General features: G+C 37.8%; 1 protein-coding gene across 1 annotated transcript; it reads right to left on the bottom strand.

Annotated features, from left to right (window-relative positions):
- Positions 1 to 22,035: 22,035 nt before the first annotated feature.
- Positions 22,036 to 52,727, bottom strand: LOC116764620 (alpha-endosulfine-like). Its single transcript, XM_032653374.1, is given in 4 exon segments — positions 22,036 to 22,214; positions 23,447 to 23,514; positions 52,377 to 52,681; positions 52,683 to 52,727. Coding segments are annotated over 4 exon segments (597 nt in total).
- Between the last annotated feature and the right edge of the window lie 19,362 nt (positions 52,728 to 72,089).

The following is a 72,089-nucleotide window of genomic DNA, read 5'->3' as shown; positions in this document are numbered from 1 at the left end:
TCCCTCCATATTGGCAAGCCAACTCTTAGCTTTTAGATCATTGATAAAAATCACTTTGGCTTTTCCCAGGAGGTCTCTCTATTTTAACCTCCTCTCAAGAAATGTCTCTTGGGTTCATTTCTAGCCTCTTCAGAATGTAAACGATGCAAGCCACGAATTTTTCTTTAAATGTTTCCTAATGTGCCATGTTGCCTGCTCAGCCCAGGATGTAATAACTCATTAAGAATTGCAGCTGGCAGTGCCACTGGGGGAAAATATAGCTACAGTCTCCTAATCCATACAACATGAGCCCACATTGGCACCTTTATCCCCTTCCAAGCCCTTAGCAACCCATCTCCCACCTTCCTAATCAAATGTGTTATTCTTTGGCCACTGCAAGTATTTATATTTTATTAACCTAATTGTGAGTTTGCTGCATGGATTGCCAATGCTGTAATTCTTTTTTTTTTTTTGTATACCCAAGAGCTTTGAGCAGTGGAGATTTTTAATTTTTTTTGCATTTCCAAAAGCAAATAAAATCACAATGAGCCAGATTTTCCTCCTATCTACTAATCCACTGGAAAACTCTTACATGGGGAGCCCTGGATTTATAGCAGCATATTAACCAACACACTCTAAAGAATGATACTTTCCATCAGAGATACATGAATATTTTGTGTTCCATGGAACATCAGTATATTTCAGAAACTTGCCTTTAATGAGACTTGGGAGTTTGCCATCCTCAGGATCATATTTTTTACACTGCTATATACACCCACATATAAGAATAGATACACACACACACAGAGTGCAACGGTTGTATTTTAAAAGACATCCATCTCAGTAAGTGTCCCATTTCATCATCAGCTATGCACTACATGCCCAGGTTTCCCTTTGCTTTATGAAACTTACACACATCAGAAATCTTATTTGGCATCGTGACTTTTTTCCATCCATGACACTGCCTGCAGCTTAGAGATGAGAGGAACAAGCCAGGCCAGCACTGCGGAGGCTGAGAATCAGTCATGACTTGTTTTTGTTCCTGTGGCAGCTGTTTCTATAAGAGGAGGTTGTTGGGTTGGTATTAAAACCAGGAAAACACAGGTACCCTAGTTGTTCAAGGAATGTTGAAGGATCGACTGATCCCTTTTTCTCAATTTTCTCATCTGTAGAATGGTGGTGATATTCACTGCACTACTGCATTTGTCATGTATTTTTCTGAGGACCAAATATATCTGAAAATGTTTACAGACTGCAATGTGCTTGACTAATGTAAGTATCATTATGTTAATGTATTATCTGAACATTATATATATAATCACAAAAATACGATGTTTACTGTATCAAATTATATTAGTTACTATCTTTGTTTATAGACTTTTTTCCTTACCACCATCGATCACTTTATAATGTTAGTAGATGAATGATAATATAGCTTATATAATTTTTGCGCAGATAACTTAAAACTTGCAAGAACTAATAACAGCCTATCACCAATGCTTGGGTCTAATAGACAGACTTAATTCCTTTGTCCTCCTGATCATAGCACGTTGAAACCAGTAAAGAATTAAATCCCAGTCTCTCCCCTTTATAGCCTTGATGGGGCTGCTGACTTGCCTGGGTTAAAGGGAGACAGACACCAAGATATATCATCAGAGAGACACTAAATTCTAGTCACTCAAAACTCTGCTTATTTTCTGTGAACTATAGATATTCTTTTGCCCAGTCTTTGGGAAAATGGTTTCATGAAGTAAACTCAAAGGGATTTCCACCTCTGACCAATGCACTGCAAGCATCAATTTCTTTCCTACCAGTAAATGCCATCATCCAAGCCTAAGATGTCACAAGATTCCTTTTCCCATTATTCACTGACAAAAAGATGGAAAGGAAAATATGGAACTTCTATCTCCAAAGTAGAAATAAAAATTGATTTGGGGTCTTGTGATGCTTCAGAGTAAGTTAATGACTACCCTTCACCATTCATTATAGCTTGAGTTTCATTAACCACTTCTAGGTAAGCTGAAAAGTTAACTTCTACAGAAAGAGAATCAGACCATATCTTCTTAATAAGTTCAAGCCATAGATTCTAATGAAAGAAATTACTCTTCTCAGATCCACAAAGGTAAAATAAATGCTTTACTCAGCCAAGCCAATGGAGTATGTAACCCAGAATTTTGTTTCTAATAATTTTAGGGAGATTTTCTGAGACCCTTACGTTGGTAGAACTATCCACTGAGACAAGAAGCCCATTTGATTCCGAAGTTGTCCGAGTGAATAATTTAGGTCTTGGATGAGAGAGTTGCCAAAGAAAGGAATTGAAAGGGAATCTGAAGAATTTGTTGAGAGAGGGAAATGAGTTTAGATCAAAACCCTTTGGGTAGAGCTTCAAGACGGCGGAAGAATGCGACACGGAGATCACCTTCCTCCCCACAGATTCACCAGAAATACATCTACACGTGGAACAACTCCTACAGAACACCTACTGAACGCTGGAGGAAGACCTCAGACCTCCCAAAAGGCAAGAAACTCCCCTCGTACCTGGGTAGGGCAGAAGAAAAAAGAAAAAACAGAGACAAAAGAATAGGGACGGGACCTGCACCAGTGGGAGGGAGCTGCGAAGGAGGAAAGGTTTCCACACACTAGAAGCCCCTTCGCAGGTGGAGACTGCGGGTGGCGGAGCAGGGGAGCTTCGGAGCCGCTGAGGAGAGCGTAGCAACAGGGGTGCGGGGGGCAAAGCGGGGAGATTCCCGCGCATTGGATCGGTGCCGACCAGCACTCACCAGCCCGAGAGGCTTCTCTGCTCCCGTGCCGGGGTGGGCGGGGCTGGGAGCTGAGGCTCGGGCTTCAGTCGGAGCACAGGCAGAGGACTGGCGTTAGCGGCGTGAACACAGCCTGCAGGGGGTTAGTGCGCCACGGCTAGCCAGGAGGGAGTCCGGGAAAAAGTCTGGAGCTGCCGAAGAGATGAGACTTTTCCTTGCCCCTTTGTTTCCTGGTGCGCGATGAGAGGGGATTAAGAGCACTGCTTAAAGGAGCTCCAGAGACGGGCGGGAGCCGCGGCTAACAGCGCGGACCCCAGAGACAGGCATGAGACGCTAAGGCTGCTGCTGCCACCACCAAGAAGCCTGTGTGCGAGCACAGGTCACTATCCATGCCTCCCCTCCCGGGAGCCTGTGCAGCCCGCCACTGCCAGGGTCCTGGGATCCAGGGACAACTTCCCCAAGAGAACGCACGGCGTGCCTCAGGCTGGTGCAACGTCACGCCGGCCTCTGCCGCCGCAGGCCCGCCCCTCACTCCGTGCCCCTCCCTCCCCCCCCGGCCTGAGTGAGCCAGAGCCCCCGAATCAGCGGCTCCTTTAACCCCGTCCTGTCTGAGCGAAGAACAGATGCCCTCGGGCGACCTATACGCAAGGCGGGGCCAAATCCAAAGCTGAGCCCCGGGAGCTGTGAGAACAAAGAAGAGAAAGGGAAATCTCTCCCAGCAGCCTCAGGAGCAGCGGATTAAAGCTCCACAATCAACTTGATGTACCCTGCATCTGTGGAATACATGAATAGACAACGAGTCATCCCAAATTGAGGAGGTGGACTTTGGTAGCAACAATATGTATATTTTTTCCCTTCTTCTCTTTTTGTGACTGTGTATGTGTATGCTTCTCTGTGTGATTTTGTCTGCATAGCTTTGCTTTTACCATTTGTGCTGGGGTTCTGTCTTTTTTTTTTTTTTTTTTAGTACAGTTTTCAGCACTTATCATTGGTGGATTTGTTTTTTGGTTTGATTGTTCTTTTCTATTTTTTAATGACTTGAAAAAAAATTTTAATAATTATTTTTTGTTTTTTATTTTAATAACTTTTAAATTTTATTTTATCTTTTTCTTTCTTTCTTTCTTTTTTTCTCCCTTTTATTCTGTGCCACGTAGATGACAGGCTCTTGATGCTCCAGAGAGGCGTCAGGGCTATGCCTCTGAGGTGGGAGAGCCAAGTTCAGGACATTGGTCCACCAGAGACTTCCCAGCTCCACATAATATCAAACAGCGAAAATCTCCCAGAAATCACCATCTCAATGCCAAGACCCAGCTCCACTCAATGACCACCAAGCTACACTGCTGGACACCCTATGCCAAACTAGGAAGTCAGGAACACAACCCCACCTATTAGCAGAAAGCCTGCCTAAAATCATAATAAGGTCACAGACACCCCCAAACACACCACCAGATATGGACCTGCCCAGCAGAAAGAAAAGATCCAGCCTCATCCACCAGAACACAGGCATTAGTCCCCTCCATCAGGAAGCCTACACAACCCACTGAACCAAACTTAGCCACTGGGGGCAGACACAAAAAACAATGGGAACTACGAACCTGCAGCCTGTAAAAAGGAGACCCCAAACACAGTAAGATAAGCAAAATGAGAAGACAAAGAAACACAAAGCAGATGAAGGAGCAAGGTAAAAACCCACCAGACCTAACAAATGAAGAGGAAATAGGCAGTTGACCTGAAAAAGAATTCACAATACTGATAGTAAAGATGATCCAAAATCTTGGAAATAGAATGGAGAAAATACAAGAAACGTTTAACAAGGACCTAGAAGAACTAAAGAGCAAACAAACAATCATGAACAACACAATAAATGAAATTAAAAATTCTCTAGAAGGGATCAATAGCAGAATAACTGAGGCAGAAGAATGGATAAGTGACCTGGAAGATAAAATAGTGGAAGTAACTACTGCAGAGCAGAATAAAGAAAAAAGAATGAAAAGAATTGGGAACAGTCTCAGAGACCTATGGGACACTATTAAATGCACCAACAGTTGAATTATAGGGGTCCCAGAAGCAGAAGAGAAAAAGAAAGGGACTGAGAAAATATTTGAAGAGATTATAGTTGAAAACTTCCCTAATATGGGAAAGGAAATAGTTATTCAAGTCCAGGAAGCACAGAGAGTCCCATACAGGATAAATCCAAGGAGAAACATACGAAGACACATATTAATCAAACTATCAAAAATTAAATACAAAGAAAAAATATTAAGAGCAGCAAGGGAAAAACAACAAATAACATACAAGGGAATCGCCATAAGGTTGACAGCTGATCCTTCAGCAGAAACTCTGCAAGCCAGAAGGGAGTGACAGGACATATTTAAAATGATAAAAGGGAAAAACCTACAACCAAGATTATTCTACCCAGCAAGGATCTCATTCAGATTTAACAGAGAAATTAAAACCTTTACAGAGAAGCAAAAACTAAGAGAATTCAGCACAAAAAAAAAAAACAGCTTTACAACAAATGCTAAATGAACTTCTCTAGGCACGAAACACAAGAGAAGGAAAAGACCTACAATAACGAACCCAAAACAATTAAGAAAATGGTAATAGGAACATACATATCGATAATTACCTTAAATGTAAATGGATTAAATGCTCCACCCAAAAACATAGACTGGCTGAATGGATCCAAAGACAAGGCCAGTATATATGCTATAAACAAGAGACCCACTTCAGACCTAGGGACACATACAGACTGAAAGTGAGGGGATGGAAAAAGATATTCCACGCAAGTGGAAATCGAAAGAAACCTGGAGTAGCAATTCTCATATCAGACAAAATAGACTTTAAAACAAAGACTATTACAAGAGACAAAGAAGGATACTACATAATGACCAAGGGATCAATCCAACAAGAAGGTATAACAATTATAAATATTTATGCACCCAACATAGGAGTACCTCAATACATAAGGCAAATACTAACAGCCATAAAAGGGGAAACTGACAGTAACACAATCATAGTAGAGGACTTTAACACCCCACTTTCACCAATGGACAGATCATCAAAATGAAAATAACTAAGGAAACACAAGCTTTAAATGATACATTAAACAAGATGGACTTAATTGATATTTATAGGACATTCCATCCAAAAGCAACAGAATACACTTTCTTCTCAAGTGCTCATGGAACATTCTCCAGGATAGATCATATCTTGGGTCACAAATCAAGCCTTGTAAATTTAAGAAAACTTAAATCACCTCAAGTATCTTTTCTGACCACAACGCTATGAGACTAGATATCAATTACAGGAAAAAATATGTAAAAAATACAAACACATGGAGACTAAACAATACATGACTTAATAACCAAGAGATCACTGAAGAAATCAAGAGAAAATAAAAAAATACCTAGAAACAAATGACAATGAAAACACGACTACCCAAAACCTATGGGATGCAGCAAAAGCAGTTCTAAGAGGGAAGTTTATAGCAATACAACCCTACCTTAAGAAACAAGAAACACCTCAAATAAGGAACCTAACCTTACACCTAAAGCAATTAGAGAAAGAAGAACAAGAAAACCCCAAAGTTAGCAGAAGGAAAGAAATCATGAAGATCAGATCAAAAATAAATGAAAAAGAAATGGAGGAAATGATAGCAGAGATCAATAAAACTAAAAGCTGGTTGTTTGAGATGATAAACAAAATTGATAAACCATTAGCCAGACACATCAAGAAAAAAAGTGAGAAGATTCAAATCAATAGAATTAGAAATGAAAAAGGAGAAGTAACAACTGACACTGCAGAAATACAAAGGTTCATGAGAGATTACTAAAAGCAACTATATGTCAATACAATGGACAACCTGTAAGAAATGGACAAATTCTCAGAAATGCACAACCTTCTGCGACTGAACCAGAAAGAAATAGAAAATATGAACAGACCAATCAGCACGGAAATTGAGACTGTGATTAAAAATCTTCCAACAAACAAAAGCCCAGGACCAGATGGCTTCACAGGCAAATTCTATCAAGCATTTAGAGAAGAGATAACAGCTATCCTTCTCAAAATCTTCCATAATATAGCAGAGGGAGGAACACTTCCAAACTCGTTCTACTAGGCCACCATCACCCTGATACCAAAACCAGACAAAGATGTCACAATAAAAGAAAACTACAGGCCAATATCACTGATGAACATAGATGCAAAAATCCTCAACAAAACACTAACAAACAGAATCCAACAGCGCATTAAAAGGATCATACAACATGATCAAGTGGGGTTTATCCCAGGAATGCAAGGATTGTTCAATATATGCAAATCAATCAATGTGACACCATATTAACAAACTGAAGGAGAAAAACCATATGATCATCTCAATAGATGCAGAGAAAGCTTGTGACAAAATTCAACACCCACTTATGAAAAAAACCCTCCAGAAAGCAGGCATAGAGGGAACTTACCTCAACATAATGAAGGCCATATATGACAAACCCACAGCCAACATCATCCTCAATGGGGAAAAACTGAAACCATTTCCGCTAAGATCAGGAACAAGACAAGGTTGTCCACTCTCACCACTATTATTCAACATAGTTTTGGAACTTTTAGCCACTTCCAAAGTGGCTAAATCAGAGAAGAAAGAGAAATAAAAGGAATACAAATTGGAAAAGAAGAAGTAAAGCTGTCACTGTTTGCAGATGACATGATACTATACATAGAGAATCCTAAAGATGCTACCAGAAAACTACTAGAGCTAATCAATGAATTTGGTAAAGCAGCAGGATACAAAATTAAGGCACAGAAATCTCTTGTATTCCTATACACTAATGATGAAAAATCTGAAAGTGAAATTAAGAAAACAGTCCCATTTACCACTGCAACAAAGAGAATAAAATACCTAGGAATAAACCTACCTAAGGCGACAAAAGAACTGTATGCAGAAAATTTTAAGACACTGATGAGAGAAATTAAAGATGATACAAATAGATGGAGAGATATACCATGTTCTTGCATTGGAAGAATCAACATTGTGAAAATGACTCTACTACCCAAGGCAATCTACAGATTCAATGCAACCCCTATCAAACTACCACTAGCATTTTTCACAGAACTAGAACAAAAAATTTCACAATTTGTATGGAAACACAAAAGACCCCGAATAGCCAAAGTAATCTTGAGAAAGAAAAACGGAGCTGGAGGAATCAGGCTCCCTGACTTCAGACTATACTACAAAGCTATATTAATCAAGACAGTATGGTACTGGCACAAAAACAGAAATATAGATCAATGGAACAGGATAGAAAGCCCTGAGGTAAACCCACGCACATATGCTCACCTTATGTTTGATAAAGGAGGCAAGAATATACAGTGGAGAAAAGACAGCCTCTTCAATAAGTGATGCTGGGAAAACTGGACAGCTACATGTAAAAGAATAAAATTAGAACACTCCCTAACACCATAGACAAAAATAAACTCAAAATGGATTAAAGACCTAAATGTAAGGCCAGAAACTATCAAACTCTTAGAGGAAAACATAGGCAGAACACTCTGAGACATAAACCACAGCAAGATCCTTTTTGAGCCAGCTCCTAGAGAAATGGAAGTAAAAACAAAAATAAACAATTGGGACCTAATGAAACTTCAAAGCTTTTGCACAGCAAAGGAAACCATAAAGAAGACGAAAAGACAACCCTCAGAATGGGAGAAAATATTTGCAAATGAAGGAACTGACAAAGGATTAATCTCCAAAATTTACAAGCAGCTCATGCAGCTCAATATCAAGAAAACAAACAACCCAATCCAAAAATGGGCCGAAGACCTAAACAGATATTTCTCCAAAGAAGATATACAGATTGCCAACAAAGACATGAAAGAATGCTCAACATCATTAATCATTAGAGAAATGCAAATCAAAAGTACAATGCGATATCATCTCATCCGTGTCAGAATGGCCATCATCAAAAAATCTACAAACAATAAATGCTGGAGAGGGTGTGGAGAAAAGGGAACCCTCCTACACTGTTGGTGGGAATGTGAACTGATACAGCCTCTATGGAGAACAGTATGGAGGTTCCTTAAAAAACTACAATAGAACTACCATAAAACAGAACTACCAGGAATCCCACTACTGGGCATATACCCTGAGAAAACCATAATTCAAAAAAGTCAAGTACCAGAATGTTCATTGCAGCTCTATTTACAATAGCCAGGACATGGAAGCAACCTAAGTGTCCATCGACAGATGAATGGATAAAGAAGATGTGGCACATATATACAATGGGATACTACTCAACCATAAAAAGAAACGAAATTGAGTTATTTGTAGTGAGGTGGATGGACCTAGAGTGTGTCACACAGAGTGAAGTCAGAAAGTGAAAAACAAATATCGTATGCTAACACACATATATGCGATCTTAAAAAAAAAAAAAAGGTTATGAAGAATCTAGTGGCAAGACGGGAATAAAGACGCAGACCTACTAGAGAATGGACTTGAGGACACGGGGAGGGGGAAGGGTAAGCTGGGACAAAGTGAAAGTGTGGCATGGACATATATACACTACCAAATGTAAAATAGATAGCTAGTGGGAAACAGTCGCATAGCACAGGGAGAGCAGCTTCATGCTTTGTAACCAGCTAGAAGGGTGGGAAAAGGAAGGGGGAGGGGGGGGAGAGGCAAGAGGGAAGAGATATGGGGATATATGTATAACTGATTCACTTTGTTATAAGGCAGAAACTAACACCATTGTCAAGCAATTATACTCCAATAAAAATGTTAACAAAACAAACACTTAAGTGTTAAGACATGGAAGAAAATATGGAAACAGAGCAAACAAGGAAAGAATCAAAGTAATGATTTTATTATGTAGAATTCTGTTGAATTAGCCTGTAGGTTAATTTAGGATAGAATTTTACCTATTCACCCCAACCTGCCATCTGTCTGCATCTACTGTTTTAGTGAAGAGACTACAGCTGGTTTTCAAACAGCCATAGTTTCTTCTTATCTTGCCCAGCCTGGATCTTCACAATGAGTGAATCTTCAATCTTACCATGTTCTTATGGACGACGGGTACTTTTTATTTTTCTCATTATTCCTGGGAATAATGGAATCTCCACATAATAATAATATGGGAGCAAACAGTATAGTTAATATTTATGGACTAAGTTACCTTTTACAAAATACTCTTCCCAACTGTTATCTGATTTAATCTTGAGGCCTGTGAGAGGCACTTCAATCTCTGTCTTAAAGGGGAGGAAGTAGAGACTCAGAAATAAAGATGAATAAAAGATAAGAACTTAGCATATAGCTAAGAATAGAGAGAAATTAAATTCATGTCCACTGATCATAACTCTTGGTCTTTTGAGTACTAAACAAGTGTTAGGTTACAGATGGAGGGGCAGGGAGATAGCTAAATAACGTAGCATTTTATACCTGTAGTGACCCTCATCTTTGCAAACCCATATCCTACCTATCCTTAGTGCCCTCTGCTGTATTATGCCACCTGTGATAACCTCAGATAGCCATGATATCTGCTTACTCTAAATTCCCATGCACTTCCCTACGGCCTTAGTGGACCTTTTATATCATTATTATCACAAACTACTTTCAAATAGTAATAGTTCACATTTATCTATCACTTAGCACACAGTCCTAAGAGCTACATACTGTGGTAGGCTAAGTAATGGCTCCTAAACACAGCCACATTCTAATACCCAGACCTGTGAATGTTACCTTATGAGGTGAAGGGACCTGACAGATATGATTAAATTAAGGACCTTGAGATTGGGAGATTATCCTGGCTTACTGAGCGAGCACTTCATGTAGTTACAAGTATCCTTATAAGAGGGAGGAATGGGGATTTAACACAGAGGGACAGAAGGCAATGTGAAGTCTGAAGCAATGTGCTAAGCTACTGGCTTTGAAGGTGGAGAAAGTGGCCTTGAGCCAAGGAATGCAAGGAATGTAGTTCTACAAGCTGGAGGTACTAGGAAAGTGATTCTCCTCTAGGGCCTCCAGAGGAAGCACCGCCCTGCCAATACCTTGATTTCAGCCCAGTGGTATTGACCTCTAACTTCTAATCTCCATAACCACGAGAGAGTAAATGTGTACTGTTTTAGTCTCTCAGGTGGTGGAAATTTGTTACAGCAGCCATAAAGCATTCTTATGTACACATTAATTTAATCCTCATCACAACTCTGTGAGGTAAGTATTATCATTATTTCCATTTTACAGATGAGAAAACTGAGGCATTGGGAAATTAATAAAATTGTTCAAGCTTATACAACCAGCTAGCACAGGAGATGGAATGTAAACCCCAGATAATCTGGCTCCAGAATCAATGCTTGTAACTACTATACACAATACGAAATGTTTGATAAATTGTGAGTTCTGTCTATGAAAGTGTTAATCATCTATTTTATCTCCTACTCTTGCAGTACTTAAGATAGCACTTCAGGTACTATGCTCTGAATGGTTGTGTCTGCCTAAATACCATATGCTGCAATCCTAAGCCCTCAAAATGATGGTATTAGGAGGTGGGGCCGTGGGAGGTGCTTAAATCATGAGGGTAGAGCCCTCTTGAGCTCTTTATAAAAGAAGCTCCATCATCGGAATATTGGATGTAATAGTGAAAACCTGGAAACAATTTGAACATCTGTCAACAGAGGACTGGTTAAATAAAATACTGTACCTTTACACACTAAAGAAAAAAAAAAAAGAGGCTCCAGAGAGCTCCCTTGCCTCCTCTGACATGTGAAGATACAAGAAGTCTAGGACCCAGAAGAGAGCTCTCATCTGACAATGCTGACACCCTGATCTCAGACTTCTATCCTCCAGAACCACGACCAATACATTTCTGCTGTTTATAAGGCACCTTATCTGCAGTTTGGGTTATGGCAGCCTGAACAAACCAAGACATCCTACACATTAAATAAATCCTTTATGAACATTGTTTTAAGTTTTTTACCACCATAAAATGTTATGTATTCTAGCTCATGATACAATATTTGAAAAATACAGAAAGAAAAAACACCCACGATTCCCAATACCCGTGACCCAGAAATAAGCATGTTTAGTACTCAGGTATATAAACATGTGTAATTTTTTATGCTTACAGTTTTGTTATTTTTGTATAGCTGCAGCCTTAATACAATGTAAAATAGTATACCTTCCTATATGTACTTAAAAATTTGACATTCTTCTCTATATTTAATAATAAAATATTTAATCATTACACTATATATTTCTCCTTAGAATATCAGGATTTTTTTCTTTTTTATTATTTTTGATTATAAAATTATATAGGTAAAAATAAGTATAGAATTGCAATGAGAAATTGCTCACCTCTTAACCTTCCTGCTTCTTAGTGTAAGTTCCCAAATAGCGATGGATGGATAGAGACAGAAGGTAGATAGATAGATAGATAATATAGAGAGATTGATAGACGGGAGAGATAGATGAGAAAGAGAGAGAAAGATTGAGAGACAGAGACAAAGAGACAGAGAAAAAGCATAAATCTTGGATCTTGCTCTATGTACTGACCTACAATTTGCTTTTTAACTCAACAGCCCATCATGGATATTCTTACATGTCTGTAGGTAAAACTGAGCTTACTCTATTCAATGACTGTACAATAATCCTCAATATGGTTGTATCATAATTGATGTACTGATGGACATTTAAGTTCTCTACAGAATTTTGATGTTCCAAAACTGCAATAAACATCCTTGTCAACTCTGAGTTTTTCTGTATGAGAGTTAACTTAAAAGTAGAATTTGCTGGTCAGCAGTTTTATATATTTTTTATTTGATTGATACTGACAAGTTGCTCTCTGAAAATGTTGTACCAATTTACACTGCAATCTGTTGTATAATATATGAGAGTACCATATTCCCTGTAGCCTTAAGAACAATATAAACTATGCTGTTCGTCGGTCCTTGATAATATGATAGTTTAAAAAATAGTACTCTATGATTTTATTTTCTTTCACTGAACAACACACAGTTTGGGCATCCTTTCATACATGTATTCTCCTGATTTTTTTTTTTTTTTTTTTTTTGCTAAATTGTTCAAATCTTTTGACCATTCTCCTGTTGTTTTATATTCACCATTTTAAATCATAATATAACATCCCAAATAGTGTATATACTGTTGAATTCTACCATTTTCTAATACTGACAAAAATTATGGAACAAGCATCTCTGTGCAAAACACTTTTGTACTATTATAGATTATATACTTAGAATACATATTTACTCTAATTTTTGAGTTAAAAAATGTATACATTTTTAAAGTTCTTGATATTTTCCAATTAATCTTCCAGCAAAGAAGCAACACATAATACTGTCCATTTCATGGAAGACCAGAAAAAATAGTATTACTTTTTCAAAACTTTTGCTAATTAAGCAAGGGAAAATGTATCTCATTTTTAGAAAAAGCATATTTAACTAATTATACTGTGGTTGAATATTTTTCTATTTGTTTGTTTACCTCTTTTTTCCTCTTGTAAATTACACTTTAGGATACTTTACTCACTTTCCACTGAATTCTTTTACTGTTACAAAGATTCCCGCTGTTTAGTGGTCCTGTATCTTTTTTGTTTTAAAGAACTAAATGTAAGTCCAGACACTATAAAACTCTTAGAGGAAAACATAGGCCGAACACTCTATGACATAAATCACAGCAAGATCCTTTTTGACCCACCTCCTAGAGAAATGGAAATAAAAACAAAAATAAACAAAAGGGGCCTAATGAAACTTCAAAGCTTTTGCACCGCAAAGGAAACCATAAAGAAGACGAAAAGACAACCCTCAGAATGGAAGAAAATATTTGCAAATGAAGCAACTGACAAAGGATTAATCTCCAAAATTTACAAGCAGCTCACGCAGCTCAGTATCAAAGAAACAAACAACCTAATCCAAAAATGGGCAGAAGACCTAAATAGACATTTCTCCAAAGAAGATATACAGATTGCCAACAAACACATGAAAGAATGCTCAACATCACTAATCATTAGAGAAATGCAAATCAAAACTACAATGAGGTGTCACCTCACACCAGTCAGAATGGCCATCATCAAAAAATCTACAAACAGTAAATGCTGGAGAGGGTGTGGAGAAAAGGGAACCCTCTTGCACTGTTGGTGGGAATGTAAATTGATATAGCCACTATGGAGAACAGTATGGTGGTTCCTTATAAAACTAAAACTAGAACTACCAGAAGACCCAGCAATCCCACTACTGGGCACATACCCTGAGAAAACCATAATTCAAAAAGAGTCATGTACCACAATGTTCATTGCAGCTCTATTTGCAATAGCCGGGACATGGAAGCAACCTAAGTGTCCATCGACAGAAGAATGGATAAAGAAGATGTGGCACATATATACAGTGGAATATTACTCAGCCATAAAAGAAACGAAATTGAGTTATTTGTAGTGAGGTGGATGGACCTAGAGTCTTTCACAGAGAGTGAAGTAAGTCAGAAAGAGAAAAACAAATACCGTATGCTAACCCATATATATGGAATCTAAAAAAAAAAAAAAAGGTTATGAAGAACCTCGGGGCATGACAGGAATAAAGACACAGATGTAGAGAATGGATTTGAGGACATGGGGTGGGGGGAAGGGTAAACTGGGATGAAGTGAGAGAGTGGCATGGACTAATATATACTACCAAATGTAAAATAGATAGCTAGTGGGAAGCAGCCACATAGCACAGGGAGATCAGCTCAGTGGTTTGTGACCACCTAGAGGGGAGGGACAGGGAGGATGGGAGGGAGACGCAAGAGGGAGGGGATATGGGGATATATGTACATGTATAGCTGATTCACTTTGTTATACAGCAGAAACTAAGACACCCTTGTAAAGCCATTACACTCCAATAAAGATGTTAAAAAGAAAAAAGAAAGAAAGAGCAGTTATTCCTGATTCCTGATATAATTTGGTTTAAGAGGCTTCACACAATGCTCACCAGACTCTTTTTTTCTGGCTTTTCCTTACATTACAACATGCATAGGTAATCTACATTTTACTATTAATGGGATTTAGTAAATAGCCAAGGTGTTCAAAATTAGTTATTTGGAACACAAAAAATATCGAAAGCTTGCTTGCAAATGTCTAGCTCTTCAGAATTACCAGCTCTGAAGAGACTACATCAGATAATCAGCTAAAGAAAATTCCAAAAGTTTTCCGTTCTTTATTCCAATTTCTTTTAAGGATTGTTTAAAATCAAAATGACTTTATCAGAGCTTTGCCCTCTGACATCTATTGTTCTCAATAGATTTATGGTCTTTATAACATTAACTCTTTGTTACTCCTATTGTCTGGGAACATTTAGCCAACAATTATTTGCTCTGCACCTTTTTTCTTAGCATCTAAAAGTCTTTAATGTTTACCTAGTAAACTTTACTTATTGTCTCTTTTTATTTTCTTCCCCCAGCTTTTAAACCAAAGAAATTCTCTGCATATAAACTTCCATGTGCTTGCTTTTTTTTCTCAGTTGTTTATTATTTGTTTGTTTTTCTTTATATGTTTAACCCTTTAAACCATATAAATTTGTTTTAGCATATGTTGTTATGTGAGTCTACATTTATTTATGTTCCCAAAGACCAATCACTCTATTATTAGCATTTATTGAATATTTTTATTTACTTATTGATCAAATTTGTTTACTTTATACTGAATTATTATTAAACCACAGACTGTTTCAAAGTTAGCCATGCCTCTGGTTGTAGTGACTTTTTAAATCAGTATCCTATTATTTTAATTATCAGAGCTATTAACATATTTTAATATTTATTAGAACTGTCCTCCCTCCTTAGGTTTCTTTTTCCAAATTTTATTTTCTATTTTTAACTATTCAGTAAACTCTTTATGAAGGGATGAAAAGAGGAATGGATAAAGCACAGCAGTAAAAAAATCAAGCCATGTAATGGCACTTTCACCTACAAGGTAGCAGTAGTGGAGGAGAGGGCCAACCTTCCCTGAAACCATTGGACAGTAACCCAAAGGCAACAGAGCATCTATGTCAATCCCTTCATGACTGCAACTCTTGCAGATAAAGCCTGAGACTGCCGTATATAATTAAAGACTTGCTTATAAACCATATAAGCCGGAGTCAAGATATACAATGATACAATTACAAAGGGAAAAACCATATCTCAAGGCCCACTTTGCTTAGTTCCATAAGACACTGACTTGTACAGTAACTTATATGCCTTTGTTGATATTGAAACCGAGAAGGACCCTGTGGGGTTCCTGGGCATGAAACCCTTTTTGTCCCCCATTTCTTGTAGGCAAGACTCCAGCCTCCCTTGACCTTCCACAGGTTCCAAAGGGCAGATTCGAACAGTTGCTAATCCAGGGAGGAGCAGTCAAGAAACTACCTGAGACAAGATTAAAGGGACCAGAGAAACTCATCAAGATTAGGAGACTGACCATTAGATGAGATTAAAGGATTGCAAACCCTGCCCACACCTGATCCTTATCAGCAGCCCCACACTTGAACTCTTGCTATAAAACCGCTCATCGAATCCTCCCAGGTTGGGACACATAGTTTTTGAGGGCAGGAGCCTGCTGCATCCCTCTTTGCCTGGCAAAGCAATAAAGCTATTCTTTTCTACCTCACCCAGAGCTCTGCCTCTGAGATTTGATTCGGCATCCGTGCAGAGAGGCTGGGCTTTTGGCCTTAATATGCATCTGCTGAAGTAATGGAAAATGTCAGATAAAATTGCTAAGCAAACAAATTCCAGCTAATGGCAACTTTTTCACAAGATAAATATGTCTATCATCTAATCATTGAAGAAACTACAAAACACATTGTCATAAAAAAACAATTACAGGAACTTGTTCCTGGGATCCATTTGACTTGCAGAGTGTATGAAGGAAATAGACATTTCTTTGCAAGTTTCAACACTTAAATAAGGTTTTCTTATTGAATTTGGAGTAATGTTTTTCAAATTTCAAAAATGTGAAATTCTCAAGAACTATAACAATTTAGGTATTTGAATTAAAGTTATAACTGTCACCAGGGCATAATGTGTAAATAAAAAGAGCAGATGTAAGCCACTATTAAAAGAGCATACACAAATTGCAAAGACGACATTTTCTTGAAGCAAAAATCCTTTGTGATCTGGCTCTGTGATCCCAATTCCATTCATTTGCAGCAGAGTGATGGGAAACCCTGGATGTTTCTCCCTCATACAGAAACTGAGTTTACATTATGTGTTTCATTAGTCCCACAGCGTACCCACTAAAATTAACAATGAATCATGTAATTTGCAAAGGTTTATAATTATTGAAAAAACACAAACTCATAAATGTATACACACAAGAATCTAGTGAGTAAAACACAGAAAATACTTAGAATTGAGTGACCTGGGTGTGAGTTACAGTTTCCCGTTTTTTTAATCTGTAAAATCTTGGGCAAGGAATTTAAATTTACAGAATCAAGTTTCTCCATCTCTAAAAAGTGATAATAGCAATGATCATTCAGCATGACACCACTGGAGCTTCTGAGCATTAAATGATCCCCAAAAGGGTGTTTGGTAAAGTGTAAGCACTATTTTAAAATAAGCTTTTATTAGAAACATCACAACAATAATTACTATATCTATTAAAAAGTGATTTCCTTAAATTGGATTCATTTATATTGAGAGGTATTATTTTTCAATTCTATTTATTTTCCTTTCACATGAATGTAATTTATTTTCTCAACTTTTTTTGAATGATCTAAAACTTACAATAAATTTGAAAGAACAGGACAATGAATACTCAGGTACCCTTCACCAATATTGTTAGATTCACGAATTGTTAACATTTTCCCACATATTCTTCATCTGTCCCTCTCTACCTGCATGGGGGTTTGTATTCATTTATAAATTTGTGAAAGTAAGTTGTAGATATTATTCCATTTCTCCCCTAAATATATCTCCAAGGAACAAAGGTATTTTCTTACGTAACCAAAATACTACAATCACAACCAGATGTCTAACATTGATACAGTGATATTCAATAGGCAATTTATATTCAAATGTTTCTATCTAGAGTCTAATATTATAAATGATTATAAATGACCCTTTGGTATTTCTTTAGTTTCTTTTCATCTAGAATACCCCTCTCTTTTTTTTTTCTTTCACATCACTGACATTTTTTAAAGAGACAAGCCATGTGTGTTGTGTCCACATGTAGACTTGTCTGATGTTCCATTGTTTAGATTTTAAGCATTTTCAGCAGGGATGCTTCCCAAAGTATTTCATCAGCAGGAACACAATGGCATTTTGCCCATTATTAGTAATATGTAGTTTTATTCCTCAGTTAATTTAGTATCTACCAGATCTCTTCATTGTAAGAGAAGCTTTCTCTCATCATAATTAATAATTTGGCGGGGGGCAATTATTTGAGATTGTGTGACTATTCTTTTCCCCAACATACATTCAGTAGTGTAAGTTTATTTGATTTTGGTTTTTATTTGTAGTATGCACATGCAAACATATAAATTCGATACTTGGATTTCTGATAACTCAAACTTATTTTGATATTTTAAATTATCCCATGAAAATTTATTGTGAATTAATGAAAGGTCCAAAATGCTTAAATAATTTGAAAGTGCTTTTCTTTTTATAACGTCTTTATTGGAGTATAATTGCTTTACAATGGTGTGTTAGTTTCTGCTTTATAACAAAGTGAATCAGTTATACATATACATATGTTCCCATATCTCTTCCCTCTTGCATCTCCCTCCCTCCCACCCTCCCTATCCCACCCCTCTAGGTGGTCACAAAGCACCGAGCCGATATCCCTGTGCCATGCGGCTGCTTCCCACTAGCTATCTATTTTACGTTTGGTAGTGTATATATGTCCATGCCACTCTCTCATTTTGTCCCAGCTTACCCTTCCCCCTCACCATATCCTCAAGTCCATGCTCTAGTAGGTCTGTGTCTTTCTTCCCGTCTTACCCTTAGGTTCTTCATGACCTTTTTTTTTTTCCCCTTAGATTCCATATATATGTGTTAGCATAGGTATTTGTTTTTCTCTTTCTGACTTACTTCACTCTCTATGAAAGACTCTAGGTCCATCCACCTCACTACAAACAACTCAATTTCATTTCTTTTTATGGCTGAGTAATATTCCATTGTATATATGTGCTGCATCTTCTTTATCCATTCATCCGACGATGGACACTTAGGTTGCTTCTATGTCCTGGCTATTGTAATTAGAGCTGCAATGAACATTTTGGTACATGACTCTTTTTGAATTATGGTTTTCTCAGGGCATATGCCCAGTAGTGGGATTGCTGGGTTGTATGGTAGTTCTATTTGTAGTTTTTAAGGAACCTCCATACTGTTCTCCATAGTGGCTATATCAATTTACATTCCCACCAGCAGTGCAAGAGTGTTCCCTTTTCTCCACACCCCCTCTAGCATTTATTGTTTGCAGATTTTTTCATGATGGCCATTGTGACTAGTGTGAGATGATATCTCATTGTAGTTTTGATTTGCATTTCTCCAATGATTAATGACGTTGAGCATTCTTTCATGTGTTTGTTGGCAATCTGTATATCTTCTTTGGAGAAATGTCTATTTAGGTCTTCTGCCCATTTTTGGATTGGGTTGTTTGTTTCTTTGATACTGAGCTGCATGAGCTGCTTGTAAATTTTGGAGATTAATCCGTTGTCAGTTCCTTCACTGGCAAATATTTTCTCCCACTCTGAGGGTTGTCTTTTTGTCTTCTTTATGGTTTCCTTTGCTGTGCAAAAGCTTTGAAGTTTCATTAGGTCCCATTTGTTTATTTTTGTTTTTATTTCCATCTCTCTAGGAGGTAGGTCACAAAGGATCTTGCTGTGATTTATGTCATAGAGTGTTCTGCCTATGTTTTCCTCTAAGAGCTTGATAGTTTCTGGCCTTACATTTAGAGCTTTAATCCATTTTGAGCTTATTTTTGTGTATGGTGTTAGGGAGTGATCTAATCTCATTCTTTTACATGTAGCTGTCCAGTTTTCCCAGCACCACTTATTGAAGAGGCTGTCTTTTCTCCACTCTATATTCTTGCCTCCTTTATCAAACATAAGGTGACCATATGTGCGTGGGTTTATCTCTGGGCTTTCTATTCTGTTCCATTGATCTATATTTCTGTTTTTGTGCCAGTACCATACTGTCTTAATTACTGTAGCTTTGTAGTATAGTCTGAAGTCAGGGAGTCTGATTCCTCCAGATCCATTTTTCGTTCTCAAGATTGCTTTGGCTATTCAGGGTGTTTTGTGTTTCCATACAAATTGTGAAATTTTTTGTTCTAGTTCTGTGAAAAATGCCAGTGGTAGTTTGATAGGGATTGCATTGAATCTATAGATTGCTTTGGGTAGTAGAGTCATTTTCACAATGCTGATTCTTCCAATCCAAGAACATGGTATATTTCTCCATCTATTTGTATCATATTTAATTTCTTTCATCAGTGTCTTATAATTTTCTGCATACAGATCTTTTTTATTAATATTTATTTATTTATTTGGCCATGCTGGGTCTTAGTTGTGGCAACGTGGGATCTTCGTTGCGGCGTGAGGGATCTTTAGTTGAGGCATGCAGGATCTAGTTCTCTGACCAGGGATTGAACTCGGGCCCCCTGCATTGGGAGCATGGAGTCTTAACCACTGCACCACCAGGGATGTCCCTGAAAGTGCTTTTAAACGTTTTATGAATATATACTCCTTTTTAAATGAAAAGAATAATGACTTGAGGACCTCCATTATGACCTGGTGCACACAGGGACATGGAGGCCAGGTTGGAAACAGATATAGTTCATTTCTGTATCACTGGAAATGAGGAGAAATCCAAAAATATGTCTTTGTTTTCACTTACTGAATATTAAAGAAAAGGTTACCTAGTGAATGACCTTAACTTCCAAAAATATCAAATATTTTAAATAATCCTTGGAGACTTTGCAATCATTTTAGATAACTCAGATTGACCACCTAAGCAAGAAGTATTGAAAGGTATGCAAATGAATCTACATGTACCCGTAAGAGGTAGCAGTCTACTGCAACTGTTTCTGAAAATTCTCTCAGCTGAGTATCTATGGACTTATTATGTTTAAAACCTTTGCTCCTAAGCATTCATGTAGGCCGGCTTTTCAATTTCAAGGGATTTCAGAACAGTTCCCTGCAATTTATCATGTGAAAAGAATTAACAAGAAAGAAAATGGAAGCACATTCACATTTGCCAAGACATTTCCCCTCAGAAGGAGAAAAAGCTCCTGAATGAATAATATAAGAAAGATGGTTTCGGTGCTTCAAAAACAGAAAAATTACTTAAAGTTCCTGTTAGTAAAGCCAGCCTTCCCTTTCCTATAGAATATGAATAAGAACCCGGTACACAGTTGAAACCTGCTATATTCCAGCCCATTATCACACAGGTTCAGGTTGCTAAGGGCTGACTGCAGTGTCCCACCTCCTATAGAAACCATCTTGATAAGGTGTTAGAACACGTCTCAGTACTGAAGGCAAATCCAAATTAAGTTGATCCTCTATTTTCCCAAAGCGGAATAAAATGAAAATAAGGTTTTAGGCCAATATGAATATACAGACTTTTACAGGTTTATAACACATAATGAACTAACTTAGTTACACATATTTTAAACCTTCTATGTTGTTGTCCAGAGCTAACGTTTGGTTCCCTTATCTCAACTCAGTCGCTTGGTCCTCTAATCTAGTTTCACGCCTTTAATCTTCCAATGGCTCCCAATTTGGCCAGAAATTTTCCCCAATGTCCAGATTCAGATATCTAATATCTGAGTTCAATGGGTTACAAGGAGACTGGTTTTTGCGGCTTCAGAGACAGCTGCAAATTCCTCCAGGACCATTCAGATTACAAGCATGGGTGGCAGATCGAATGTGAGTTTGATGAGGATCGCTAATGGTGTCTATGAGGACGAAAACTATGAAGTGGGAAGTGATAAGGAGGAAATACCATTCAAGTGTTTCATCTGTCGACAGACCTTCCAAAACCCAGTTGTCACCAAGGGCAGGCATTATTTCCGCGAGAGCTGTGCGCTGCAGCATTTCCACCCCACCCGGGGCTGCTATGTCTGTGACCAGCAGACCAATGGCATCTTCAATCCAGCGAAAGAATTGATTGATAAACTGGAGAAGCATAGACCTGCAGAAGAGGGTGGTGCTTCCGATTTCCCAGAAGACCCCCATGAGGGTCCAATTCCTATTACTTAATTTTCCCATTATTCTCAAATCTCAAGATAAATGTTTTGTTGTTTTGGAAATCTTAAAAAAAAAAAGTCCAGATATCTAATTTTTATTCAACATCTCCAGTTGGGTATCTAACGGATAGCTCAGAGGTGCCACCAAAAACAATCTCTGCCCCTCCCAGGTGTTCTCGTTTGCTAAAGCTGGCAACTCTAGCCCTCTTCTCCCTTGCAGCCTTCCACAGCTCAGGTGATGACAGGTAAGGAAGTAAGCAGAGACAAAAGGGTTCTTGAAAGACAAAGAAGGGTCATAAATGGAGCCCTCGGAAGATAGTTTTTTCTGGGAATGTTAAATTCTAACCTCCAATAGCTAAGAACTTTTACAGTCATTAGAGTGTATTTGAAAAAGATTTATATCAAGACTTAACTGCACCGGAAATTCAGAAGTGAATCAAAGAGATCCAGGACACTAGAAACACACCAGAGGTAGAATACCTCCATATGCTAATTACTGAACCCTAAACAATCAGAGTCAGAGGAATCTCAGCAATTAGTAAGTAATACCCATAGTAGTAGTCCTCTGGAATGCACCAGAATAAGACAATACAATAGATAATGTGGACCAGAATCAAAGATAATCCAAAGAATGTGGCAAAAGTATAAGAAACACTGCTCTATTCACTGTTAATTAATGTAGAAAAGTGGAATAAAAATTTTAAACTGGAACTACATTTCCGTTGATTCTCACATATGTACTAATTTGTCATATGCATTTCTGCTTAAATTAGTGCTTTGAAACACGTATGCTATTGTTCTGTGATATGAGTCTAGCTCCTTTCACTTAATACATTTTTTTTTTAATGAACAAAGATCTCCCGTTTAACAGAATTTGCTTTTAGGTTATCCAAATAACATCACATGGTTTCTTCTATAAGAAACATACAATCATGATTACAAAACCATTAAAGATATTCTATACAAAATAGAACATGGACCTATCTCATATACAGACATAAAGGGTGATATTAATTATTTCTAGTTGTTCCATAAGTTCCCAAATGGAAGAGTCCCTCCTTGTATTGGTAAGAAGAGATATATGCCCAAGGTTATAGCATGTGAACAGTGAACAAGCACAGTCAGGATTAAATAGATTCTCAGATAAGCAACTCCCTTGAGTCTATTCAACAGTTCATGTCATCGCCAGTGTTAAACACTGGGCTTCGGAGTGAAAAAATTTGATTTATCCAAACTATAGTTCTTGAGAACTACTGAATTTTTATTAGAAAAAAATTGTAGAGGGGAAAAAGGATTAAAAAGCAAACAAGTCAATCTTAGGCTTCATTTCTGTTTTACATATCTGCCATAGCCTAAGGTTAAAAAGCACTCTTTTTAATCATGAAAAAGATATTCATCACAAGTTAGGCTGAAATAAATCACTCCCCATAGGAAAATCAACATAAACATGGATGGCTCTGCAACAAAAGTTAGAAAAGAGAGAGAAGTGGAAACATTTTGTCTTACCTGTGAACTTCCCCAGTTTAATGAAATCTCCAATCAGAGCCTTCTCCAAAGTCAATGTCTGCAAACATCTGAAGAACAAAACAATTAAATTTGATATTCTCAAATAGATCTTCCAAATGATGTAACTGGCATCATATTACAATGTCATATAATTTGCAAGCAACATTTGAATTTGGTAAGGAAGCCAAAGCATGTACTAAACTCACTGAAATTTCCTTCCTTCAGCCTAACAATTTTTGTCAGTTTCTGAAACAGACCCACAGATAACGTAAACATTTTGACAGAAAATTGGTGGTGGTGACTACGGCATAAAACTATCTGAGGACAAATGTACTGTGACTTGGAACATAAGATACAATTTTCTTTGCATAGAGGCAAAATGAAGTGATGACAGAGTTCACAAAACCTATTCTCCTCTTGAAATTGCATTCTGATTTTTCCTTTCATTGGGCATCTTTCAAAAATAAACACTCAACACTCCAAGCAATTCCATTGACATTGGTTTGCAAGTAATCACCATTCCAGAATTTGCTTTACACTCTTTCTACCTGTAAGAGTATTAAAAAGGCATTCCTGCTTTACTGTGTTTTATTAGGAAGTTTGATCTAGGGGAAAAATTTGGGTAGCCCAAACTCTATCATGCCCATCCTCCCTGCTTCTACATGTGCTGTTCTCCCTTTTCTGTCAAATACATATTTCCAATTGGTAATACCAAGCACAGTGTCAGGGGTGAGTAGAAAATTTGGGGTTAGAGTTTATTCTTTCTAACTACTTTGTTCCTGAGTACTGCCTCTCATGTATATATTTAACCTTTTTTCCCTTAGAATTTCTCTTTAGACCTTCCTTTTTTTTTAATTTAATTTTTATTTTATATTGGGGTATAGTTGATTTACAATGTTGTGTTAGTTTCAGGTGTACAGCAAAGTGATTCAGTTAAACGTATACATATATCCGTTCTTTTTCAGATTCTTTTCCCATATAGGTTGTTACAGAATACTGAGTATAGTTCCCTGTGCTGTATGGTAGCTCCTTGTTGATTATCTGTTCTATATATAGAAGTCTGTATATGTTTATCCCCAATTCATAATTTATCCCTCCTCCACACCTTTCCCCTTTGGTAACCATAAGTTTGTTTTCAAATCTGTGAGTCTGTTTCTGTTTCATAAATAAGTTTATTTGTATCATCTTTTTAGATTCCACATATAAATGATATCATATGATATTTGTCTTTCTATCTTCCTCTGTCTGAATTACTTTACTTAGTATGATAATCTCTGGGTCCATCTATGTTGCTACAAATGGCATTATTTTGTTCTTTTTTATGGCTGAGTAATATTCCATTGTATATGTGTACCACATCTTCTTCATCCATTCCTCTGTTGATGGACATTTAGGTTGCTTCCATGTCTTGGCTGTTATAAATAGTGCTGCAGTGAACACTAGGGTGCATGTATATTTTCGAATTATGGTTTTCTCCAGATATATCCCCAGGAGTGGGATTGCTCGATCATATGGTAGCTCTGTTTTTAGTTCTTCAAGGAACCTCTATACTGTCTCCCTAGTGGTTGTACCACCCGTCTATGTTTTAATAAAACTGAAGTACAGTAGTCCCCTGCATCTGCAGGGAATATGTTCCAAGACCTCCAGTTGATGCCTGAAACCATGGAGAGTACCACACCCTGTATTTGCTGTTTTTTCCTATACATACATATCTGTGATGAAGTTTAATTTATAAATTAGGCACACAAAGAGATTAACAACAATAACTAATAATAAAATGTAACAATTATGACAATATACTGTAATAAAAGTTAGGCAAATTTGGTCTATTTCTCTCTCTCAAAATGCCCTATTGTACAAATGTAATGCCTTTTCCATCTTAACAAAGCACTTAGCATGCACCATAGCCATAACTTTTGCATTTTGAGATGCAACAGCAAAACTAGCAAGAATTTCTCTTTTCCTCTTCACAAGTTCATGGAGAGAAGATTTGTTCTTAGATCTTATCAACTTTAGCATACAATTTGTTTCTTTCCTTATTAAGTCAAAAGCTTTCACATCTTCACTTAAAGAAAACGTGTTATGGATTCTCTTTGGCATGTTTGAATTGCTGGCATTACTACACTTGCACATTGAGGTCATTATTAAGTAAAACAAGGGTTACTTGAACACAAGTACTGTGATACCATGACAGTCAATCTGATAACTGAGAAGGCTACCAAGTAACTAATGGGCAGGATACAATGGACAAAGGGCTAATTCACATTACAGGCAGGACAGAGTAGGACAGCATCAGGTTTTATCATGCTACTCAGAAGACCTACAATTTCAAACTTATGAGTTGTTAATTACTGAAAACTTCTGTTTAACATTTCTGGACCAGAATTTACTGTGGGTAACTGAAACTGTGGAAAGTGAAACTGTGGATCAGGGAGGGCTACTGTAACCCCAATTTTCAAACCATCATGTGTTTGCCTCCCTTTGTGCCTCTTCTTAATCTATCTATCATCCTTCAAGTGTCCTTACTCAGACTTTTTCTAAGTTCACATTTGCTTTATTTTCCAAAGTCCAACTCAATTATTAGCTCACTTGCAAAGCTTTTCCTGACTGCCAACTAGAAACAGTTTGATCTTCCTTTAAGTTCTCAAAATAATCCATGAACCACTCAAGTTATATAATACAGTCTACTTTGTATTCAATTAATTTGCTGCAACTCTTCTCTCTCTTACTGGATGACAGCAAGTTGGTCACAAAATTGCTGCGGTCTGTTCTAAATCCATCCCTTGTTCTCCCCAAGGCCTAGACCTAACTGAACACTCCATACATGGAATATGAGATCAGCAATTCTTTGTTTAAAAATGAGCATTTGTATTCTTCACCAAATAAAATGTAAGACTTAGAAAATTCAATATTGACTGGACTCCAATTCATAAATTAAATTAAAATACCAATGAATATTTTCATTAAAGAAAGCAAGAGGATCACATTGGTGGCCAATCCCACCCCCCAGTAAACCTGCAGAAATTGCAGCTCAATCACAACAGGAGGGTGCACACAGCCCACCCAGTGAACGACCCTGGAGCACCTGGTTCTGGTGACCAGAGAGGGTTGTACCATTGGGCCCCACAGGATACTTTGTACATAGGTAACTCTTTTAAGACCGGAAGATGTGGCTGATATGCATAATAGGTAGAAACAAAAAGAGAGTTAGGCAAAATGAAGAGACAATGGAATATCTTCCAAACAAAAGAACAGGACAAAAGTTCAGAAAAAGAACTAAACAGAATGGAAATAAGCAATTTACCATATGAAGAGTTCAAAGAAATAGTCATAAAGATGACTGCAATCAGGAGAAAATGGATGAAACTCACTGAGAACTTCAAAAAAGAGATCAAAAATACAAAAAAGAACCAATCAGAACTGAAGACTACAATAACTGAAAGGAAAACACACTAGAGGGAATCACAGCATATTAGAGGATACAGAAGGATAGATCAGCAATCTGGAAGATAGAGTAGAGGAAGAAGAAAAATATGAACAAAAAAAAGAAAAGAGAATTTAAATAAAACACCTGGACACAAAGGAAATAGAAACACAATGATCCATAATTTATGGGAGATAGCAAAGGCTCTTAAAAGAGTGAAGTTTATAGGGGAAAAAGTCCACCTCAGGAAATAAGAAATGTCTCAAATAAAGAATAAAACCTTACATCCAAAGGAAGTGGGAAAAGAACAAGAAAAACCAAAATTAGTAAAAGAAAATAAATAATAAACATCAGAGCAGAGACAAAAAAGAGTAAAGATCAACAAAACTCAGAGCTGACTCATTATCAGCTGACACCACAGAAACACAAGGGATCATAAGAGATTACTATGAACAATTATATGCCAATAAAATGGACAACATGGAAGAAATGAACAAATTCCTAGAAATGTACAATCTCCCAGCCTGAATCAAGAAGAAATAGAAATATGAACAGACTAATTACCAATAATAAAATTGAATCAGTAATAAAAAATTCCCAACAAACAAAAGTTCAGGACTGGATGACTTCATAGGTAACTTCTATAAAACATTTAGAGAAGAGTTAACACCTATCCTTCTCAAACTATTCCAAAAAATTGCAGAGGAAGGAACATTTTTGAACTAACTTTGAGGGCAGCTTCACTCTGATACCAAAACCAGATAAAAGTACCCCCAAAATAAAATTACAGGCCAATATCACTGACATACATAGATGCAAAAAATGCTCAACAAACTATTATCAAAGGATCATACACCATGATCAAGTGGAGTTTATCCCAGGGATGCAAAGATGATCCAATATCCACAAATCAATCAACATGGTACACCACATTAACAAAATGTTAATAAAAATTATTCACTTTTGTTGTAGAATAAAAAAACATATGATCATCTCAACAGATGTAGAAAAAGCTTTTCACAAATTTCAACATCGATTTATGATAAAAACTCAACAAATTGGGTATAGAGGGAACATACCTCAACAAATAAAGGCCATATATGACAAGCTCACAGTTAACATTGTACTCAATGGTGAAAAAGAGAAAATATTTTTTTCTAAGATCGGGACAAGGATAGCCACTCTTAGTGCTTTTATTCAACATAACATTGGAAGTCCTAGTCACAGCTGTCAGACAAAAATATAGGAATTCAAATTGAAAAGGAAGAAGTAAAGCTGTCACTGTTTGCAGATGATGTGATATTATATATAGAAAATCCTAAGATACCACCAAAGAAACTATTAAAACCAATAAATGAATTCAGTAAAGTTGCAGGATACAAGATTAATATACAAAAATCTGTTGCATTCCTATACACTAACAATAAACTATCAGAAAGAGAAATTAAGTAAATAATGCCATTTACAATTGCATCAAAAAAAAAAAAAAAAAACCTAGGAATTAACCTAACCCAGGAGGTAAAAGACCTTTACTCAAAATAATATGAGACATTAATGAATGATACTGAAGATGACACTAACAATTGTAAGATATACCACCCTCCTGGACTGGAAAAACTAATATTATTAAAATGGCTGTGGGGGGACCTTCAAGATGTCAGAGGAGTAAGACATGGAGCTCACCTTCCTAACCACAAATACAACAAAAATACATCTACGTGTGGAACAACTCCTACAGAACACCTACTGAATGCTGGCAGAAGACCTCAGACTTCCCAAAAGGCAAGAAAATCCCCATGTACCTGAGTAGGGCAAAAGAAAAAAGAAAAAACAGAGACAAATGAATAGGGATGGGACCTACACCTCTGGAAGGGAGCTGTGAAGGAGGAAAAGTTTCCACACACTAGGAAGCCCCTTCATTGGCAGAGAGGGGGGTTGGGTGGGGGGGGAAGCTTTGGAGTCATGGAGGAGAGTGCAGCAACAGGGGAGCAGAGGGTGAAATGGAGAAATTCCCACAGAGGATCGGTGCCTACCACCAGCCTGAGAGGCTTGTCTGCTCACCCGCTGGGGTGGGTGGAGGCTGGGAGCTGAGGCTCAGGCTTTGGAGGTCAGACCCCAGGGAAAGGACTGGGGTTGGCTGTGTGAACACAGCCTGAAGGGGGATAGTGTGCCACAGCTAGCTGGGAGGAAGTCCGGGGAAAAAGTCTGGACCTGCCTAAGAGTCAAGAGACCATTGTTTCAGGGTGCGCGAGGAGAGGGGATTCAGAGCACCATCTAAACGAGCTCCAGAGACAGGAGCAAGCCGGGGCTACCAGCTCAGACCCAAGAGATGGGTATGAAATGCTAATGCTGCTGCGGCAGCCACCCAAGAATCCCATGTGCAAGCACAGGTCACTATCCACACCCACCCTGGGAGCTTATGCAGTATGCCACTACAAGGGTCCAAATCAAGGGAGAACACATGGTGTGCCTCAGGCTGTTGCAATGTCATGTAGGTCTCTGTCACTGCAGGCTCACCCCATATTCCAATTATAGCTACTATACCCCTCCCTACACCTGGCCTGAATGAGCCAGAGCCCCCTAATCAGCCGCTGCTTTAACCGCCTCCTGTCTGGGTGGGGAACAGATGCCTGAGGGCGACCTACATGCAGAGGCGGGGCTAAAACCAAAGCCAAACACCAGGAGCTGTGTGAACAAAGAGGAGAAAGGGAAATTTCTCCCAGCAGCCTCAGGAGCAGTGGATTAAATCCCCACAATCAACTTGATGTACCTGCATCTGTGGAATACCTGAAAAGACAACGAATCATCCCAAAATTGAGGCAGTGGACTTTGGGAACAACTGTAAACTTGGGGGTTTACTGCCTATAACTGATTTGTTCCTGATTTTTATGTATATCTTAGTACAGTTTTTAGTGCTTCTTACCACTGATGGATTTGTTTATTGGTTTGGTTGCTCTATTCTTTTTATTATTTTTTTATTTTTACTTTAATAATTAAAAAATATTTTTATCTTTCTTTTTTTCTCCCTTTTCTTCTGAGCCATGTGGCTGAGAGGGTCTCAGTTCTCTGACCTGGTGTCAGGCCTGAGCATCAGAGGTGAGAGACCCAAGTTCAGGACATTGGACCACCAGAGACCTCCAGGCCCCAAGTAATAACAATTGGTAAGAGATTTCCTAGAGGTCTCCTTCTCAATGCTAAGACCCAGCTCCAATCAACTGCCAGCAAGCTCCAGTGCTGGTCACCCCATGACAAACAACTAGTGAGACAGGAACACAACCCCACCCATTAGCAGAGAGGCTGCCTAAAATCATACTAAGTTCACAGACACCCCAATAAACACCACTGGATGCAGCCTTGCCCACTAGAAAGACAAGATCAAGCCCCACCCACCAGAACACAGGCACCAGTCCCCTCTACCAGGAAGCCTACACAAGCCACTGAAACAAACTTACCCACTGGGGGCAGACACCAGAAACAACAGCAGCTACAAACCTGCAGCCTGAGGAAAGGAGATCCCAAACACAGTAAGTTCAACAAAATGAGAAGACAGAGAAATATGCAGCAGATGAAGGAGCAAGGTAAAAACCCATCAGACCAAAAATGAAGTTTATAGCAATACAATCTTACCTCCCAAAACAAGAAACATCTCAAATAAACAACCTAAGCTTACACCTAAAGCAATTAGAGAACGAAGGAAAAAAAACCCCCAAAGTTAGCAGAAGGAAAGGAAGCATAAAGATCAGATCAGAAATAAATGAAAGACAAATGAAGGAAACAATAGCCATCATCAATGAAACTAAAAGCTGGTTGTTTGAGAAGATAAACAAAATTTATAAAGCGTTAACCAGACTCATCAAGAATAAAGGGAAAAGACTCAAATCAACAGAATTAGAAATGAAAAAGGAGAACTAACAACTGACACTGCAGAAATGCAAAGAACCATAAGAGATTACTACAAGCAACTATATGCCAATAAAATGGACAACCTGGAAGAAATGGGCAAATTCTTAGAAAAGCACAACCTTCTGAGACTGGATCAGGAAGAAATAGAAAATATAAACAGAAAAATCACAAGCAGTGAAATTGAAACTGTGATTAAATATCTTCCAACAAACAAAAGCCCAGGACCAGATGGCTTCACAGGCAAATTCTATCAAACATTTAGAGAAGAGCTAACAGCTATCCTTCTCAAACTCTTCCATAATACAGCAGAGGGAGGAACACTCCCAAACACATTCTATGAGGCCACGATCACCCTGATACCAAAACCATACAAAGATGTCACAAAAAAAAGAAAAGTAGAGGCCACTATCACTGATGAACATAGATGCAAAAACCCTCAACTAAATACTAGCAAACAGAATCCAACAGCACATTAAAAGGATCATACACCATGATCAAGTGGGGTTTATCCCAAGAATGCAAGGATTCTTCAATATATGCAAATCAATCAATGTGATACACGATATTAACAAATTTAAGAATAAGAACCATATGATAATCTCAATAGATTCAGCAAAAGACTTCAACAAATTTCAACACCTATTTATGATAAAAACCCTCCAGAAAGTAGGCAGAGAGGGAACTTGCCTCAACATAATAAAGGCCATATATGACAAACCCACAGCCAACAACGTTCTCAATGGTGAAAAACTGAAAGCATTTTCTCTAAGATCAGGAACAAGACAAGGTTGTCCACTCTCACCACTATTATTCAACATAGTTCTGGAAGTTTTAGCCACAGCAATCAGAGAAGAAGAAGAAATAAAAAGAATTCAAATCAGAAAAGAAGAACTAAAGCTGTCACTGTTTGCAGATGACATGATACTATACATAGAGAATCCTAAAGATGCTACCAAAAATCTACTAGAGCTAATCAATGAATTTGGTAAAGTAGCAGGATACAAAATTAATGCACAGAAATCACTTCTGAAAGAGAAATTAAGGAAACCCTCCCATTTACCATTGCAACAAAAAGAATAAAACACCTAGGAATAAACCTACCTAAGGAGACGAAAGACCTGTATGCAGAAAACTATAAGACACTCATGAAAGAAATGAAAGATGATACAAACAGATGGAGAGATATACCATGTTCTTGCATTGGAAGAATCAACATTGTGAAAATGACTATACTACCCAACGCAATCTACAGATTCATTGCAATCCTTATCAAATTACCAATGGCAATTTTACAGAGCTAGAACGAAAAATTTCAAAATTTGTATGGAAACACAAAAGATGCCGAATAGCCAAAGCAATTTTTCGTGAAAGAAAAATGGAGCTGGAGGAATCAGGCTCCATGACTTCAGACTATGCTACAAAGCTACAGTAATCAAGAAAGTATGGTACTGGTACAAAAACAGAAATATACATTAATGGAACAGGATAGAAAGGCCAGAGATAAACCCATGCATATATGGTCACCTTATCTTTGATAAAGGTGGCAAGAATATACAATGGATGAAAGACAGCCTCTTCAATAAGTGGTGCTGGGAAAACTGGACAGCTGAATGTAAAAGAATGAAATTACAACACTCTTTAACACTATACACAAAAATAAAATCAAAATAGATTAAAGACCTAAATGGAAGGCCAGACATTCTAAAACTCTTAGAGAAAAACATATGCAGAACACTCTATGACATAAATCACAGAAAGATCCTTTTCAACCCACCTCCTAGAGAAATGGAAATGAAAACAAAAATAAACAAATGGGACCTAATGAAACTTATAAGCTTTTGCACAGCAAAGGAAACATAAAGAAGATGAAAAGACAACCCTCAGAATGGGAGAAAGTATTTGCAAATGAAGCAGCTGACAAAGGATTAATCTCCAAAATTTACAAGCAGCTCAATATCCAAAAAACAAACAACCCAATCCCAAAATGGGCAGAAGATCTAAATAGACATTTCTCCAAAGAAGATATACAGATTGCCATCAAACACATGAATGGAGGCTCAACATCACTAATCATTAGAGAAATGCAAATCAAACCTACAATGAGGTATCACCTCATACATGTCAGAATGGCCATCATCAAAAAAGCTACAAACAGTAAATGCTGGAGAGGGTGTGGTGAAAAGGGAACCCTCTTGCACTGTTGGTGGGAATGTAAATTGCTACAGCCACTACTGAGAACAGTATGGAGCTTCCTTAAAAAACTAAAAATAGAACTACCGTATAACCCAGCAATCCCACTATCTCGCATATACCCTGAAAAAACTATAATTCAAAAAGTGTCATGTACCAAAATGTTCATTGCAGCACTATTTACAATAGCCAGGACATGAAAGCAACCTAATGTCCATCGACAGATGAATGGATAAAGGAGGTGTGGCACGTATATATAATGGAATATTACTCAGCCATAAAAGAAATGAAATTGAGTTGTTTGTAGTGAGCTGGATGGACCTAGAGTCTGTCATAGAGAGTGAAGTAAGTCAGAAAGAGAAAAACAAATACTGTACGCTAACACATATATATATGGAATCTAAAAAAAAAAAAAGCTTCTGATGAACCTAGGGGCAGGACAGGAATAAAGATGGAGATGTAGAGAATGGACTTGGACTTGAGGACATGGGGAGGGGGAAGGGGACGAAGTGAGGGAGTAGCATTGACATATATACACTACCAAATGTAAAATAGATAGCTAGTGGGAAGCAGCCACATAGCACAGGGAGATCTGCTCGGTGCTTTGTGACCACCTAGAGGGGTGGGATATGGAGAGTGGGAGGGAGATGCAAGAGGGAGGGGATATGGGGATATAGTATACATATATCTGATTCACTTTATTATAAAGCAGAACCTAACACAACAATGTAAAGCAATTATACTCCAATAAAGATGTGAAATAAGAAAAAAATAATTAAAAGTTAAAGGTGGCAAAACAACAACAACAAAAAAAACGGCTATACAACCCAAGGCAATCTACAGATTCAATATAATCCCTATCAAAATACCTATGACATTTTTCACAGAACTAGAACAAAGACTCCTAAAATATATATGAAAACACAAAAGACTGCATATAGCCAAAACAATCTTGAGAAAGAAAAAGAATGCTGAAGGCATTATGCTTGCTGACTTCAAACTATACAAAAAGCTACAGACATCAAAACAGTATGAAACTGGCACAACAACAGACACATAGGCCAATAGTTCAGAATAGACAGCCCAGAAATGAATTCACCTTACATGGTCAATTAATCTAGGACAAAGGGGCAAGAATATACAATAGGGAAATACAGCATTTTCAATAACTGGTTTTGGGAAAAGTGGACAGCTTTATGTAAAACAATCAGGCTGGACTATTTTCTTGTATCGTATACAAAAATAAACTCAAAAGCTATTACAGACTTAAATGTAATATGTGAAACCCTAACACTTCTAGAAGAAAACATAGGCAGTATTCTCTTTGACATCATCCTAGCAATGTGTTTTTGGATACACCTTCACAGCCAAGGGAAACAAAAGCATAATAAACAAATGGGACTGCATCAAAATAGAAAGCTTTTGCACAATGAAGGAAACTACTAACAAAACAAAAAAGCCCACCTATTGAATAGAAGATAGTTGCAAATGATATATGTGATAAGGGGTTAATATAAAAAATAGGCAAAGAACTCATAAATCTCAACATCAAAAAAAAAGGGTTAAAAAATGGGCAGAAGATTTGGATAAACATTTTTCCAAAGAAGACATACAGATTGCAGTAGGCATGTAAAAACATTCTCAACATCACTAATCAACAGGGAAATGTAGATCAAACTACAATGAGATATCACAACATACCTTTAAGAATGGCTTATTATCAAAATGTCAAGAAATAACAAATTTTGGCCAGAATGTGGAGAAAAGGGAACCCTGGTACACTGTTGCTGAGAATGTAAATTGGTATAGCCACTATGGGAAACAGTATAAAGTTTCCTCAAAAAATTAAAAATGGGACTCCCATACAATCCAACGATTCCACTTCTGGGTATTTATATGAAAGAAACAAAAACACCCATCTGAAAAGATATATGCAACCTTATGTTCATTCCAGCATTATTTACATACACATACTTTTATACATATACAAAAGGATAATACTCAGCCACAAAAATTAACAAAATCTTGCCATTTGCAGCAACATGGATGTACCTATAGGGTATTATGCTAAATGAAATAAGTCATACAGAGAAAGACAAATACCATATGATTTCTCTTGCATGTGGAATCTGAAAAACAAATGAACAAACAAAACATGAACAGACTCATAGATGTGGACAAAAAGCTGGTGACTGCCAGAAGAGAGTGGGGTGTGGGGATAAGCAAAACAGGTAAAGAGTATTAAGAGATACGAGTTACAAAAGAAATAAGTCACAGGGATGTACAGTCTGGATTAGGGAATATAATCAATAATATTGCAATAGCTTTGTATGGTGACGTTGTTAGACTTATCATGGTAATCAATTCATACTGTACATAAATATTGAATCACTATGCTGTGCACCCGCAAGTATTGGGTGGGTGGAAAAGTGCCTTCAGTTTTTTAAGTAAAAATAAAAGACACTTTTTATTTTCACCAAGAACTTTATTGAACAACGTTTTCACCCTTTTGTTCCACTACCTTCTGCCATTTATCAGGCAACTTCACAATTGCATTGTCCCAAAACTTTTTACCTTTTCAGCAAAGAACTGTTCAAGGAACCTTTTACAGTCTTCCAGGGTATTGAAATTTTTTCCATTAAGAGAATTTTGTAAAGACTGAAATCAATGGAAATCCCAAGGTGCAATGTCTGGTGAATACAGCAGATGAATCAGAACTTCCCAGCCAAGCTGTAAGAGTTTTTGCCTTGTCATCAAAGAAACATGCGGTCTTGCGTTATCCTGATGGAAGATTACGTGTTTTCTGTTGACTAATTCTGGACACTTTTCCAGAATTAGTGCCACTTTCAGTTGGTCTAATTGGGAGCAGTACTTGTTGGAATTAATCATTTGGTTTTCTGGAAGGAGCTCATAATAGAGGACTCCCTTCCAATCCCACCATATACACAACATCACCTTCTTTGGATGAAGACCAGCCTTTGGTGTGGTTGGTGGTGGTTCATTGCACTTGTCCTGTGATCTCTTCTGTCACATTGTTGTACAGTGTCCACTTTTTAATCACCTGTCACAACTTGTTTTAAAAATGGAACGTTTCAATGGGGAATCGCATGCAGAAATACGGTCAAGAAAGTTTTTTTTCGCTTAACTTTTGTGGAACCCAAACATCAAAGCAATTCACATAACCAAGCTGGTGCAAATGATTTTCAGTGCTTGATTTGGATATTTTGATTATGTCGGCTATCCCCCGTGTGATATAACGTTGATTGTTCTCAATTATTGTTTTGATTTTATTGTTACCAACTTCAACTGATCTACCCAACTGTGGAGCATTGTCCAGCAAGAAATTTCCAGCACCAAATTTTGCAAACCACTTTTGACATGTTCGATCAGTCACAGCACCTTCTCTGTATACTGCACAAAGTTGTTGTGCGTTTCAGTTGCGTTTTTCTTAAAGTAATAAAGCATAATATGCAGAAAATGTTGCTTTTTTCTTCCATCTTCAATATTAAAATGGCTACACAAAACTTCACCAGTTTTGATAAGTCGTCTTTTAAATGCACACTGATATAACAGCTGTCACATACAATCTAACAAAATTGTTTTGAATGAACTTAAAGACAACTAAGTGCTACTGGAGCCATCTTAGGGAAAAAACGAACAAAACTTTGGGCCAAACCAATAATATAATATTGTACAGGAAAAATAATTAAATTAAAAAAGAAAACTAAAACAAGAAGTTTAATGTATGAAAGAAAATTTACCTCAGTTTTGCTTTTCAACGAGAAAATTTCTTAGAATAAAACTCAAGTTTAAATACATACTAAAGAGGAGACCAAGCTAATCTGTTGAAGAATATAACAATAGAACAGTTGTATTAAAATGTCATTAATAGTTCAGTGTATTTGGGATCTTGGAAGTATTACTTTGGCCTTGATTTCAAGCTAATACTACTGGAAACATACTCATTGGGATAAGAGCAAGTCACATATTCTCATTACTCAGCTCCACGCCGGATTATTTTTCATCTTGTTAAAATGCGGGGCATACGGTGGAAATTCACAGCTAATGTATTCTTCCTGAGGTCTTTACTTACCCATATAAGAACAATCAAAATTAAAAACGGTGCTTTACTGAACACTGATGCGAACTTCTTGTGCCCTCTGATAATACTGGGGAAAGTTAACAAGTGTGTTAAAAGCACAGAGAGTTTCTACGGACATACTTTCACTTTATGGTAAACAAGGTTAATGCAAGGTCATTTGAGACACTGCAGATAACTTGGATTTTTTAGCAAGTAGACAGATAAAGCCCGAATGTACACAATGCAATAAAAAAATCAGCCAAATGACAAGAGAGCACAAGAAAAGCATGTTTAAAAACCCCAGACTGGGCTTCCCTGGTGGCGCAGTGGTTGAGCGTCCGCCTGCCGATGCAGGGGACACAGGTTCGTGCGCCGGTCCAGGAAGATCCCACATGCCGCGGAGCGGCTGGGCCCGTGAGCCGTGGCCGCTGACCCTGCGCGTCCGGAGCCTGTGCTCCGCAACGGGAGAGGCCACAGCAGTGAGAGGCCCGCGTACCGCCAAAAAAAATAAATAAATAAAACCCCCAGACTTTCCATCCCAAACGCTAATTTATGAAATACATGAATATGTATTTCATGTATTAACACTGTAGCAAGCACAAGATTAATTATTAGTTGATTGATACCTATAATGCCTTTTCAAAAAGTCAAACTAATGGGAACATTAATAATCAAGCATTTCAGAATATCTAAAATTATTAAGATAGAGAATTATTAAGAGAAAGTGTAAAAAGTTCTTCCAACTTCCTCTTTTGGTTATCAAGGCAACTGAGGCCCAGAGAATGGAAGTGGCTTGTGTAAGGACACAAATTACTTCTAGATCTGGGATTATGACTAGTCTCTCACCAGAATATGCGGAGTGATGCTTGACACTTTTTCAAGAGGGGGCGCTGAGTCAGAGCTCCCTGTGGCGGTTGGTGAGTGATTGACAAGGCACGTTTCTCTTCCAGCAGCAAGACTACCAATAAGTGCTCTGAATCCGCTCCTGGAACCAAAGAGCTACTATTGCCTCTTTAGTAAACGGCTGCTGAGTGATCACTAATGAGTTTACAAGGAAATTATGTCTTTAATTTATACCAAAGGATATACTACATCATTATGATAAAATCTGCCCCCTGGGTTTTAGTATAATAATCACTTTCCAGGAGAGGTCATGCATGATGGAAATAAGCATGGATGAGACAGTGGTTTAAGTGTATATCCTCATGGTGTTAGTCTGGGCAATTACTTAAATTCTCTGAGCCTCATTTTCTCCCACCAGTAAAGCCAAGGTACAATAATCAGTATGGGATAATAAAACTAACTTTTATATATGCCTACCATGAGGCATAAATTCAAATGCCTCCTTTTATTAAATCACAGATAACTATAACACAGGTGTGATTATCATCTCTATTTTGCAGATAAGAAAACTGTGGTTAGCAATCTTAGTGAAGTGTAATAAAGTGGTAATAAGCATAGGACCTGGATGCAGAATAAGTTTGAATTTGGCTTTAATACTTCCTAGCTGTTGGCTATTGAGGAAGTGACTTAACTTCTCTAGGCTACAGTTCCCTCATCTAAAAGTGGGAATAATAATAATATAAAATTCATATGTTGTTGCTTAAATGGAATAATTGTGCATCTCTCAAAACAACACCTAGAACACAGTAATTCTCAATAAATTGACTAATTGTCATTATTATTATTATGTATTGCCAAGGATCAGTGGGCCACTAAATGGCAGAGATCTAATCAGCAGGTCTGATCTGCTGGATCCCTGACTCTTACCCATGAAGTTCTGCTCCTGAAACACCTCCACTGTTTCTGTATCCAAGATTTTACGATGCTGATAGGTAGGCCATTTTCGAGGGACATTAACTCTTTCAACTTTTTACATGATACACTAGACATTTAAAACTACACCAGTTCACTAATTTATATCCTATGCTGAAAAGTAGGGATTTTTTTAACTTTGAATTTTTTCATTTAGATGTATGAAATTGGGAGGCATTCCCATACACCGTTCACCCCAAATCCCTAAACAAGGTCAACTGACAACATGTGCATTCTGATAGGGTGCACTGAGAAGGACACAGCATTGCTTCTGTGGGTTTCCTGCCAAAAATAGCATAACCTAAATGCAATCCTGAGGAAACATCAGACCAACCTGATCTGAGGGATACAGCACAAAACAACACGCAGTACTGTTTAAAAGTGCCAAACAATAAAAAAAAAAAAAAAAAAAAAAAAAAAAAAAAAGAAATACAGAGGAACTGTGCTGGATTAAAAGAGACTAATGAGACGTGACAAGTAAATACAAAGTGTGTTCCTGAATTGGATTATGATCCAGAAAAAGGATAATAATGAGATGATCTCCTCTACTCTGAACAGATTGTCTCATGTCCTCTTTCTAGTCCAGAACCTGACCCAGGAATATGTGCATTGTATCAGTGTTATTGTCCTAATTTGATATTTGGAAATTTATTATGTGTTGGAGGTTAAATATAGATTATTTTTAGGTAGATAACATTAAAACATAAAGAAGAGTCATGGGTTACAGTGTAGACAGAGGACCTGGGCTTCGGAAGCATGCAGTTGCCTGTGGTCCCTAGTTCGTGAGTAACTAGCTGTTCTGGGATTCTGTCTCCAATCTCTCAGAACAGGCTCTTTCTGCTACACTGAGTTGCAGAAAACATTCAGAGCCTATAAACACTGTATTGGTTTCCTGTGGCTGCTTTAATAAATTAACAAACATTTGGTGGCTTAAAACACCAGACATGTATTCGCTTCCAGTTCTGGATGTCGGGAGACCAAAATCAGTTTCAGTGGGATAAAGGAAAGGTGTGCACAGGGCTCTACGCCCTCCACAGGCTCCAGGAAAGAACCCCTTTCCTGGCCTTGTCCGGCTTCTAGAGCTGTCTTCCTTGCACTCCTTGGCTTATGAACCCCCCTCCTCCGTTTTCAGAGGCAGTAGCTCAGCATCACAAATCTTTCTCTTTCTCCATCATCCCTTTGCCTTCTCATTTGTTTTCACAACTCCCTCTGCCTCCCTCTTATAAGGACAGTTACATTACATATAGGACCCACTCAGATAATCCAGGATAATCTTCCCATTTCAAAATCCTTTTTTTAATTGCAGCTGCAAAGACCCCATTACCATATAAAGTATCAAACATGGGCTGCATGAACTGGGGCCTGGTTATCTTCGGGGTTCATTATTCAGCCCACCACAGACATGAAAGGACATCTCCATCTGCAATGAGTTTTAATTTTTGATTCATATAGTCAAGTTGGCATTGATCCCTATTCAGATTGAAACTGAATTTAATAATTGGGAAGCCATTAATTCCTAATCATTTCCTAGCAGGAAAATAGTATGCTCTCAGAGTCTGTGTCTAACATTAAACTTTCTAAGATTTAGGTAATCTGTTTACATGGTTTTCATGTGGGCTTTTTTGAGGGCAGGTACATGGTTTGTATTTCATGTGTCTCCAGTACGGTAGGCTGAATATTGGTCCTCAAACATAATCAGATCCTAATTCCTAAAACCCACAAAAATTACCTTCTGTGGCAAAAGGGACTTTGTTGGTGAAATTAAATTAAGGGTCTTGAGATTGGAAGATTATTCTGAATGATTAGGGTGGGCCCTAAATGCAATCTCAAATGTCCTTATAAGAGAAAGGCAGAGGGAAAATTGACACAGAAGAGCCAAAAGCAACGTGACAAGAGGAGCAGAGATTGGAGTGACATGGCCACAAGCCCAGGAACGTCAGCATTCATCAGACATTGGAAGAAGCAACGGGAAACGGATTCTCCCCTGGAGCCACCCAAGGGAGCACAGCCCTACTGACATCTTGACTTAGCTGTTTATGACTCAGTCTGGATTCCTGTATTCTGTAACTAAAAGAAAAAAAAAATTGCTGTTTTAAGCCACTAAGTTTGCGGCAATTTGTTACAGCAGAAATAGGAAACCAGTACATTCAGTAACCAGCTTAGCACCTGGCATGTATGCTTGTTGAATGTCAGAAGGGAAGAAAGGAAGGGAGGGAGGGAATGAGGGAGGGAGGAAGGAAAGAAGGAAGGAAGGATGCATTAAAGTTACAAGGAAAAACAATATTTGGGGTTTTAATCAATATTTGACCTATTTTCCTCAACCTGGGACACATTACTAGCCTCGGACTGAAAAGACTTAAGTTTTTTTTTCCCTTTAGTTAAATGTTCTCTATCTAAATCTGGGGAATTGTGTTTTTGAAACCTACATCTGGGACTGGAAGACTCCGTGACATGTTTCACATTGAGAGGAGTTCTACAGCTGAGTTAAGAACTTCTGCAAGAAGGGGTTAGGGTGAAAGCCAGCCAGGTCCTTTTCTGAGGGCGAGCTTGCAGGCCTGGTGCAATAATTGGAAAGCGGGTGGAACTGACAGGTGAAGGTGTACACTCTCACTGCCATAGGAGATCATTCATTTCTGTCTGAAGTTTTTACGCTAGAAGACATACCAGTATAGGTAGAGCCACTTACAAACTGTCCTTGTGTTTAACGGCTCTGGGGAAACAATTATCACTTGATAGATTTAGTGATAAGTGAAATATCAGATCCATATCCATGGTTTCAGAAATAATATATCCTGACCCACAATGAACTCCTTAATTTGTGGTATTCAGTGAAAACTGTAAAAGACCTAAAAGGAGTTAGAAATGTCTAAGGCAGTATGTTACTATTGGGAAGTTCGCTGAAGTGTTAAATTAAACAAAACAAGATGGAAAGGTTGAAGCAATAATCTCTTATCCTGTAGACCTTTTTCTGTTAAGTCCTATGCTAGAGTGCAAATAAAATAAATAATTTTTCCCCTGGAATTCCCATTGACTTATTGAGTTTGACAATACCCAACAACGCCTGAATGTTTGTCCAAGTGAAAAAAATCTCTTTGCTCTGTCATAGAGATAAATGAGGTCAATTCATCAAGAGACCCAACTCAATAAAATACTGATAATGTTCTGCTTGGACGCATAAACCCTTCAGTCACGAGCGCCTTGTCAGATACCCAAATTGAGGTTTTTGTTATTGCTTATAAAAAATAATCGTAAAAAATGCATTTAAATTCCGCATCCTGTAATTTCCTCAATTATTTTTCAGATTATGCTGTACTTTTCATTGCAAATTGCATTAAATCAGAGCTGGAATGAGAAAGATTGTAGAAAACTAAACAAGCAAATATACCATTGAGCTGAATCTGCTCTGTTATTTGCTGACTTTTTCCTCAAAATGTTATTCATCATTTAGATTTTAAAACATGGCTAATAAAATATGCATATACTATTTCCCCCATCTCTCAGAAAAAGATGCTGTACATTTTTTACACATGTATATTTTGCATACTATACAAATGTGGAACCATATCATGTATACTATTTACTTAATGCAGTCTTGCATTTTTTCACTCTTTCACTTTCATTTCTTTGCCTTCCTTCCTTCCTCTTTCCTCTCCCTCTCCATCCACACCAGTGCCCTTTTAGGTAAAACATGTTAATATCTATATTTTCCATTCTTGTCTCCACACCTAGATATACCAAGGCACACAATATACACACACACTACATATATATAATATGTATATTATACTATATACTTATATGTATATACACACAAATATATAAACCTAAATTTCTGTTATACACATTTTTCTTCATCTTGCTTTTCTCAATATCTAGTAAACATTCTTTCCAGTAAACAGACATAATTCTTTCTTTTTTTAATTAATGCTCCCTTTCTTTTTTTTTTTAAATTTTATTTATTTTTTGGCTGCATTGGGTCTTCGTTGCTGCATGCGGGCTTTCTCTAGTTGTGGCGAGAGGGGGCTACTCTTCATTGCAGTATGCGGGCTTCTCATTGCAGTGGCTTCTCTTGTTGCAGAGCACGGGCTCTTCAGTAGTTGTGGTGCACGGGCTCAGTGGTTGTGGCTCACCGGCTCTAGAGCGCAGGCTCAGTAGTTGTGGAGCACGGGCTTAGTTGCTCTGCAACATGTGGGATCTTCCCAGGCCAGGGATCAAACCCGTGTCCCCTGCATTGGCAGGTGGATTCTTAACCGCTGCATCACCAGGGAAGTCCCAACAGAAATAATTCTAACCCATTCTTTCTAATGGCTTTATTTCCTGGTGTTAACACACCACAATTTGTATAACAAATTCTTCATTGATGGGCATTTTTCCTTATACATTTCTACATGCATAAAAATGCAAGAAAGCCCTTGGTACATAGATCTTTGCTTACTGGTCTTTTGGTTTCTATAAGATACCTTTCAAGGAATACAGTATTGCTGGATCAAAGAGTATATGCATGTTAGATTTCAATAGCATCTTTAAGATAGCTTAATAAAAAAAGATGTGACAATATGTATTTACACCAACAGGTGTTAGAGTAGTATTTTCACTATACTCCCAACAAAAATAAATATTGTAGTTGCTGTAAATGTTTCCATTTTGATGGGTGTAAGTGGCAGTACTTCGTTATTAGTTAATTTTTATTGCACCACCATATAACTACTTTTTACATCTGACCTTGTTGCATTTCTGGAAATTATGATCCCTCAATAAATTTAGCAAAAGACGCAATTATAGAGAGAAAAAGAGAAGCAATTCTATGCAGTAGGTATATGTGCGGATGTGAGTGGGCGCTCTTCTTCTGTTGAGATGTCCACCGTCTTGCTGTCTGGAAAGACACATGGGCAGTGAGGGAACACGAATTACCAGTGAGCCTTGTACCATTTCATCTTGCCGGTTGGTTGGTTATTTAATGTTTGCAAATCTTCCAGGAATCTGGAACTCACTTTACTTGAGGCAGTTCAGCTGAGACAACTCTATTAGAAATCCATGTCTCTGAAGAGTCATTACTCTACTCATTGATCTTCAATTGTTTTCTTGAAGCTACACAGAAGAAAACAAAACTGAATAGGAGTTCATTTAAATATCATATTTGATGGCTGTTAGCATTTGTTCAGAATTGTTTTCTTCTCTATGTATCTTCATTTATTTCAACTGCTTCTCAGAAAACAGTAAAGTCCTCTCACCACAGGCACTTTAGTTTCCTGTCACATCTGTTTTCCTTGGCAAACATATAAGTTATTACAAGATATTAAGAGGGAAAAATAACAATACAAACATCATATTGTTATTGAATTGGTTGACAGGACCCGTGGCAATGTCCTAGCCAGGCGAGGCCCCCTGTCTCAGCCAGGGACGTTCTTTTTTTTTTTCTTTTTTTAATTGATATATAGTTGATTTACAATGCTGTGTTAATTTCTGCTGTACAGTAAAGTTACTCAGTTATACATTTGTGCAGCCAATAACAAAACCGATACTGAAACTGGAACTGTACAAGTTTTATTCAATGGCCAAAGGAGAAGCAGGAACCTAATTCACAAATCAACTTCTCAACCCAATTCTAGCAGAGCCACCAAATCTATACGAGGGAGGGTCGAGGTAAAAGGGAGGGAGTTGGAAAGAGTAGGAGGAATATTCATGAGGTATCTGAGAACACGGGTGTGGTTTGGACCTGGAATTGTTGCATCTCTCCTTTTCAGTCCTTGCATGGGCTTTTCTGGTTGTTGTCATAGCAACTGTCAAGGGGCTGGTAGGTGTATCATTTAGCTAATGTATTACAATGAGTGTATAATGAGGCTCAAGGTCCGCTGGAAGTCAGATCTTCTGCCATCTTGGGCCTAGTTGGTTCTCATTCATTTTTTCTCTTTGAGCTCCTTCCTGAAACTTAGGTAAGAGTAATTATTTTCTATTCCAGGGAGGGGCAGGGGTATGATTCTGGGGCAACAGCATTGGTAACAATAGGATTCTGCTGTAAAGAGTCCTTACTGGAATACTGGCCTGTATTAAAATAATACGTCACCTGCTCTGTTTCTAGATGTGAGGAACATGGAAACAGTCTCCCTGCATGTTACACATGGAGATTCCTGGGCTCTACCGGCCAACAAGAGAAAACAGAGCTTACAGACACTAGGCTCAAAATCTGCCTTAGAAAGCAGCTTCCCCGGGGTAATCTTCACACTCTAAGAGTCGAGCCAGTGCTTTAAAACCTTTATCTTTTTCCTAACATCTGGGCTGATTAGGAAGTCACTTAGTTGTCAGTTACAAAGAAGAAAGGTGCTAATTACCTCTTTGAAACCTCTGAGTGACTCTGAGTTTGACTTTTCTTCTTTTCAGTCTGAGAAGACTGCATGTTTCCTTCCTGGAACCTAAACCCCTTGAGTGCTTTACTCCTGCTGTGAGAGTTAAAATAAAGGTTTCTTTGAACCTTAACTGACTCTCTCCCACTCTTCTCATATGAAAATTTCTTTACTTTGCAAACTGGCTTCTTCAAAGTGTCAGTTTTTCTTCAGAAAATTTGATGTTCAGTAACCAAATTACAAGAACAAACAAAATCATAACGGTTTTGTCGTAAAAGAAAATGCCAAATGGTTTCCTTCTAAAGATGAATGAATCTCAATTCAACATGAAGATAGGCAAAAATATGGTTCCCATGTTCTTTCCATTACATACACTGTATGATTTTAGAACTTGAGAAAAAAATAATCTTGTCCAGTATCATTCCAGTTTTGATTCCTTTGAATATTAAATCTTTGGATACCTAAAGCACCCTTTAAAATTATCGATGCTCCCTGAGTCCCTAACAGCTAATATCTTAGTCATCATTTGAAAAGTTTCTCAGAATTAAACATGAAATTGAGGTTTTAGTGGAAACAATGCCAAGCAGATGGGGGGTGGACCAGGAAATCGGGAGGTTTCAAGGACATCATTTACCTACAGACTAGTTTGCAGTGGAGAGGACTTTGAGCTCAGAGCTGGGACACGTGAGCTCCAATGGTGCAACCAAGTTCTGTAGACATATAGACAAGTGATGTGTCCCTTGTTTTCTTTTTTTAAATTGTGGTAACAAGAGATAATAGGAGACCTGCTCTCTTAACATTTTTTAAAGTGTACAGCACAGTTTTGTTAGCTGAAAACACAACGTTGTACAGTAGATCTCTAGAATTTATTCTTCTCACATAGCTGAAATTTTAGACCCATCAAATGATGGCAATTTCCCATTTCTCTCTCTGCCTTGACCGTGGCTACCACCCTTCTATTTTCTGCTTCTGTAATTCTGACTACTTTAGATACCTCAAGAAAATGTGGCATATCTATATCTATAGATAGATAGATTAAGATACATAGACATAATGGAATATTATTCAGCCATAAAGAAGAAGGAAATCCTGCCATATGCAACAACATAGATAAACCTTGGGAACCTTATGCTAAGTGAAATAAGCCAATCACAGAAGGACAAATACTGCATGATTTCACTTACACAATGTGTGCTTTCTGAGTTTCAACTTTCTCTTCTGTAAAATGCAATAGTAATTCCTTTCCACTACAAGCTATTGCTATGATGAAACAAGTAAATATTAAGAAGTGAAAGAGTAACATTTTTTCACTTGAATCTGGACCTCAAGGGGCCAATTATACTCACCCCCCCAACACAGGTATGTAGACTGATGAACTCCATAGTCTCATTATAAGAACTTGGGCAACTCTTAAAGCACTATCAAAATATTAAAAGAACAAGAAGACTGTGCTAATTAAACATTTATTTAACTTTGAACAGCTGGTTCAATGAGGTTGGCAGGGTTCTAAAGAAGCAGATCCTGCGATGAGGGTTTAGGTACAAGTGGTTTGTTTTTTTATTTATTTTTCTTTTTTGCGGTACGTGGGCCTCTCACTGTTGTGGCCTCTCCCATTGCGGAACACAGGCTCCGGATGCGCAGGCTCAGTGGCCATGGCTCACGGACCCAGCTGCTCCGCGGCATGTGGGATCCTCCCGGACCGGGGCACGAACCCGCGTCCCCTGCATCGGCAGGCGGATTCCCAACCACTGCGCCACCAGGGAAGGCCGGTGCAAGTGGTTTTTAAGAAACTATTCCCTGGGGAAACAAGTAAGGAGGTGAGAGAAGAGCAGGGAGGGGAGACATCAAGCAAGGTTGCGATTTCAGGTATAGTCCCAGCAATAGCATAGGAAGCCCTGGAAGATATTATACCTTCAAAATGTATTCACCCTGACGGCAAGGCAGCTGGGCTTTCATACTACTAGATCAGTCTGTCACTGGATAGGCTAGAGGAGGCCTAGTGGGGAACATATAAACTCCTGGCACTTTTGTGAGTAAGGATGAAGCAAGAGGCACCGTGAGTCAAAGGTGGTCCCCTATAGAAAACTGCAGGCCCTGCCAGTAGAAGCAAATCATGCGGGAGGTGAGGGGATTGGTATCCAGAATGAGAAAATGCATATGAGGGGATCTGAGCAGGGCATGAAGAGTATCTCCTTAGTTTACAAATGCCAAGACTGAGGCTAAGAGATATCAAGCAGTTGTCCAAGCTCACACCACATATGAATGGCAGACTTGATTGTCCAGCCCAAGACTCCCACCTCAGTGTTCCTTCCACATCACCAGGATGCTGACGAGTCTGTTATACTGTGAGTCCTGATATCATTATACACACCCTGCATCCTGAACTGGTTTTTTATTCATGTCTGAGAAAATGTCCTACCCTGGTACAAATTGATATGTACCCACCACAGCAACAGCACATTTTTTGTGAGGCTATTAATAATGTAAGAAGCAGTTGCTGCTAGAAGATCTCCTGCTAACACTGCAGTGAGTGGAAATGCTGTCCTTATTCTTAATAAAAGGAAGGGAGAATGAGACATGCTTCCTTGAATGTAAGAATTTTAGAGAAATAGGTATTTTTAAAATGCGTGCAAGGGTCCATATTTGTTGTGCATTTCCTCAGCATCCATAAATACAGACCAAAATAATGACACTGAAAGCAAGAAAGGGAATCCCAGCATGATGGATACGAACACGTAGCATAATAATCTTGCTGCTTGGAGAATAATTTTGCTGCCTCACATTGAAAAAAAAAAATACAATGTACCCATCTGGCTCAGAAATAAAAACTTTGGAGTTTGTCCCTTGTGATATCACTAAATAATAAGTAACTTACACCGGTCTAAAATGGGGGAAAGTACATTGTCAAAGGCTTTGGAGATTTTTTTAAGTGTCCGTGAGAACCCACACAGGAGCTACTGTTATAACATGGCCGTGGAGAAGTTGCCTTCAGAAGGATGGCTACCCCACTCACTGCCTCCTCCTGATGTGCCCAGCAAAGGTTTGGGTTCTTCTCCATTCAGGCAAAATGATAATTACTTAATTAACAGTGACAAATAATCATCACTCTGTATCCTGGAGTCCATCCCCAAATATAATTATAAGACTCTCAATCAGAAGAAAGTCAGCTGACAAACATGGGCCAGTTTCCAATAGAGGGTGACGTGATCACTCTGCCCTTCCTTTACCTCCTTTTCCTTTGTCCTTGGCTAATCAGCAGCAGAGGAAAGTGACAAATGGCTCTCCACAAAGCTTCAAAAGATTCATAAAACCAAGAGGCGTTAGATCTACCTTCTTTCACCCCAGAAAACACCAGAATCAATAGATGGAGAGAAAAGAGAAAAGAGAGAGGCTGTTTTAAGCTCTGTACTACTACACTCAACAATTAAGAACCGTTCAATTACAAAATGGAAGTCCTATTCCCAAGACAGATCAACGTATTCTGTGCGACGTGCCTTATATTGCCTTATATAACATTGCTCAACAATTCTGTAAGTTTTATATTATGTCCTCTTTACATAACAGTAAAAAACAAATAGCTTGTAAAAAATGACAGCCAAGATTCTTGGGCATTAAACTTCTAAATCCTGTCCTGAAGCCCCATCTCCCCACCCCCAAAACATACATACACCCAGATCTTGAGACTATGGCCCCTGCTGTGAGATTACCGTCCTAAAGAGAAGACTGCTAGAAAGAAGTAATAAGGAAAGTGGGATTATGCAAGGTGAACTAAGTGTCTCCACGGCAAGTTTCAGGTGAAAAATAAGGGAATTTTTGTCCATACCCGAGCAGGGACTTACTCTTGCGAGGAAACAACCGGTTATAGGAGGATGTGGGCATGAAGCAGGAAGTTACTAGGCAAACATCCTAATAGACTGTCCCCTTAGAGGTTCTTTTTTTTTTTTTTTTTATGAACAATTAACATTGAGTTCTCAGCTTGCTCTGCAGAGGCGCTGTCTGCATCTTTCATATTTAGACGGACAGTTTCCTTTATCTGACACCAGGTCCCTGGCCACATCCAAGCAAACAAGGCATTCTTCTACAGAGCTGAATCAGAGCCTCTCATCTTTAGTCCACTTTATGTCCTCTTCCTCACACCCACCCCACAGAAGCCACGTGGTTAAGCAGAAGGATAGTCAAGAATGTTTTTATCAACTCCAAGCCCTAATTCATATTCTCCCAAATCTCCACTCCACCCTCTCACACCCCCACCCCACCCCCACCCCCAGGATTTCACTGAGACGTCTCCCAACAAGGGCAGGGGCTTCTGCCTCTCCAGCCCACACCCAAGCCACCTCCGGACCCCTGGCTGCAAAAGCAGGGAGGGCCGGGAGCCAGCACAGGACCCAGGGGGGCAACGTCTCAGTATCTGGCAGAGCCCCGGGCAGCATTATTCAAGTTGGCCGCTGCGGACCAACACAGAAGAAAAAGAAAACACTGTCAAGTAGGAAGGGAAAGAGCCCTAAGTTCCACCCCAGTCTCTACCCCATCACTCTTCCACACTTAACAATCAGGGCTACCTGGCACATGTCTCAATCTTATTCAGCGAGTTGTTTAAAAAAAGAGAGAGAGAGAAAATTTCAGTCTTTTCCTATCTTCAAAACAAAATGTTCTCTTTTTGGAGATGCCCATGAAAACAAAAACAGAAAAAAAAATTATTTAGACAAGATCAAAATAACTGGAGGTTTTCAGGGGTGTAAACTTCCTGGCTCAGAGCAGGCTTGGTCTCAGAGGCATGGTCAGAGCCACTTGCAGCAGCGGAGACGGACTGGAAGCACACAGTGATCAGGTGGTAACTTCCCGGAGGTCAGGGCCAGACAGCACACATGTTCTTCTGAGTGGACTTAATGATCTAGGTTTAATCAGAGCAATTTGGATTTGGATTTTGAAATGACCCTTCTTTGCCATGGAAACTATGCACTTCACGCTGTGGAAACAGGTGGCATATAGAGAGGGTAGCTTTTGCTTCTTTGATTTCTTAGCCTTGAAGATGACCAGGTGGAGAAAGAGGCCAAAAGTTTTTCTGATTTCCCTATTTCTTCTATTCCTTCCTAAAAACCAGACTCGCTGTGGCCTCGGTCTTGAGGAGTCATACTGACCGATAGAGAAGACAGCTCAGACAGAAAAGAAAAGAGTACAAAATGTGAGAAGGTTGGAGATGAAAACGTACAAAATTATATATATATTTACATATATAATAAACACGACATATCTGTGTACAACATGTCTGGGAGAGTTGAGGAAACTATACAAGGATGTGCAACACTTTCCCCTTTCCCCATGGATTTTAGACTAAGGAAGACAGCATGGGGAAATGGAGCAAGAAACACAAAAATTATATACAATTATAGGTGACAGCCAAGGAGTTTGGGGGCCAGGGAATCACGGGATCCTGCTCTCTCCATTCCCTCCTCACCAACTTTTTCCTATCCAGTTGGAATGATGGCCTGAAAAGTGAATGGCTGGTCAGGAAAGAAGTGGAGGCATCCCCAACCCCCTACATGTGCATCAGCAAGTTCATCAGTTGTTCTCATTGCGCCAGAGGTGTGGCGTATCAGAACTGGTGAGCTGAGAGGGCGAGAGAGGATTATAAAATCTTCCTCTCTTGAACGGCTAGCTAGTTCCCACCCTGCCCTCTCTGTGATCTAGCAGGCTGCATTCAGTGACATTCAAGCCAACAACTGATAACTAGATTGACAACGCTGGCCATCTGCAGCCCCTTTTCTCCACCTGGTTCACGAGCAGCACTCTGCTTCTCAGAGCACAGGAGCTGGGTTACTGAGCTCTAGGAGGGCAGAGATGTCTCAGTGCTTCTTCCCTTTCTCCCTAACCACCTTCCCCAGCTTCCTCCAAGGTGAGTCATCTCCTGAGAACCTGCTGCCCCAGCCCTGCTGTAGCACTAAGCCCTGGTGGCTCGCTCAGTTCATCCCTTTTCTTCTTGTCTCCCTAACAATACGCCTGGCAGCTGATAACATCTGAAATGTGGGGCTCCACATGTGCATGACTGAGCATGTTTCTCCAGGCCCGCAGCTTTTTAGCAGCAAGGGCCCAGATTGTAGGAAAGCAGGTGAGGGCAGAGGCAAGAGCTTTGCTAGCTTAGAATTTTTTTTCTTGACCCTCAAGACCCTCATGATCCTGATGAGCCCCTCTCGCCTGAATCTATAACCCCCAAACCTCAACTTCTCTCCGCATGTAGTCTTCAAATAGTTTCCCTCTGTAGGCTCACCTATGGGCCTTCCTCACTTTTGGCTTTACAATGAACAGCACAGTTTTTTTCAGGATTTTAGAATCAGAATCAATCTCATCTATATTCAACTCTGTTTTACAGATGAGGAAATAGAAATCCGGAGAGGTTAAATGACTTGACCAAGGTTACACGTCCGTTCTGCCTAGACTGAGTGGAGCTAGAACCCAGATATATTGACTCCTAACCCAGTGTTCTTTCCACTATCCCATGATACTTTCAAAAAGCAACATGCTGGAAGAGAGAGAGAAGGTGCCCATTTTATGTGAATTATATCCTCCAATCTTTATGTTATTTAAGAGCCAGGGCAAACTGTAAAAGACACTGACTGAGTAAAGGAGGTTAAGTGGGCACTATAGTTTTAGGCAAGGAAATCAGTTTTTCTTTTTGAGGCTTCTCTAAACCAGTCATAATGGAAACATGAAGCAGTAGCAGCCCAAGGGACAAAACACTTAAAGCACAGGAAACGGATCCCATTCAATCTACCTTTCCCAACCATGTCAGGTTAGCCTTGGGATGTTAAACCTGTCATATTATTCCCAAGGCCTAGGCTAACCAATTTGGGGATATTCTCTTCCAAAAAGGAGAAATCACATCTCCCCAGTTTCTTGTATAAAAGAAAAAGAGAGTTTGCAGCATTATCCAATCCTAGTCTCCCATTTCTGACCCCCTACCTGGGCCACATGAGGGTGTGAAAATCTCTATTTATCCAAAGAAATGAACTCAGAGCCTCTCTTCAGCCCACATTACCTTCTCAGCAGCCCCCCAGGAGAATCACAGTCATTTCTGGCTAGCAAGTTGAGAAGATATAACTAGGTGCCCATTCCATCCCTGTCTATGATATATAAAAGTCCAGTGGGTGAGGAAGGGAAGCAGAAGGGGGCCCCAGTTACCTCGCAAGCTTGCTGGTGATGAGCGAGGACTTTCGCTGGGGCAGATCCTGTGGGTTGGGGACGTGGTCACGCGTCACCAGGTTCTTGTCTTGTCCTGTACTTGGTAGCTGCTTATTCTTCATCTTGGCTTTGGGCATGTCGTAGTCTCCTGAGTCAAAGTACTTTTGCCCTCTCTGGAGTCTTTTCATGAGGAAGTCGGAGCCTCCAAGCTTTTGTCCTAGGCTTAGACATTTGGCCTTTAACTTTGTCTCCTTGGCTCTCTCAGGGAGCGTACCTTCTTTCTCCTGTGTGTCCTGCTTCTCCTTTACCGGTCTCCTCCCCAGGGTTCTCCTCCTCTTGTTTCTGGGACATGGTGGGATTGGGACTGTGGAGTGAGGGGACCCAAGAAGTCAACCGGAGAAGGGAAGGGGGAGGGGAAACGGGACAACCTGCACTGCTTCTTCGCCTCCTGTCGCTAGGGCTGCTCAGTCCCTTCAGAGGTGCTTTGTTTACACTTCAGAACGTTTAAAACTGATCAAGAAATAAATTGATCAAGTGCTTTAAGTGTCTTATATCACAGCTCTGAAACAAACGAGGCCAGTGACACAAACAGGAGAGCAAGTTTACCCGATTTTTCCTGTCCACGCAATCATATTGCTTTCTTGAATGACATTTCCTTCCTTGTTTGATCTCAAATCAGGAGTTAGTCAGAAAGACTAATCCAAGCTACATTTCTGTAACCTAACACACACAGGTTAAAAATAAAATAACTGAGGGATTTGAGCAGTAAGACAAGCACATGGTAGTATTGAATTTACTTCAGTCAATCCTTCCTCAAATTTGTGTCCTTTCATACAAATTCCGGTGGACTTTTAGTTATTGCCTAAATTCAGCCTCAAAATAAGTCAGTGGAGTAGTCAAGATTAGTATTATTCCCACTTCATGAAAGGAAAAAATGGAGATTAAAAATCTAAAGGGGGAAACTTGACCTTCAGAGTTGACCGAAGGTGGGAATGGTGAACATCTTGTCACTGGAGGAATATAAATGATGGTCCAAGTGAAGAGTGAAGACTCTTCCCAATGGTCAGACTGGTGATTATTTGGTCTAATGTTTTAGTAGCAGGTTGACAATTAGTTTGAGTGTCATATGTATGATGTCCTAATTCATCACCCCATGAGTCTGCCTCTCTCTCCTAAATTACTTTATGGGTTATCATAATTATGGAAAAAAAAAAGTGTTCCCTAACAATACTGCATTTAACTAACAAATTTTACATGGGCAACTTTGAGTGAAAATACCATATATCTTAAATTATTAATCAACTGTTTTAAGAGGATGATATATTTAAGACAAATGTGTTAACTCAGATTCCCTTCAGGAATTTTCAGGACAGTTAACACTTGTATATATGAGTTAACTGTAAACATCAGCTTGCTTTTAGTATTTATTGATGCTTTAAAACACATAAAATATATACATTTATTGAAACATAAACAAATGAAAATGACTTTTAATGGAAATTATATTTTTTAAAAAGACCTAATTTTACTGAGATGTGCTCTCTTCATTGGTATTTAACCTTGCTACATTTATTCCTGGGGCTTCCTCCATCTTAAAGAAGTGTAACACTTTTGAACACATTTTAAACTTCATCGTAAAATCAGATATACTGCACGTAACCTTAAAACTTTCCTAAGATGAACTAATTGCTATGATCATTCTCCCATAATAATGATAAATTTTAATTCTTTACTATTCATTGTTTTTATAACCTCATTTTTATTTCTTGTCATATATCAAGGGAAATGAGGGGCGGTTTATAGTAATAAACACCTATATTTAAAAAGAAGAGATACCTCCAATTAATGATCTCAATTTCTAAGGAATTGAATTTAAAAAGCAAACTAAACACAAAGTATGAAAAGATAGGAAGTAATAAAGATCAAAACAGAAAAAACTGAGATAGGAAAAAGGACAACATATGGGAAAGATAAATTAAGCCGAGAGATGAATTTTTGAGACCAGTAAAATTGATAAACCTATAATCAGATTAGTCAGAAAAGATAGGGAAGAAACACACAAATTACCAAGATCTGAAAGAAGAGAGGTGACACCATTACAGATTCTGCATATATTAAAAAGATAATAATGTAATATTAACAAATTAATGCCAATAAATGCGATACTTTAGATGAAATGAAAAAATATCTTGGAAGACACAAACTATGAAAGCTCATTCAAGAAAAAATATATAAACTGACTAGTTCTATATATATTAAAGAAACTGAATTTGTAGTTTAAAACCTTTCAGTAAAAATAATTCTAGGCTTGGAAGGTCTCCCTGGTGAATTTTACCTAAGAGGAAGAAATAATGTCAATTCTACACAAACTTTGCCAGAAATTGAAGAGAAAGGAATACATCACACTCATTATATGAGACCAGTATTAACCTAATAACAGAAGCAGACAAGGACATTACAACAAAAGAAAACTACAGATCAATATCCCTCATGATTATAGATGTAAAACTTCTTAACAAAGTTTTAACAAACTGGAACACAAATATATTAAAAGCATAATATACCATAATCAGTGGAGGTTTACCCTAGGAATTCAAGATTGGTATGACACACAAAAATCAATATATTCACCATATTAACAACCTCTCCAAAAGAGAAAGAGAGAGCAGAGAAAAACCATATGATCTTCTCAATAAATGAAGAAAAACATTTACCCAAAATCTAATATTTTTCTGATAAAGACTCAGAAAACTAGGAATGGAAACAAATTTTCTCAAAGTGATATAGGGCATCTATGGCAAATCTACAGCTAAACTCATACTTAATGGAGAACGACTGAACGCTTTCCCTGTAAGGGCAGTAACAAGGCAAAGACGCCTTCTCTCACCATTTCCATTTAACATTGCACTGGAAGTTCTAAATCAGTGAAAAAAGGAAAAAAAAGATAATAATAAATTAAAACATCCAGACTGAAAGTAAATAAATAAAATTGCCTTTACTCACAATCTTTTTTTTTTTTTTAAGTAAAACATACAGCTATCATAGAATACAGTCATCCCACTGTTAGGCATTTACCCAAAAAAAATGAAAGCGTATGACTACACAAAGACCTATACACAAATGTTTATAGCAGATTTTATTTGCAATAAACAAAAACTGAGAAAGGCTCAAATATCCACCAACAGATGAATGGTTAAACAAATTATGGGTATATTCATACAATGGAATACTACTCAGCAATAAATATGAATGAACTATTTATGCACACAAAACATGGACGAATCTGAAAATAATTATGCTGAGTGAAAGAAGTTAGACCAAAAAAAGTACATACAATACAATTCCATTTCTGTAAAACTCTAGAAATGCAAACTAGTCTATAGTGCCAGAAAGCAGATCGGTTGTACCTGGTTGAGAGAACCAGGGAATGAGTGGTGAGGGAGGATTTCAAAAGGGGTTTACATATATGTTCACTATGTTGGTTGTAGTGATGGTTTCATTAGGTTTATACATTTGTCAAAACTGATCAAACTGTGTATGAGTTATTTATTGTGTGTCAATTATGCTTCAATAAAGCTATTTATGTTTGTTTATGAAATTAAAAAAGAGAAATATAAAGAAAGGGAAAGATGAACTTCAGGGGTAAATAGAGGAATGCAACAAAGCTTCCCTTGACAGTACTTGATTACCCCTCCATAAAGGTTCTTTTTAGGTAACTGAATATATTTTTTAATATTTTAAGGAAAGTGATATATTAGCCTGCAAAGTGATACATCATCTTGTTTTAATATTACAAACATATTCCTGTGACTGAGCTCTAACTTCCATTAGATTATCTAGAAAACAGGACTTGAAGGAGTTCATTGTCAACAGAAATAAACATTTAATTTTGCAATACATGAAAGCAAAGTCAAGTTTTTAAAAGGCTTTGAAGGGGTTAAAACTCACTGATTGGACTGTATATCTTTATTAGCACATCTTTGGCAATGCTCTAGCTTGGAAAGCTCTTTTACCCTTTGGCACGAAAATATGATTTCATAATTTTAGACCTGACCTGAAATGCCAAGACTACTGTCCAAGTGGAACTGTTTACTGAACAAAGTTCTCAAATGAGAGTGGCAATGGCCCAAATGTCCCTTTATTTAACTTACGGATTCAGGAATCCACTGTGCTATCTAAACCAGTTCTAGCCTTTTTATATGCATTAAACTTATTCTTTCTCTTGTCTCTTGACCACTTAGTTCCAGAACTTTGAAATAGGAAGGAATCATAGGAATCAACCTGCCCAAGTCTTTCATTTTAGAGATAAGATAAATATTCAGAGAGAGAAAGTAATTGTTTCCAGGTCACAGGGTGAGTTGGAGACAGATTAAAATCTGGATTTAGATATTCTGATTCTCAGACTAAGCTTTTCTCACACCACTGGATCTCTTCCCATCCCCAACCCCTGCCATACACACACACACACACACACACACACACACACAGTGTACATTCACGATTTGTCTACTTTTCTGTATGGGTTTTATATTTGGTAATAAAAAGCATAAAATAAAGAATAATGTTCATTATTAAATTAATTGTTATTGACAAATATTCCCACGTGTTTGCCTTTGCACTTACTAATAAATTAACATTTCATTTACAAAATGGAATAATAATGCTTAATGGGTATTTACCACTTGCCATGCGCTATGTTAGATACTTTTTAATGAATTATCTCAGTGATTCCTAACAATAATTTTTTCGTGTGTATATTGTTATTTCCCCCATTTCACAATGACAAATTTACACAAATAGGTGATCCAGCTAGATCGCAAACCCAGATTTGTCTAGTGTTAGAGCCTGTGTGTTAAAACAATAAACTAAAGCACCTCCTGGACTGGTGAAGAAATGTTTTCTGTATATATGGAGAATGAAAATTTACATATAATTGTATATATAAAATTATATATAAATCATATAATTATAGATATATTTTTGAAAGATAATTGGAGCTTTACACCCCACATTTAAGCAATTTCTGAGAGTATACATTCTTCAGTGGGTATAAACATACCTACATCCTTAAACAATAAAAATAAAACATTCTTTTACTGTTGATTGACCACGGCCCAACAATAACTTAATAAATACTTAGGAGCTACACAGACTATATAGTCCAGCCACCTAACTGGATGCCTTTTTTTTGAATCCTTTGGTGAAGAGATGATCACTGCCTCAGGAAATCAGTGGCTTAATATATTTTCAGGTGGCTCTAATATTTATATGTTTTGTTATGAACAATATTGTGGTGGCAACATTACAAAGGGCTCTAGGGACAAAGCACTTGGCTAAAATGATGACTCTTCTACTTAAGTAGGTAGTCCTTGAGCAAATTATTTATATCTCTGAGATTTGGTTTTCTCAAGTGGAAAATGGGAATAATAGCAGTAACTCCCTCCTAGGGTTGATGCAAGGACTGAGGGAGTTAAAAGATGTAAAAATTTAGAACTGTGCCTGGTACATAGGTAAGTGTTATTGACACAGTTGCTTGTATTATTATTAAGTAATAGCATGTATTGAAATTTACCTGTGTATCAGATACTGTTTTACATGATTTACAATTTTTGTTTCAGTCTTCACAATAACTCCACAATGAACATATTCTTATTTTATTTTCCCTTTCAGATGAAGAAATCAAGACACAGGTTAAAAATTGGTCCAAGTTTGCAGTTGATGAAGTTGGGATGTCAATCCCAGGCAGTATGACTTTTGAGCCCATCCTTGACCCTTGTAACCACTATGTTAGATCACTGTTGCTATGGAGCTGATTTTGTTTGTGCTATATGGGCCTAACTAGCTCTAGTTAACCAAGTTGTGTATGTAAATTTTATGATGACATCCTTAAAAACAGATGAGGTGAAACAGTTGAGGCCATGTTGTTTCTCAGTGAATGGAAAGAACATGGCCTCATATTTCAATGCTGTGTTGGTTATATCTGTTTTTTAATTTTTTTAAATTAATTAATTTATTTATTTTTGGCTGTGTTGGGTCTTTGTTGCTGCACATGGGCTTTTTCTAGTTGCAGTGAGTGGGGGCTACTCTTCGTTGCAGTGCGTGGGCTTCTCATTGCAGTGGCTTCTGTTGTGGAGCACAGGCTCCAGGCATGTGGGCTCAGTAGTTGTGGCTCACGGGCTCTAGAGCACAGGCTCAGTAGTTGTGGCTCTCAGGCTTAGTTGCTCTTGTGGCATGTGGGATCTTCCCGGACCAGGGCTTGAACCCATGTCCCCTGGATTGGCAGGCAGATTCTTAATCACTGCCTCACCAGGGAAGTCCTGGTGATATCTCTTTTGCTTTTGTTTTTGTTTTAGTTTTTTATGTCACTCTTTAATGATAGACTTTAATTCTTTCATTCTATTCCCTCTTCTAATACCTGGAAACATTCCTCTGTAACTGTTTTTTGATGTCTGAGTGTTCTACTAGTGTTTTTATATATGTGAAGTTTCTCTAACTTTATACTGAGATCTTTGAAGATAGGGCCATGTGTTCTATATCTTTGTAACTGCAGAGTATACTGCAGGGCTTCACCTATATCAACTAATCAATAAATACTCAGTAAAAATGACACAGTTATCACTGACACATTTTGTGCTGTAAATGTGATATGGTTTAGGAAATCTAGAAACCAAGGTTACTAGAATTTGTGCCAACAAAGAATCAATAATTTCTGAATGAGGGTTGCTTTTATATATTAAAGTTATATGGGCTTTCAGAGTATTATTTTCTTATTTATAAATTCACACTTTTGTCATAGAATTTTCAGATTGCTCCAAATCAAATTTTCAATAAATAGAACCTCTATTGTACAAACAACTCAAATTATGACTCATGTCTGGAGAGACAATGCTATTGTATGAAAAGATCACTGAAATAATGATACAAGGTTAACACAACATGAACAAAGGAAAACAAACCAAAAATATCTCACTAAGATTTATCCTTGCTATAAACATGACATATACACATACACATGAACAAAAGCAAAGAGGGGGCATGTATAACATTAGTCATTAATTGTTTTCGGTGTGACAATAAAATGGGTAATATTTTCTTACTATTATTTACCTCCTATTAATACAGTTACTGCTATATTGTAACATTTTTTAAAACAGAAGTGTGCATTAGGTATCAAAAGACCATGGTAAAATAATAAACATTGTACTATTCCTTATTGTTTCTGATTTCTTGTTCCGCAAATGAAAAGGAGAGCATAATTAGAACCTAGAAAAGGATATTATATACCATAGGACTGTTGCTGCTATCAAATGAGAAAATTTAGATGAAAACACTTAATAAATGATATATAGGTCTACAAATTAAAGAATACATTTATCCCAATTCTGATTAATATGACTACATTATGATCAATATATGTATTTGCCAGTAGCAATCATAAATAAAAGAGTTATTTCCTCATGATTATAACAGTAGACACAGAAAATGCATTTGACAAAATTCAACACCAATTCATGATAAAAACTCACATCAAAGTTGGTATAGAGTGAATATATCTCAACATAATAAGAGCCATTTATGACAAAGCCACAGCTAACATCATACTAAGTGATGAAAAGCTGAAAGCCTTTCCTTTAAAATCAGGAACAAAACAAAAATGCCCACTCTTGCCAATTCTATGTAACACAGTATTGGAAGTCCTAGCCACAGCAGTCAGACAAGAAGAAGTAATAAAAGGCATCTAAATTGGAAGAGAAGTAAAACTGTCACTATTTGCAGATTATATGACACTGTATATAGAAAACCCTAAGGTCTCCATGAAAAAAACTATTAGAATTAATAAACAAATTCAATAAACTTGCAGGATACAAGATTAATATACAGAAATCTGTTGCTTTTCTGTACACTAAATATGAACTTTCAGAAAGAGAAAACAAGAAAACAATCCCTTTTAAACTGCATCAAAAAGGGTAAAATGTCTAGGAATAAACTTAACAAGGAGGTGAAAGAACTATACTCTGAGAACCATAAAACACTGATGAAGGAAATTGAAGATGATACCAAGAAATGGAAAGATATTCCCTGTTCTTGGATTGGAAGAATTAATATTGTTAAAATGCCCATACTACCCAAAGCAATCTACCTATTTAATGCAATCCCTATCAAAATAACCATGACATTTTTCACAAAACTAGAACAAATAATTCCAAAATTTATATGGAACCACAAAAGATCCCAAATTGCCAGTGCAATATTGAGAAAAAAGACCAAAGCTTGAGATATCACCCTCCCTGACTTCAGACTATACTAAAAAGGTACCATCATCAAAGCAGCATAGTACTGACAAAAACCAACACATAGATTAATGGTACAGAATAGAGAGCCCGGAAATAAACCTGTACACTTAAGGTCAATTAACTTATGACAAAGAAAGTAAGAATACACAATGGAGAAAGACTGTCTTTTCAATAAGTGGTGCTGGGAAAACTGGACAGCTACATGTAAACGAATGAAATTAGAACATTCTCTAACACCATACACAAAAATAAGCTCAAAATGGATTAAAGATTTAAATGTAAGACCGGAAACATTAAAAACTTTTAGAAGAGAACATAGGCAGAACACTCTGACATAAATTGTGGCAATATATATTTTTTGATCCATTTCTTAAGGCAAAATAAATAAAAGCAAAAATAAACAAATAGCACATAATTAAATTTAAAGGTTTTTGCACAGCAAAGGAAACCATTGACAAAAAAAAAAGACATCCTACTGAATGGGAGAAAATGTTTGCAAATGATATGACCAATAAAGGATTAATATCTGAAATATATAAACAGCTCATACAACTCAATATCAAAAAAATGAATAACTCAATTAAAAAATGGGCAGAAGATCTGAATGAACAAAGATATACAGATGACTAACAGGGACATGAAAAGATGCTCAACACCACTAATCATCAGAGAAATGCAAATCAAAACTATACTGAGATATCACCTCAAACCTGTCAGAACAGCTGTCATCAAAGACCACAAATAACAAATGTTGGCAAGGATGTGGAGAAAAGGGAGCCCTCATACATTGTTGGTGGAAATGTAAACTGGTGCAGTCACTGTGGAAAACAACATGGAAGTTCCTCAAAAACTAAAAATAGAGCTACCATATGATCCAGAAATTCCACTCCTGTGTATATATCTGAAGAATATGAAAAAACTAATTCAAAAAGATACATGCACCCCAGTGTTCACAGCAGCGCTATTTAAAATAGTCAAGATATAAAAGCAACCTAAGTGTCTATCAACAGATGAACAGATAAAGAAGAAATGATATCTATAGATATACACACACACACACAAATACACACGCAATGGAATATTACTCAGCCTTAAAAAAGAATGAAATTCTGCCATTTGCAACAATGTGGATGAACCTAGAGAGCATTACGCTTAGTGAAATAAATCAGACAGAGAAAGACAAACACTCTATATTATCACTTATATGTGAAATCTAAAAAAAATAAAACAAATAAATGTATATAACAAAACAGAAACAGACTCACAAGTATAGAACAAACTAGTGCTTACCAGTGGGGAGAGGGAAGGTGGGAGGGGCAAGATAGGGGTATGGGATTAAGAAATACAAATTACTATGTATAAAATTGATAAGCAATATGAATATATTTTACAGCACAGGGAAATATAGCCATTATTTCATAATAACTTTAAATGGAGTATAATCTTTAAAAATATTGAATCACTATGTCACACATGTGAAACTAATATAATATTGTAAATCAACTATACTTTAAAAATTATGTATTTCCTCTACAACTGTTTACTGGTATTCTATATCTGATTGAGAGAGAAAGGGATGAAGCCTGTGAACAACATGACAGCCTCATGTACAGTAAGGCATTGCTACACATGTTTTTCAAGTGTTTACAATATTTCAAGAGGCATATCTAAAAACAAGATGGTACATGTTTAAGATAAAATGTTATAAATAGGTACATATCATCCATCAACAAGTCTAATATGACTTGAGTCCAATAACACTCTAAGGGAAATCATTAACATAATGAAAAGATATAAAAAAGAACCAAATGAGACTTTAAAAAATAAAAATACAACATCTGAAATTATAAAAGATAACAGGATAGGATTCACAGGAGATTGAATATTTCAGAAGAAAAGATCAGTAAACTTGAAGACTTGAAAATAATATTTACTGAAAATGAAGTACTGAGAAAAAAAGAGACCACAAAAAATAAATATAGCTTCAATAAGCCATAGGAAAATTTCAAGTAGTCTGAAATGTCTGAGTCCCAGAAAGGGGGATGAAGCAGAAAAAAATATATGAAGAAACAATGGTTGAAATTTATTAATATTTGATAAAAACTATAAAACCATAGGTCCAAGAATTTTAATGAACTCCACAGAAGAAACATAAGGTCACACCAAAGCATATCATAATGAAATTGTTGAAAATCAGCAATAAAAAAAATCTTAAAAGCAACTTTGTTTCTGTACAGAGAAAGATAAGAATGACCACAAAAATTATTCAAAAGAGGAAAGTGAAATGCTATCTCTGAATCACTGAAAGAGAAAAAAATGATCAAATTCTAATTCTATACTTAACTAAAATAGATTTTAAAAAATGGATGTGGATCAAAGACTTTTCAGCCAAACATCCTCTGTTCTGAGTGAATGCCAGGACACCCAGGTGAAACCAAGAATCTGCATGGACACCATCCTGGCATTCAAGGCTTCCATAATGGGGAGTGTAGCAATAAAGTGCTATTATCTGAACCAGCTTTACATATTGAAAAATGACCATCTCATTAATTGGTTAACTCAGAAATCTATTAAGTCATTCAACACACCTGGCTTTCAGTGTGCAAGGTACTGTGCTATATACTAGGGAATAAAGTAAATAAAGCATAGTCCCTGACCTCACAGAGCTTACAGGTTATCATGGAAGATAGAAATATAGGTGGAGGATTATAATATGGTGTCATGGATGCAATGATGCAGACTAGCCCAAGGAGTGATGAGAACCAAATGGGAAAACACCCAACTCAAACTAAAAAAGAACAGCAACAGCAACAAAAATGAAAACAAAACCACTCAACAGAAAGGACACTTTTATAGGATCCATAGCTCTTAGGTAAGAGGAAAAGGATTAAGTATTTTCAAGTAGCTAGGATACAACATATGTAAAGCACAGAGACAGGAGGATACTGTAATGTTTGAGCACTACTTCAGCGTAGCTAGAATTCAAGATGCTTGAAGGGACATGTGAGATTAGAAGTCCAAGAGCTCATTAGGACATAAAATATGAACACTGTAGTACGTTCTACTACAGAGTTTGAACTCTATTGTGAAGGCAACAACCATTCAATGGCTTTAAGAAGGTGAGAGAATCATTAGGATTGTAATTTCAAAATATTTGATAGTAATATGGAAATTAAATGGAGAATAATACTGAAGAGAAGTGGCAACTGGTATTTTTTACCAATCTAGGAGAGAAATGAAAAGTCTTGAAAGAAGACAGTGAGAGTGAGGATGAAAGAAAGGCAAATTCAGCAAAACTTTCCAGTAGACATAGCTGTCTGTCGTCACTGGACCTATGCTGCTGCTGATGTAGAATATCAAGGTGAATTTTCATTTTACTCACTTTTGTGAATCCCCAGACCTTTCACTACAGAAGCCCCTAAGCTTTAAAATACGTCATTCGATGCTTCATTCATGTCAAGCCTTAATAAGTAATAAAGAAGGACCAGTACAATTTAGGGAATTCAACTTAGAGCTCTTAGGTACCCAAATTGCAAGCCTAAAATCATCTGACCTTTCTTTCTTCCTGCTGAACTGTGTTATGAATAAGCTGTAGATGCAGTATTTCAAAACACTAATTCCTGTCTTCATTCCAGTTGTAAAAATGCCAAATTGAGAAAGGGATGAAGGGGGTGAGTAGCAGAAATCCCTCAATTAGAAACATGGAAGCAACTGCAGGAGCCATTTAATCCCATCAAGGAATAATAGAGCCACCTGTAACTTTTTAAAATAAAAAGTCATGTATTAAATACCAAACATAGTCATCTATTCACCATATCATACTGGGTACTAACTGTAGAAATAGTCATTAAGAAAACCATTTAAATACTGAGAGCCAATATTGAAGTAATGTTGCTATTTCTTTGTTTTAAAGGAAATGGGGAATCTGAAGTAAATTTACACTCGTGTGTGTGTGTGTGTGTGTGTGTGTGTGTGTGTGTGTGTATTCTAGATTCAGTATATCAGCTGAGCAAAACCCAGAATGAAGTTTAGGGCTGGAGATTGCTGGTGAAAAACAGGGAACTGAGGAGTGCAAAACTGAGATTCAAGAGAAGTAACGAATTTCAAGAGCGATTTGTAGTCTGCCCATGCTAAATGCATGATTTCACTTTGAGTAAGGAAACTTCCTTCCTCAAGGAAAATCTTCCTTCCTTTGGGTGACAAGAAAATGTCACCCGAAGTGCCCTAGACCCAAGTAAATTATCACCAAAACAAGCAGTCGGGAAATCAAATATTTGGGTGGAGGCTTCTGTGATTGAGGTCAGGGCAGTTGGGCAAGTTCATGAGTGTTATAGTCAGACAACAGCTAAAATATTTATACATTTCTGTGATGAGGACAAAAAGACTGTCCTTCTGCTTCCAGAGGGAAGGAGAGCTTCTGTACCTATGAAAATGGTACAGATGTCAGAGGGGCCACCTTCCCTGTCCTTTTAAAGCTCCAGAGTCCTTCCCCATCCACTCTCACCTATGGCATGTTACTCAGACTTTTCTATGTTGTCTGACACCCGTGACATTTTCCACCCTTTTAATATTTTCTTTGCCTTAAAAAAATCAGAATCAGATATGAAGCTGTTAAATTCCCTGGGGGTAGCAAGACTCTGTCCAGCTTCCTCTTCCACCCATACTAACTAGATAGACTTTTAGAGTGGGCACTTATACCTGTGTGTTAAATGAATGTATCAATTTGTATGTTAATTAGTTAAATGTTGATTTGGAAGGTGGGGAGTATAAAAAATAAGAAGTAAAATAGATACTTATCTCATTCCAAGAAGACCCAAAGGCCAATAGTTATGTTACAGAGAGAAAGATATTAGCTCATTGTACTTATTTCTAAAAGTTAAGTATCTCCAGGAACACTTTACAGGGCAGTCATCTCTTAGACGCTAAATGACCTCAAACAGAGAATGTATGAATCACCAGCATGCTTCTTCAGATGTTAAATGAGGTCCACTTGGAGGCCCAGCAGAGACCCAAGTTCTGTGATCCTTTGACTAGTCCTCGTGTAGATCATGGGGTCTGGGGCGTCTCAAACTCATCTTCAATTACAAAGACAGCTTACGGTGCCATTTGCTTATTGTCACCTTTGACTAGTCCCACTGGGGATAAGCCTCTTTTAGAGAATGCTTTCTCCAATTTTTGTATGATAATTTCACTTGAGGAATTCCTTGGATCTCAAGGATCCATTATCTAGGACCAGTTCGTCACTACAGAAGTACAGTCAGTCACACTAGAGAGACATGCCAGTGGGAGAAATGCTTTTGAGTCAATCCACATCCTTTATAAGGCATTCCCGTGAGAGGCAGAGTGCTTTGGATTTGGGGTCTTTATGACATCATAAACACGATTTTTTGTAGTACCACTAATTTTCCACTATGATTGTACTTTTTCTTTCTACCCTTATGGATTGTGTGCGTCGTGAGAAACGCCAGTACGTCCTATTCAGTCCTCTCTCCCCAGCGCAGTAACCAAGAAATCCAGTGCTATCTGTTGACTTAATGGTTGAACCTGCTTATTTAGAAGGATGTACCTTCTGAGACATTGTGATAACAGCAGACTTAAAAGCAGCATGTTCTTAGGGGAAAAGGTCTTTTTTGAAGATGATCTAATCTATATCTCCTTTGAGCAAAGAAGTAGAAAAAAGAGAGATGAAGTTAGTTTTGAAAAAAAGAGAGATGAAGTTAGTTTTGATGGAAAGATTCAGTTTTGACTCCAAGACTGGAAAGTGGTGGTGAGGATTGTGACACTGAGGCAATCTACCTGGGTTCAAATCCTGGCTCTGCTGATGGTGACTCTGTTCCTTGGGCAAGTTTCTTAACTTCTCTGTGCATCCACTTCCTCATTTATAAATGAGATCCTAGTAGTACCTGCCTCATAGGGTTGTTGTGTTGGTTGAAGGAGTAATGCGCAAAGCACTTAAAAACAGTGCTTGGCACGTAAAGCGGTATATAAGAACAATACTAGCTGTTGTCGCTGTTGTTTCATGCAAAGTTACTGCATCCAAAAATGTAAGAGTTTGAAAGGCCTCAAAGGTCATCCAGTCTTGATCTCACATGGTAACAGTTGTTTCTGTCTTTGGGATCACAGTAAAATTTCAGCTTCCACAAATTTTGCTGTACCTGTCAGGACCCAACTTCAGGTTTAATTGCTGTAGGGGGATGGTTGATCAGAATCCCTTGCAGAGCCTGCACAGTGAGTACTTCTTTTAGCTTCTACCTCTCTTGGAAGGATCAGGACACCTTGATCCATATGCTTTCTTTGTGGTCATGGCTCTACTGCTGTTGTGGCAGAGTTTGACTGGGAAACTAACAACCGTCTATCACATTGTCTTCAAACTTGGAGAAGAGGCAACTCATAGGCACCCTCAGTATAGACGGGGTAATGTGTGTTCTGCTTTTAATTGTAATGATAACAGTTAACAGTGTTACCAACCAGTATTATTAGCTTTCAAATTTATACAAAACTTTGCTATTTTCAAATTGCATCTATGTAATGATTGCGTTTGAGGCTCAAAGCCTTTCTGCAAATGCATGACATGGACTCTTGGTTTCACATTAGAGGAAATGAAGCTCTGAAAGAGTCAAAATAAAGACTTATTGGCAGAGCCATACCTGCTGGATCCCTGTCCAGTGCTTTTCCACTACAGCATATTTATTTCACAGTCAGCCAAGAAAGAAAGGGAACTAATTGTCTGAATATTCCTTGGGCATCTGGGAGTTTGAAAGTCTGTGAGATGCACAGCATATGCTCCAACTAAAGACAGAATACAGTCTCAGATCCACACCAGGGGAGATTCATTGCAAATTCTCTAATTGATGATTTGTGCACATTTTCCTCAAGGACAAGTTGTTGTCTATATGAAGGCCTCCTGTCAGGGTCAGAGGTGAACCAAAATGAATAGATCTGATGAGTCTGACACCCTGATGGGAAATGCCAGACTTGTAAACAAAAGGAAGCAGGAAAATAGCATGCATTGTTCTCAGCACTTATACATGTGAACTCCCTTACTTCTTCTCACAGCATCCCTCTACGGCAGTACTGTGATATTCTCATTTTATAGATGAGGAAACTGAAGCCAAAAGAATTAATCACTTGCCTGAGATTATGTAACTGGCAGAGTCTTGTAGACTCCTTTAACTATTTTGATTTCTAGAAATAGAAGTCTAAATAGAAACACAACTATGATATGCTATTTGCTGAGCTTCTGTGTTTCAGACGATCACAAATCCTTCAAGCTTGCTTGGTGTGTTTTTTTATTTTTTGGTTTTTTTCAGCATCACAGATAGCCTACTGAGAGAGTACAGGGAAGAAGAAAACTCCCAGAGTGTTTCCACATTCGATTAGTATAACACAGGAAGATATAAATTTTTAAAAATTAAATTTCTTATCATTAAAATCGCTACTTATAAAACAAAATAAAATATTAGAAAAGAGGGCCTTTTAAGACTGAGCTCCTCAGATGCTCTTAAGAGATTTGTCATTGATCATTAATGATATCAGCTTTCTATGGCTTGCTTCCCACTCACTGACTAAGCTCCCAAAACTCTGAGATGCTCATGCCAGTCTCGAGAGCTTCATCTTAAATAGATACGCAAGGTCTACGTGCTGAGCTGATGAGATTTCGCCATATGGAGTTGGATTCCTCATTTGAGCTGTGATAGTGCTTTAAAGGGTACAAGTTCCACAATGCTGCAATTGCAAGTAAGGAAACTGGGAACATTCCTGAAGGTTATGAAAAGGCAGGGAGGCTCTGAATCAAAGAACAGAGAAGGTGGTCTTGAGGAGAACTAGAAGGGTGGCTCTGAGTGTGTCTCAGGTGCAAGCCCCTTATCCTAAAGATTTTAAACAAGTGCCTCAAAAAAACACGTGATTTTGAAGGTGAGAAAGAGTCTTTAAGTTGATGAGAACCACAAATGATGTGGGTCCAGAGGATCCAGCTTTGAGGGGAGAAAACCAGCAGAGGCAGGGCTGGTGTTCACCAAAAGAGGAGCAATCAAGTAACAGAGGCAGGGAATCAAACTAAGAAACTCAGGAACTGGTAAGAACCAGGTAAGCCAACAGTCCTTGAACAAGGAGTCACCACGACGTCCTAGGAAAAGGCAGAAATACTGACAGAGAGACAGGTGGATAGACAGCTCCTTTCTGAATAAAGGGACTATCTCGATTATCAAGATTATCAACCCTAACTAGATTATCAAGTACAATGATAAGTAAACACATCATAGCCACTGAATTCTTCAAGTAAATGGTCTGGTTGGTGATAGAGAACAATCAAAAAATTACACCATAAATATAAAACTGCAATTCTGATAAGTTTTATAAAGGAGAGGTTCAAGATGCTGTGAGAATATGTGATAGAAGATTTGAGCCAGGAAGGTCATGGAAGTGTTCCCTGAGTGATACTTGTGCTAAAATCAGAAGGAAAATTAGAAATTAGATAAAATGGCAAAAGAAATTTTAGGTGAAGACACTTGTAATTGCCAAGAAACTATGGCAGGAGTGGGCTGGGGGAAATGGCTAGAACATTATGGTTAGAGATGAAGCTAGAATTACATTCAGGGTTCTGTGGAGCACACAAACTTGGTTCCAGTAAGGAGTGTGTTTTTTTATCTGAAGTGCAATGGAAGACAGACGTGTAAGCAGAGGCAGCAGAGGGGATAAAGGACCATCAGTCAGACTGGTGATTTGAAATGTGCATGACGGACCGGAAGAGACTAAAGCATTTGTGAGTATGCAAATTAAGAGGCAATGAACTAGGCAGTGGGCTAGATCTACACGAAAGGATCTTGAACTAAGTAGAAGGAAAGAATTGAGAAGATTCCAATCAATAGAAGGAAATCCTGTTGCTCCAGTTGGCTGACGTCACACAACCACAGCTTAAGCTAGCTGAATCAATTTGGTCTTATTGAATTTTCCCTTCTTACTGGCTAGAAAAAATTAACATGACAAAGATGTGGCAGTATGGCTTAGAGTTGAGGAAAGCAAGACTCCAGAATCTGCCTAGACTATTCCAGAGCCTAAGATAGCTGAGGAGGCGCAGCCAGTGCCTAGAGATTGCCAAGCATGAGAAAAATAAATGCTGTGGAGCATTTGACAGGTTTGAGCTTCCCAGCATGAACTGATGGGTGAAGATGTTAGACTGTAAGGAATTGAGAAGAGAGAAAATAATGAAACTACAGAGACAAAATATATAAACTAACCTTTGGAGAGAATTCTTTAGGAAAAAGGAGAGATTAGTTGAAAGGGCATAACGTTGAGGGAAAGGAATATTAAGAAGGGATGCGATCTTTAGGAAAAAACAGAATCTCCAGTGAGGTTGATGTTAGCTGTAGCTTTTTCAAAGATATCTTTCATTAGGCTGGGAAACTTCCATCTTATTCCTACTTCGCTGAGAGGTTTGTGTTTTCATCACGAATGAGCATTTTACCTTTTAAAAATAGTTCTTCTGCCTCTATTGAGTAATCATATTCATCTTCCTTTTATTCTGTTAATACGATTATTTTTTCAAAATTTAAAGCAACATTTTACTCCTCTGATAAACCCTTTCTGATCTTGATTCATTATGTTTTATATATCAATTTTTATATTTCAATTTTTTATATAGCAAATAAAAATGTTTTTTATTAGCTATTTTGTAGGATTTTTGTAATCTGTGTCCATGAGGGATGTTTCCCTTTAATTTGTTTTCCCTTCTCTTCTTTCTTTTGTATTGTTTATAATGTATGTATCAGGTTTCATCATCAGACTTAGGTTGACCTCTTAAAATGAGTCCAGGAGTGTTCCCCCATTTTTTAAAAAGAGGATGGACTATTGGAATTCATCAGATAAACCAACTGGGCCCTGAGGTTTTTCTTATGTAAATGTTTTCTTTGTGGAGTATTTAATCCACTTGTATCATTGATAAGGTTGAACTTATGTTAATCATTTTATTATTAGTCATCTTGATTTTGCTTCTCTGTTCTTCCTACCTTCATGTGTATTTGAATATTTTCATAAATCCATTTTATCTGACTGTAAACTATACTTTTTTGCATGTTTGGTAGTTGCTCTAGGATTAGAAATAAGTATAATTTTCAGTCTGCTTAGAGTTAATTTTCTACTATTGCAAGTAAATACAGAAATCTTTCAATCCCTTATGTCACGTAGGTCCATTTATTCCAAGCTTTCTTTATGCTGGAGTTGAAGCAGATCCTGAGGTTCCTGGTAGATATTATCATGGGAAACAGAGACTATCTCTTAACGATATGTGACTATAACAGTCGTCAGAGAATTAGATATAAATTCCCCATTTAACAGATTTGAAGATGTAAATTGACTTGTCCAATACAAAACAGCTGGTGCTTTCTAATAATGACCCTGAATCCAATCCAATATGCCTGATATAATTCCATAAGCAGTATCTTTTCTGTGATAAGAGGAAATGAAGTATAAATAAACACCTAGCAATATCCTGACATGGAGAGGGAAGGGGAAGTGGGATATCATTTGTTCTCCCTGATGTGAAGTTCTTGATTTAAAAAATTATATTCTAGGCATGCACTTAGGGAAGAGCACAGGCTCTGAAGGCCAACAAATTTTGGTAAATTTGTTGACTGATGTCTTTACTTCTCCCTTGTCCTCAACAGCAGCAAAACAGTACTTTGAGTCTACAAAAAAATAAATGCTTCTTGGTTAGTTGACTACGGCAGATTCTCATGGGTCAAACTGGGATGACTGAACATAGGGCTTTTTTTTTTTTTTTTTTTTTTTTAAACATCTTTATTGGGGTATAATTGCTTTACAATGGTGTGTTAGTTTCTGCTTTACAACAAAGTGAATCAGCTATACATATACATATGTTCCCATATGTCTTCCCTCTTGCGTCTCCCTCCCTCCCACTCTCCCCATCCCACCCTTCCAGGCTGTCACAAAGCACCGAGCTAATATCCCTGTGCCTTGCGGCTGCTTCCCCCCAGCTATCTACCTTACTACGTTTGTTAGTGTGTATATGTCCATGACTCTCTCTCGCCCTGTCAAAACTCACCCTTCCCCCTCCCCATATCCTTAAGTCCGTTCTCCAGTAGGTCTGCGTCTTTATTCCTATCTTACCCCTAGGTTCTTCATGACATTTTTTTCCCTTAAATTCCATATATATGTGTTAGCATACGGTATTTGTCTTTGTCTTTCTGACTTACTTCACTCTGTATGACAGATTCTAGGTCTATCCATCTCATTACAAATAGCTCAATTTCATTTCTTTTTAAGGCTGAGTAATATTCCATTGTGTATATGTGCCACATCTTCTTTATCCATTCATCCGATGATGGGCGCTTAGGTTGTTTCCATGTCCTGGCTATTGTAAATAGAGCTGCAATGAACATTTTGGTACATGACTCTCTTTGAA

Source organism: Phocoena sinus, chromosome 13, assembly GCF_008692025.1.
Source record: "Phocoena sinus isolate mPhoSin1 chromosome 13, mPhoSin1.pri, whole genome shotgun sequence".
Lineage (NCBI taxonomy): Eukaryota > Metazoa > Chordata > Mammalia > Artiodactyla > Phocoenidae > Phocoena > Phocoena sinus.
Note: the sequence above shows the minus strand (reverse complement) of the source record. Positions and strands in the feature narration are given on the sequence as shown.